This window comes from Marmota monax, unplaced genomic scaffold (assembly GCF_021218885.2).
Source record: "Marmota monax isolate L192 unplaced genomic scaffold, Marmota_monax_Labrador192_F-V1.1 WCK01_AAM20220418_F8-fsc00008, whole genome shotgun sequence".
Taxonomy (NCBI): domain Eukaryota; kingdom Metazoa; phylum Chordata; class Mammalia; order Rodentia; family Sciuridae; genus Marmota; species Marmota monax.
The window spans coordinates 20,356,960-20,423,024 of NW_026694432.1; the positions used below are offsets into that span (position 1 = coordinate 20,356,960).

Sequence of the window (66,065 nt, forward strand, 5' to 3'; positions counted from 1 at the left end):
AGCTCCACTTGGCAGCACTTGGGGACCCTGGGGACGAGCCTAGGAGAGTGGAACATGCTCAAGGTTACTCAGACAGAGGCTGAGCTGGACCAGGCTCTAAGCTTCCAACTTCCCTACTGACCTGAGCCCCTATAGCTACCTCTGGTAACTAACCCCCCTTCCCCATTTGGAAGGGAACCTTACCCAAACCTGGCCAGAGATACTCCATGTTCTCTCTGGTCCTGTCCTATGACCTCTGACCTTCACTGGCTTCCCCTCTCTGTTGTGATTTGGAGAGGCCACATATCAAAGGCTTGGTTCCCAGTTGGCACTATTGGGAAGTGGTGGAAACTTCAAGAGGCGAGGCCAGGTGGGAAGTCTTCAGGTCATTGAGGGCACACCCTTAAAGGGGTTAATGAGACCCCAGTTCCCCGACCCCTTGCTTCCTGGCCCCGAGGCAAGTGGTTTTGCTCCGTGATCTTGCACATGATGTGCCACCTGACACAGGCCCAAAGTAACAAGCCCACTGACATGGACTAGACCTCTAAGTGAGCCTAAGGTCATCTCAGGTATTTGTTAGAGCGGTGGAAACCGAATTCCCTCCATCCTTCATTCCTCTAGACTGGGGGTCCCTGAGATCAGACCTGTTCCCCGCTGTTAGGCAGACTATCCCTGAGGTCTGGATTACACAGGGACAGGAGGGCAAAACTGGGTTTCCATCCCTAAACTGGGGGGCTCCTTGAGGACAAGCTTGGTTCTGCCTACCTCAGTCCAGGTCTCCCTTTAGGTTTCTTCACAAAGCTCTGCCCACGATGAGAAAAGATGGGGCTTTCTTAGGGAAGGTGACACAAGTCAGGACAGAGAGTGAGGCAGCCTGGCAGCAGTTCTGCACACTCCCAGCCCACTCAGGAGTGAGCCCTCTGCTTCCCCACCTTCTCTAGGATTTCAGCAAGAATCTCCCAGGGAGCAGGAAGCAGTGGCACATGCCTATGATCCCAGTGACTCAGGAGGTTGAGGCAGGAGGATCGCAGGTTCAAAGTCAATCTCAGCAAGTTAGCGAGGCTAGTGAGTCTGTCTCAAAATAATTTTTTAAATTTTTTAGTTGTACATAATACGTTTATTTTATTTATTTGTTTTTATGTGGTGCTGAGGATCAAACCCAGGGCCCCGCATGTGCTAGGTAAGTGCTCTACCGCTGAGCCACAACCCCAGCCCTCAAAATAATTTTTTTAATAAATAAATTTTTAAATTTTTTTTAGTTGTAAGTGGACACAATACCTTTATTTTATCTATTTATTTTTATATGGTGCTGAGGATTGAACCCAGTGCCTCACACATCTTACTAAAGCACTCTACCACTGAGCCACAACTCCAGCCCTAAGTGAAAAAAAAAAATTTCAAAAGGGTTAAGGATGGGCTGGGGTTGTGGCTCAGCGGTAGAGCACTTACCTAGCATATGTGAGGCACTGGGTTCAATTCTCAGCACTACACATAAATAAATAAAAATCCAACAACTAAAAAAATATGTTAAAAAAAGGTGTGGGCAGGGACTAGGGATATGGCTCATGGTTAAGCACCCTTGGGTTCAATCCCTGGTACCAAAAAAGAATCTGATAGGATGGAAGAAAGTCCAGGAGGTAAGGAGTCCTCTCTGGTTTGTTACCTCTTCCCTAAGAGCCTCAGTTTGCTCCCCCGTAAAATGGGAAGAATGTTCCCTATGGGTGGCCTTCACAGCCAGGGTTAGGGGCACTGGCCTCTTCCTGCTCCAGCTCCACCATCTTGACTCCCCCATTGGGAGGTGCTCTTGGAATCCTTCCCTCGGCACCCCAAAGAGCCTGGGCAACCTTCTACTGCAGCACTAAGCTGTTGCCTCTCACTGTATTGGCATTTCTGGGTGTGGCCTGGCTTCCCAAGGTCACAGTGGAGTCTTATTCCTCTCCATTAACTACCCAGGCAAGTCACAGAGCAGGGTGCAGTGGGACTTCTCAGGTTCTCTGTCCCCACTCCCACCTCACCGTGCATAACAGGGCCTGTATTTCTGCTGCTACTGGCTTTTCCAAGCCCACTGTCTTCCTCGGGGTCCAAATCAGGAGGTCCTGGGCAGAATGTGCCCCTCCAGCAAACTCTGCCCATGTCTTTTTTCCCCCTAATATATGTATTTTTAGCTATCAATGGACCTTTATTGTATTTATTTATATGCGATGCTGAGTATGAACCCAGGACCTCACACAGGCTAGGCAAGTGCTCTACCACTTGAGCTGCAACCCCAGGCCTCTGCCTGTATTTTTTGCTCTTGCATTTCATCCATCTCCGAGATCACAGCCCCCATGGATGTGTTGAACCTTACACTAGTGGCCTCCAGTGAGACAGGCCTCTAGGTTTCTGTGCCTTTGTGTGGTCCCTTGCCATGGTGGCTCCCATCCTGGCTATTCCTTTGGCCAACAGGACATTCAGAAATCATGAAGCAAGCAGAGGCTCAATAACCATTTGCATGCTGGGGTTTGTCTTCTTTGGAGACACCTGAGGAGCTACAAAGGAGGTCACCCAGACTTCTGAATGGTGAGAGGCTGAGGAGGAAGAGCAGCCCTCTTGAACCAGCCAGGCCCAGCCAAGCTCCCAGTTGAAACAGTCTTATGAGGGATCCCATATGAAACCAGCAGCACTACCCACCAAGCCCCGGGGGAAGCACAGAATTGTTAGAAATAATATATTGTGGTTGGGGCTGGGGTTGTGCCTCGGTGGTAGAGCTCTTGCCTGGCAAGTGTGAAGCGCTGGGTTCAATCCTCAGCACCATATATAAACAAACAAAATAAAATAATGGTATTGTGTCCATCTACAACTAATAATAATAATAATAATAATAATAATAATAATAATAATATATTGTGGTTGTTTTAAGTCACTAAGTTTTGGGGTAGTTTAGTTCTCAGCAACAGGAAACTGAGACAAGAGACATCTGAGTTCTCACTTCAGACCCTGGCCTTCCATGTCCAGTCCTGTGGCATCTGCTTCCAGAATATGTGGTGGATATGACCACTTCCCACCCTGCCCTGGGCACCGTCATTTCTTGCCTTGATGACAGCAACAGTTTCCTCATTGGACTCTCTGATCCCAGCCTCACCCCCCCTCAGTCACCACACAGTATTCAGAGTGCAGCTTTTGAGGTTTTGATTAGATTAAGCCACTGCCCTACTTAAGACCCTTATCGCTAAGATCACAAGCCCAATTCCAGGACCTCTGGAGCCCCATGAGATGCGCTGCCTACTTGTCTCTCCATCGCCTTCTCCAGTCTCGCTCAAGTCTCCTGGCCTTGCTCACCATACTCCAGCAGCACTGGTTCCCTTTCTGTTTCCTAAACATGCAGAGAGCTTATCCCTACCTCAGGGCCTTTGCACTAGCTGTTTCACTCTGCCTGGAAGACTCTTCCTCTCAGTTTTTCCATCTGAGTCTTTTAGTTCTCAGCTTAATTGTCCCCTCCTCAAAAAGGCTATTTGCAGAAAAGGAAACTAAAGTTCAGAGAAGTGAGATCATTTCCCAAGTTTGCACAGTTAGGAAGATGTTGGGCCAAAAATCCATCCTAGGTCAATTCTGCCCTCACTCCAGGGCTGTTTCTGCCACATCAGTGGTTTGTGAGGTGGAGGTGGTGGCAGTGAGAGCCCATGACACCCATGACCTTCCACAAACACTCCCAGCTGTAGCCCTTGAGCCCTTCTCTGAACTGGATGATGGGGGCTCAGGGAAGGATCAGACCAGTCCGCCCCGCCCTCTGGGAGCTCCCATCTAAAGGCTGAAAGCAGCAGAAGAGATCAAGGTCATTCAGAGGCTCAGACAGACTTCTTTTTTTTTTTTTAAATATTTATTTATTTATTTTTAGTTTTCAGCAGGCACAACATCTTTGTTTATATGTGGTGCTGAGGGTCGAACCCGGGCCGCACGCATGCCAGGCGAGCGCGCTACCGCTTGAGCCACATCCCCAGCCCTCAGACAGACTTCTAAATTAGCTCAGAGGAACAGCCGTCTAGCTGGGAGCAATCCAGAAAGATATCAGGGGAAAGAACGTGAAATTGGCTGGGGTGGGCAGAAAGCAAAGAGGGTGTTCACTTTCCTATAGCTCCCGCGAGTGATCAGAACACTCAGGCTGGGGGTGCAACTCAGCAGTAGTCATGCCTCTGTGTGTGGGAGAGGGAACAGGGTAATGGGGGGAAGAGCATGAGCAAGAGAAGGGCCAAGGTCCACCTTCACTGGGTCCCATTCCTTATTCACCATGTGACTGCAACTAAGTTTGTTTCTTGGCCACACTTGTTTCTCAGTAATTGAGGCGGTGGGAGGAATGTCCTTTTAGCACAAAGACTGTGGGAAATAGTCCTACTAGGGTTTGGAACAAAATTCAGGACCAAAGAAGCAGCCCTGCTTCGACCTGGTACAAGATGTTTCTTCAACCTGCAGCTCCCTCCAGGCCCAGGGTCCTGGGTGCAGCACAAACTAAAACCAGGGAGCCTCCAGTGTCTCCCAGTTTCAGGTGGAGCCAGGTCTTCCCACCCAACAGTGCAGCCAAGAATCCCAGAGACCTCAGGATTACAGAGTTCTCACCGTCCCTCTGTCCACTGCACCCGCCCAGCTCAGCGGCCCTCACCTCCCAGGGTAACTGCCAGACTCCCCTGGTTCGCTTTAGCCTTCAGGAGGCGCCACCCTGTGGCCCGGAGAAGCAATAGGGAGAGGCAACTCTGAATGGCCATTGGCCCATTGTATGACCTGTACAGCCAACCTGGCCAATCAGAGAAGCCCAGACAGCCTCAATTCACACCTTCCCATTGGCCTTATCTTAGACCATTCTGCTCAGGTTCACCACACTGGGCTCATCTTTCAGCTGGTTCCATTCCATTTATTCCATTCAGAACTCCAGGAAATTCTATCTAGGGAAAGAGAGGAACAGCAGGCAAAATTGGAATTTGTTAGAGAATTCTAGAGGAAGAATCTTCATTCTTCTGGGCTTGGGCTAACCCCACTCCAGGACTCAATTCCTGGGGTACCCATAGACACCACTCTAGAGAGCTCAGACTCTGAATCCAAATAAACTTAGGCTTCTCCTGGCCTGTCACTTACTATCGGTGGGTCTTGGACAAGTGGCTTAAATCTCTGAACCTCTGTTCCCTTTGCTATAAAATGGGTATTTGGGATTCATTCATTGGGTTTCTGTGAGGATTAAATAGAATAAGGCTTATACCTAACAGGCAGTGATGGTCAGTAATACAGTAATTTGTTCTCTTGCTTATTCTCAGAGGCAGTGGGCTTGCCTTTGAGAGTCCTGGCCCCAGATTGGCTGAGGTTGGAAAGACAGAGGGTTTAATATAAAAAAGCTATAAAAAGTAAACATCTGTCTGGGAGCAGTGGCACATGCCTGTAATCCCAGCAGCTCAGGAGGGAGGCTGAGGCAGGAGGATCGAGAGTTCAAAGCCAGGCTCAGCAAAAGCAAGGTGCTAAGCAACTCAGTGAGACCTTGTCTCTAAATAAAATGCAAAACAGGGCTGGGGATGTGGCTCAGTGGTTGAGTGCCCCTGAACTCAATTCCAGGTACCCAAAACAAAACAAGAAAAAAAAAATCTATTTAGCAATTACCATGTGAACCTGTTACAGAGTTCTTCCCTTACCAGCAACCCCCACAAGTAAACGCCTGAAACCTTGAATAGTACTGAACCCTATGTGAATGATACATACATTCCTATGATAAAGTTTAATGTACAAATTAGACACAATAAGAGATTAGCAATAACTAATAATAAAATAGGAAATTTTAACAATATCCTATCATAAAAATGACATAATATGGTCTCTCTCAATACATCTTGTTATACTGTAAGTCTTAGCAATCTCAGCATGCCATCTTTTTTCTCTCCTGAAGGGAAGAACTTTCATCTTTTCACTTAACAGGAGGACTTTATGGCTTCTGTCTGGCATATCCGAATTGCCAGCATTGCTACTCTTGCCCTTTGAGGTCATTATCAAGTAAAGAAGGGTGACTTAGACAGAAACGCTGTGATACTGCCACCATTGAGTGATAACTGAGATGATTCCCAGGTGACTCATGGACAGCTCGTGCACAGAGAGAGCCTGGATCTGCTGTAATGCATGCAGGATGATTCGCATCCACCCAGGCCAGGGCAGAACAGCACAAAACTTGATTATGCTACTCAAAATAGCACTCAACTTAAAACTTATGACGTGCTCATTTCTGGAGCGAGCCTGCCTGCCTGCCTGACTTTCTTGCTTTCTTTTTCCTCAGCACCCAGGGGTGCTCTACCAGTGAGCAGCATCCTTAGAACTTTTCATTTTTTATTTTGAGTCAGGGTCTTGCCCAAGATTAGCCTTGAACTTGTGATTCTCCTGCCTCAGACTCCCAAGACACTGAGATTAGCCAGGCAGGGTGGCACATGCCTGTAATCCAGAGGCTCGAAAGGCTGAGGCAGGAGGATCTCGAGTTCAAAGCCAACCTCAGTAACTTAGCAAGGACCTAAGCAACTTAGTGAGACCCTGTCTCCAAATAAAATATAAAAAAGAGTTGGGGATGTGGATCAGTGGGTAAGTACTCCTGGGTTCAATACCTGATACTAAAAACAAAAACAAAAACTAGGATTACAGGAGTGAGCCACCACCCCCGGCTATTTCTGGAATTTTCTGTTTAATATTTTTGGACTGAGATTGACTGCCTGTAACTGAAATTGGAAAGTGAAGCCACAGACAAGGAAAAACTAGTGTGCTATCTCCACTTCACAGATGTCTGAGGCACACGGACATTGAATAACTTGGTTAAAGTTAGATGGCAAGTAAGTGGGGCAGAGTTTCAAGCCCTCTGGCTTTAGAGCTCACACTCTACACCATCGTACTAGCCTGCCTCAATGTTAAAACCATCTTTGATGAGAAATGCTGAAGTTCCAAGATTATGTTCGAGCTGGCATGGTGGTGCATACATAGAATACCAGCCACTCAGATGGCTGAGGCAGGAGGATCTCAAGTTTGAGGCCAGACTGGGAAACTTAAAAATAAAAGAAAAATTAAAGTGTGGGGATATGAGTCAGTGGTAAAGCGCTTGCCTGGCATGTGTGAAATTCAATCCCCAGTACCACAAAAAAATTAAAAGTAAAAAAGATTATATTCACACTGGCACTAAGGATTCTAACTCTGATCCTGTGACACTGAAGTTCTGGCCATTTCCACTGTTGTGTGCTGCCCCCTAGTGTCCCTTGAGAGAAGCACACCAGAGGCAAGTTCCAGACCCAAGAGGAAGGGAGGCCTGGGAAGCCTTGGCTGCCTGATGCTGGCTCCACACACCACCATCCAGATTCCCCAGCCCACTGCTCCTCCCCAGCCCTAAAGCTGCACTGTTGCACCTTCTAAATAACACTCTGAATGTCATCCATAAGTACAACTGTGATGTGCCTGACTATCTCACAAGTTCTCAAATCCCACTGTTTGCATTCTTGCACCCTAAATTTGTACTCCAAGGCAGAAATCCAGAATCATCCTTGATACCTCCCTCTTACCCCCAGTCTGTCACCAGCCCAAAAGCCTGAATGGTGGCAGAGGAAGGTGACCAGAAAAGTAAAAATCAAATGGGAGCAGTCCCATCAATAATGAAAGCAGAGGGTCAGGACAATGGCCCCAGGTCAAGGCCAACAAGGCAGCTCTGGTTACAAAGGGAGGCCTCTGGGTTGGGAGTGGTTCAGTGGCCCAGAGGGTGTAGCATGCAGGGGGCCTTGGGTTCACCTACAGTATCACAGAGGGGGGTAAAAAAAAGGCAACCTTCTCATCTGTTTAGAAAGAGGTCCAAGCACAGCTTGAGTGGCTTGGAGTAAGGAGCACTGGATAGAGACAGGGTTCCCATCCAGCTCCATGACCCACCCAGAGCACAGCCTTGGGTAAACAGCGTGACCTTGAAGGGCTGCAGTTTCCCCGCCTGTAAAAGTGATAGCCCTCCTCATTGTTGTAAGGATCAAATAAAAGGTGGATTATTAATCTGGAAAATTCATCCATCCTAGGAGACTTCTCTTTCCTTTGTCATGCCGAATGCTGGATCAATGAGACACCCAGTTGTAGTTTCAAAGAGTGTGGTGTTTTGTTGTTGTTGTTTGTTTGTTTGTTTTAATTGACAAGTAAAAATTGTATATATGAGTTTTTATCTGTGTGGGCACTGGGGATCAAATTCAGGGCCTTGTGCACGCCAGACAAGTACTCTGCCTGTGAGAAACGCCCCCAACATTTTTCTTTTTTGTTTTTAGACAAGGTTTTGCTAAGTTGCCCAGGCTGGCCTTGAACTTGTGACCCCCCAGTTTCAGCCTCCTGAGTAGCCAGGATTTGGCATGGGTCACTGAGGACTGGGGTTGAGAGGAGGGACTGATCACCATGCCAGCCTTGGTTTCTAAAATTATGGTATTTATATAAAACAAAGTTTGCCATTTAAGCCATTTTTAAGTATAAATTCAGCAGCATGAATTATACTCAAAATGTTGTGCAATCACCACCTCTATTTCAAAAACCTTTTCATCACCCCAAACAGAACTCTGAACCCATTAGGCAATAACTTCCCATTCCCCCCTTGCTCCAGCCTCTGATAACCTCTAATCTTTCTGCATCTGTGAATCAACTATTCACAATATTTCAGATCAGTGAAATCATACAACATTTGGCTTTGTGTCTGGCTTATTTCACTAAGCATAATGTCTTCAAGGTTCATTCATAGAATAGCATACATCAGACCTTTATTCCTTTTTATGGCTGAATAATATTCCACTGTATGTATAGGCCATATTTCTTTAATCCATCCACCTATTAATGGACACTTGGGCTTTTCCACCTTTTGGCTATTATGAATAATGCTGCAGTACTGACATACATCCTTTGGGTCCCTGCTTTTAGTTCTTTTGGATGTGTGTCTAGAATATACATTTTTTAACATGTATTTTGACAGGGGGAAGGGCCCTTGGAACAGGGCCCAATGTTTTTGAGTGTCCCACACTCAAAAGGGATAGGGAAAAAGAAGGGAGGTAGTTTCAGTGTGACCGTGATCAGGAATAATAGCTAACCAAGCTGGGTGCAGTGGCTCATGCCTGTAATCCCAGAGACTGTGGAGCTGAGACAGAAGGATGGCAAATTCAAGGCCAGCCTGGGCAACTTTGTGAGGCACTAAGAAGCTTAGCAAGACTCTGTCTCGAAAAGGATTGGGGATGTAATTCAGTGGTAAAGTACTCTGGGGTCAATTCCCCAGTACCAAAAAAAAAAAAAAAAAAAAAAAAAGCTATTTGCCTATTGCATAATACTCCACATAACCCATAGGGGAAATATTATCCCTATTTTTATGAAGAGAAGGGAATGGCTTGCCCAAGGCCACATAACTGGTATGAGGCAGGGCTGGAGCCCTAAAGCAAGGTTCCCTTACATGCCACAGGGGTAGCCAGTGGTTCAGAGACAAAATTCTCCCCTTCCCTTCCCTTTTCCACCTTCCCTCCCTTCCTTTCTTCCGTCCTGATTTTTCTTTCTAGGTAAATAAAGTAGATCTGAGCTGCTTCAGTCATAATATTTTTTTTCAGTCATAATCCTAATCTACAGCATTTTAAGGACCACTGAATTGGAATTTTGTAGTACAACTGTGCATTTTTATAAGTTCTAGAAAAACAAACTATGGATACAGAAGAAAAGATCAGTGGTTACCAAGGACTGGGTTTGAGAGGAGGGACTGATTCTAAAGGGGTATGAGGAAATTTTGGGGGGAGATGGAACTGATTTATATTTTTTGGGGGGGATACTGGGGATTGAACCCAGGGGCACTTAGCCACTGAGCCACAGATTTTTATATTTTATTTAGAGACAGGGTCTTGCTTAGGGCCTCACTAAGTTGCTGAGGATGGCTTTGAACTGGCAATCCTCCTGCCTCAGCCTCCTGAGCTGCTGGGATCACAGGCATGCGCCACCACACTTGTCTTAATATATCTTGATTGTGGTCATGCAATTGTATGCAATTTTCAAAACTCATAGAACTATACACTAAAAAGGGTGAATTCTGCTGTGCAAATTATGACTTAATTTTTTTTTTTTTTGGCATGGTGCTCATTTGACAGATGCTGTACCACCCAGCTATACCCCCTGGCCAATACCTTGATTTTTAAAGAAAAAGAAAAAAATGAATAAATAAATGAATAGGGAAAAAAAACCTAAATGAGATTCTTACAAGTTTGCATACCTTAAGAACTTTGCAAGCAACAGCACCCTTAATTATTTAGCACTAGAGCACAAATTTCTGTTTTCTTTCATTATAAAACAAAAGCCCTTAATCTACCACCCTACTCAAGACCCAGACCATTACTAACAATGAAGTCTGCCTATAGGATTCCTGTCCTTCGCCTCTATCCCTCTCTACTCCTAAGTAATAATTATTCTCAATCTTCGGTTCCTCATCCCCTCGCTTTTTTTTTTAATATTTACTTTTTAGTTGTAGTTGGACACAATGTCTTTATTTTATTTATTTATTTTTATGTGGTGCTGAAGATCGAACCCAGGGCCTGGCACGTGCTAGGTGAGTGTTCTACCGCTAAGCCACAAGCCCAGCCCACCCTGGCTCTTGTTTTAATAGTTTTTTTTTAACATATAAATTAGACTGAACTATATGAATGTCACTTTTTTATGTCAAATAACAGCAATTTCATGATTCAACCTAATAATGCCTACACACAGCAGTTCTAGGTATTTTTGAACTGCATGAAAACAATCCCATTCTGTATGCAATCTCCTGGGACTCTCCTTTTTCCACTCCATATTATATTAACCAATCCATCCAAATTGCTATTTTTCATTCATTTTATACTGCTGTATAATTATTTCTTTGCTTGATTTTCCACATTTATCTCCCATTAGCAGTATTGTGTGTTTTCCATGTGGGACTACCATGGACAATATTTCTTTTCTTTTTTGGGGGGCGGGTACAGGGGATTCAACTCAGGGGTACTCAGCCACTGAGCCACATCTTCAGCCCTATTTTGTATTTTATTTAGAGACAGGGTCTCACTTGAGTTGCTTAATGCCTCACAGTTGCTGAGGCTGACTTTGAACTGCCGAATCTCCTGTCTCTGCCTCCCAAGCCACTGGGATTACAGACCTGCACACTGCTCCCATCTATGAACAATGTTTTTATTAACATTCTTTTCCATATTTCCTCCTAGTGTCTGATTGCAAGAGATTTTTGTGGCTGTGCCTTAGAAATACACTTGCTGGGTCTTAGAGTACACAGATGTGCACTGTGAGTTGATTAGACCCATTTTCTCAGCTCCAAATGAGAATACAATGTGCCTCTTGCCCAAGGAGGGAACGTGTGTGAGATGTGTTGGAAGGGTTGCCGTTAAGGCTTTGGTGGAAACTGCACGCCTATGTCTAACTTAGCCAATGAACTTTTTCATATCTTTTATCTCACTGTTCATCCGTTTTTTATTCCTCCCAGGAGGGAGAGGTACCATTCTTTCCCCTTTTCGACAAGAGAAGGAAAGTGCCTTGTTCAAAAGTCAAATAGTTTGTGCCAACTGCCTGAGCAAATAATTTCCCCTCTCTAAGCCTCAGTTTCCACATCAGTAAAATGAGACTGATAATATCTGATTCCACAGATTAGTGGAAGGATTAATACTATGCAAGCTGGGAGTTTAGCTTAGATCCTGGAAAAGCTCCCTAAGTCATTTGTTTATTGGCACTATTGTTATTAAGGGTAGCAGGAAACCAGGGTAGGGTGAATTCTGACTTCTTGCCACCCAATGATGTTTGCCTCTTTCAGGGACCCCCTTACTACTCTTGGAAGGCAGTGATTATAACCCGTTTTGGCTTCCTCTGTTGATCCAGGAGGTACCTCTCAGAGCTGCATAGCCTGATGCTCTCTCCATCCTACTTGGGCAGCTCTGGAGCAGAGCTTCACCTGTAGATTTCCCGGAACAGATGAGAGGGTGAACTGACTACTGGGCAAAAAACTCAGGTCCCTAGTTCTGCCTAAGGAAATCGGCGTCAAGCCATTTGTTCAGTGGAGAGTATTTGCTGAAAACATAGAATGTGCCAGGTCCTGTGAGGGACATCAGGAATATAGAAGACCAGACCGGTCCTCAAAGTCAGAGGCTAAAAAGCGGGAAAAGAAGACAAGAAAACAACCTGCTGAGTACCGTGCAGGGAAGTTCAGAGAATTGTTCCACATTACAGAAAACAGGCAGGCTCAGGAGTCCGGGAAGGCTCCCCAGACATGCCCTTAGAGCTGGAGCCTTAAGGGCGCTGGGAGGCTGCAGGGACGCCCGCCCATTGACAGGAGGAGAGCCCGAGCCCAGCACTCGCCCGCCGCCCCCGCGGGGCCTCACTCTCCGGGCTAGGCCGTCCGGCTGAGCGTCGGGGCCCAGCCCAGGTGCCCGCCCAAAACCCCAGGGCGGGGCTTCAGCCCAGGTGCACGGCGGCAGCACTTCGCGGAGGCAGGAAGTGTGTCCCCAGCGGCGGCCCGTGGAGCGCTCCCGCGAGACGCTCACCTGCGCCCCAGGTGAGCGGCGAAGGGGGCGGGGGAAGCGCTGAGCCGGAGGCCGCTCACCTGGCGGGACAGGTAAGCCCCGCGCGGGCCCGAGGGGGCGCGAACTGGGGCGGCGCCAGGGGGGGAGCCCCTCGAGGCTGCGCCAGAACGGGGGAGGGTCCCAGGTTCCGTCCCCCGGGGCTGCCCTCCCACTTCCGGGGTGCGCGGGCCGGGCCCGGGAGCGGCCTGAGCGGGCGTTGGGGCTGGGCAGGCAGAGTGGGGCGAGGGGGCCGTGCGCGCCCGAGGGCTGGGGACTGGGTGCGGGAGCCGCGCTCGCCCGAGGGTGGGAACGGCGTCGGGGCGAGGGCCGAGCTCACTCCGAGGACCGGTGTCAGGACCCGGGAGCGGCTGCGTCTGCCCGCGGGAGGAGGCCATGTAGCTGCAGGGATGGCGCTCGCCCCGAGGGCAGTGCTGGCAAGAGGCTGCGCCTGTCCCGGGCAGCGCAGGGTCTGGCTCCCCTTGACCCAGGACCAGGCGCCCACGGACAGGGAGTCTTGGGCTGCTCCTTTGCGGCGGGACACTGAAGGTGCATGGATGCCCCCCCCCCCCCGCCCGAGCCGACGGCTGTTTGGTGAGCGGGGCTGCTCCTCCCGTCGGGGGGTGGGACAGACGTTGCTGCGGCTGGACTGCCCCGGGGTCCCTGGGAGGAGGGGCCAGGACTGAAGTGCATCCGTTCGTGGGGACGATGGCGGAAAGGCGAAGCATTCGTGGGAAGTGGGCTGAGCTCGGGATCATCTCTGTGGTACCTTGGAATGCTCAGTGTCTGAGCTCCTCTCAGATGCCAGGCACTCTGCTAAACCCCTGTACACTGTGTTTCATTGACTCTTCATAGGAAGGCCACGAAAGTACTCTCTCTCCTTATTTAAAAGATGAGGAACCTGAGGCCAAAGAGTCTTGCCCCCAACCAAAATAGAGGCCTCCCTCACTAAACCAAGAGAGTGTTCCTAAGATTGGGACGGGGGTGTGGGGGGGTAGCAGCAAGGAGAGGAAGATATACCCTGCAAGAAATAGACTGACTTCAGGAGGAGAAACAGAAGCCAGGCACTGACCCCAGGTCTTGGTCCCCACATCATCCCACCCCACTGGAGGTGCATGGCACAGAGCAAAATGCATGGGTTCCAGAGCCTGGCAGAACATAGCATAAATCCTGCTTCATCCCTTTCCAGCTTGGTGTCTTGTGACAAGGCACTTCACCTCTCTCAGCTTCAGGTTTCGGATCTGTAAAGTGGAGGTATAGTACAGGGCAGTTGTGAAAATCCTCTTGGGCTAGAGCCTGTTCCTGAACATTCACTGCTATATCCTCAGCATTTAATATAGTGCTGGGCCCAACAATAAATATGTTGGATTAATTTAATCAACAGTAGCAAGTCCTAAAGGATTGGAGGTGGGGAAAGAGACAGTGATCCAGCCCATCACCAGTAACTCCTGATGCTCTTACAAATCCAGACATTCAGAGCTCAGTATGGTTGAACAGTGTAGATCATCCCACACTCCAGATGAAGGCCTGAGCCTAGAATACTCAGGGGTCCCCATGTGGGCCTCCTGGGACACAGGCTGTCCACAGAGCTGGTAGCTTTGAGTGCCTCTTTCCTTACAAGTAACAAGAGCCCTCTTTTGAGAACTGGGATGGAAGTGGATGAGAGTCTGGGGCCAGGCCAATTGGGTACAAATAAAAGTGTGGCTATGGACAACTTATTTAACCTTTCTGTGCTTCTGTATATAATACCATAAAGAGAGTGGTCAGAATTAATTGGTTTATTACAGACAAAGCAGTTAGAACAATGTAAGCCATCAATAATCACTTTCTCTAAACTCTCAAGGCAGGGAGTTTTGTCTGTTTCATCACTGTATTCACAGAATTTAGAACGATGTCTGGCATGTAGTAGGCCTTCAGTAAATATTTGTAAATTTGGTGAATGGGTTAAGCATGGTGTTGCACGCCTGTAATCCCAGCAGCTCTGGAAGCTGAGGCAGGTGGATTGTGAGGTCAAACCCAACCTTGGCAATGGCGAAGCACTGAGCAACTCAGTGAGACCCTGTCTCTAAATAAAATACAAAATAGGGCTGGGGATGTTGCTCAGTGGTTAAGCACCTGGGGTCAATCCCTGGTTAAGAGAGAGAGAGAGAGAGAGAAGGAGAATAAATAAGTCTGTGCCCAACCCTACATTGCTCAAACCATGGCAAAGATTTTTAATCAGGTGCCCCTGAATTTAAAGTCACTTATTACAATTTCAGAGATGAGATTTCACATACCCTCTCCTCTGGATTGTTGGTGCCCACTCTGGTCAGTCTGTGGCCTTTTTCTTCTACCCAGTGGTCCTAATTCTACCCTGATGTCACATAAAATGTGTCTGTTCCCTGAAATACCTTCTGAACCTGACCTTGCTCCACACGCTGAAACAGAAAGGGAGCCAACACAGTTCTTGCCCTTCTGGGTCCTGGTTCTTGGGGAGAGAGGCTTATCTTAAAACAGATGGCACAAGGCTGACCCAGCCCACAGAGCCCAGGTGAAGGAGGTGGGGAGGGGTTTCCATCTGACTAGGGGTTCTCCAGGTCCATGCAGGAGGAGTGCTGTGTGACCTATGGAGTGGAAGAGTTGCAGGAATAAAAAAAAACTCCTGTATCCTCCTCACCCCTCCACAGTCCAACATTCCTCCCTCCAGCTCTAGGTTTTTGTTGGTTGGTTTGAACCATTTGAGATTAGGTTGCAGAGGTGCATCTAAACCCCTAAGTGCTTTAGTGTATATTGCCTAAGAATAAGAACAGTATCTTAAATAATTATAGCAATCAAATTCAGAAAATTTAATATTGGCATATTACTATTAAATAATTATCCACATTAGCTAGTCTGTTTTCTAATTTCAATAATTATCCACATTAGCTAGTTTTCCAAATTTTCCTCCTTTTCCCCAGTTCTATCCAGGATCACACAGCATGTGTTATCATGTCTCTCAAACTGGGCTTGTCTTACGTGTCCTCGTGATCACATTCAGGATAATCATTTCGTCAGGTGTGCTTTGTAGTGGTGGGTCCTTCTTAGTGCATAGGATCAGGATGCACTTGATGTCATTTCATCACATTATTAGTTATATTAACTTTGATCATTTGATTAAAGTGGTGTCTGCCAGATTTCTCTAATTTGTGGTTTGTTTGTTTTTTTTCAAAGTTTTCATTGGCTGCAAGTAGTAGGGAAGGAGGTAGCCTTAAAGGTCCTTAATGGTTAGAGAAAATGGTGGGCCTGTTCAGGGAGATGGCATTGTTTTGCTGATGGCACACATAAGGGCCAGAATGGAACTAGAAAAAAGATATCTTGGTGCTCAGTCCTTTCTTCCTCACACTTTACCAGGTTTTAGGACCCCAGTGTCATTAAATCAGGGACAAAAAGATAAAGAATGGTATCTCAGAAAATATAGGCTAAGGACAGTTAGTGCCCAGCAAATCCTTATATGTGATCAAAAACCCTCCCAAAGCCAGGCACAGAGGCATAAGCCTGTAATCCCAGAGGCTCATGAGGCCAAAGCAGGAGGATCACAAGTTCAAGGCCATCCTCAGCAACTTAGTGAGACCTTGTCCCAAAATAAAAAATGAGGGCTGGGGATGTGGCTCAAGCAGTAGTGCACTCACCTGGCATGCGTGTGGCCCGGGTTCGATCCTCAGCACCACATACAAACAAAGATGTTGTGTCCCCCGAAAACTAAAAAATAAATATTAAAAAAATTCTCTCATATTCTCTCTCTCTCTCTCTCTCTCTCTCTCTCTCTCTCTCTCTAAAAAAAAAAAAAATGAAAAGGCTGGGCATATAGCTCAGTGATAGAGAGTCCCTAGATTTGATCCCCAGCCCCTACAAAAAAAGACTTCCCAAATACACCACTGCCTATTCTTCCTCAGGCAGCTATTTATTCCCATAATGCCTCATTATATCTTATATCTTCTACCTTACAGGCTTTTAAGAATCTGTTTTTCTACAAAAAGCATGTGTGAATCACCAAGTACAGGGTCTATAGTTCATTAATCTTCTACAGTGCCTGACAGAGCCAGGCTCAGTATTTATAAGTGAATAAAGTCTTAGCTCTGAGCCTCCTAGCAACCAAGTCAGAAAGAGAATGAAGATGTATTTTGTGTCTCAGTTTTTTCTAATCAGAGGGAGCAAAACTTCTTGGTGTTAAATATTGTTTAGGAGAGCAGCTGAGTCAGACAGGGGACCTATTACATTCCCATGTCTGATATGAAGGACAAAAAGAAGGAAGGGAAAGTGCTAGTGATCAGGTTTCATAGCACGTGGATAGAAAGGCATTTCTTGAGTCCTTCAGCAGCTCTGTGCCACGCTTTCCAACAGTAGGAAGGAACCAAGGAGTCCATTTCTCATAAAGTGAGAGCCTGAGAAATCTTTCTGTTTTGTGGTAAAATATACATTAAAATTATCATTTTAATATTTTTTAACCACTTTTTTTTTTTTTGTACCAGGGATTGAACCCGGGGACACTTAACCCCTGAGCCACATCCCCAGCCCTTTTTATATTTTATTTATAGAGACAGAGTCTCACTGAGTTACCTAGCACCTCACTACGTTGCTGAGCTGGCTTTGAACTCACGATCTTTCTGCCTCAGCCTCTTGAGTCACTGGGATTACAGGTGTGCGCCATTGTGCCCAGCTTTTAAAAATACTTTTAAGCTTACAGTTCTATGATATTAAGTACAATCACATTCTTACACAACTATCACCACCATCCATCTCCAAAATTTCATCATCCCCGGATGAAAGTCTACCTATTCAACCCTAATTCCCCATTCCCTCTGCCCCAGCTCCTAGCAACCACCATTATACTTTCTGTCTCTATGAATTTAGTTGTTCTGGATATTAATTAATTTATTTATTTTTGCAGTACTAGGAATTTAATTTAGGGATGCTCTACCACCAAACTGTAATTCCAACCATTTTTATTCTTTATTGTGAGACAGGATCTTGCTAAGTTACTGAGGCTGGCATGGAGTTTGTGATCCTCTTGCCTCAGCCTCTTGAGTAGCTGGGATATAGGTATGCACCACTGTCCCCAACTATTTGATATATTTAAGTAGTGCAATACAATATTTATTCTTTGCTTTCTGGCTTATATCACTTAGTATAATGTCTACAAGGGTTAAGCATTTTGTAGTATTATCAGAATTTCATTCCTTTTAAAAAAATTTTTAGCTGTAGATAGACACAATATCTTTATTTTATTTATTTATTTTATGTGGTGTTGAGGATCAAACCCTGTGCCTCACATATGTTAGGCAAGTTCTCTACCACAATCCCAGCCCAAATTTCATTCCTTTTAAAGCCATATAATATTCCATTGTCTGCATAGACCACATTTTCTTTAGCCATTCATTCACTGATGGAACATTTTGGATTGTTTTCACTTCATGGCTACTGTGAATAATGCTGTTGGGAGCATTATATACAAATAGATATTCAAGACCATTTTCAAGTTTTGCGGGTATGCCCAAAACTGGAATTGCTGGTATATATGGTAATTGTGTTTTATAAAATAATATTTTTTTTCAGTGCCAGGGATGGAACCCATGAATGCTGGATTGAATGCTCTATCACTGACCTATGTCCTTAGCACTTATGTTTAATTTTTTAAGGAACTCCATACTGTTTCCTACAGTACTTGGCCATTTTTGCTGTCACTAGCAACACACAGGACTCTGCTCTACATCCTGCTAACACTTGTTTTCTGGGTTTTTGTTGTTTGTTTAGTTTATTTTTTTAATATTTATTTTATTTCTTAGTTTTAGGTGGACACAATATCTTTATTTTACATTTATGTGGTTCTGAGGATTGAACCCAGTGCCTCATGCATGCTACTCTACCACTGAGCCCCAACCTCAGCCCCCCCCCCCCCCCCCCCGTTGTTTGTTTAGTTTAAGTAGTCATTCGGTGGGTGTGAAGTCCCAGGAGATTTTTGAAATTTGGGTCAGACCAAAAAAGTTTCTCTTTGGGGAGAGAAGAGCACAAACAGATGGTTAATGGGCACACTTGGCCTCTCAGAAGTCTATTCTCTTTAGGACGGCCGGAGCTTGTCCCTGACCTCCCGTCCTGACTTCTTCCTGGCTTCTCCCGGCAGGTACCTGGCTGCAGGAGACCATGCAGTGAGCCATGCCCCGGCCAGGACAGCCCCGCCCATCATCTGGGCCACCTCGCTTGGGACCCTGGGAGCAGCCAACAGAGCTATGCTTGGAGGCGTATAATGAAACACCCCAGCACCCACCAGGCCGCCGCACCCGGAGGCCAGACCCCAAGGACCCTGGCCACCATGGGCCAGAGAGCATTACCTTCATCTCCGGCTCTGCAGAGCCGGCCACCGAGCCCCCAGCCTGCTGCCTGCTCTGGCGCCCCTGGGGGTGGGACTGGTGTCGGGCTGCTTTCTGCTTCCGCCGCTGCCGGGATTGCCTCCAGCGCTGCGGGGCCTGTGTGCGGGGCTGTAGCCCCTGCTTGTCTGCTGGGGACTCCACTGAGGAGGCTGCTGAAGCCAGCTGGGCCAAGGAGCACAATGGAGTACCCCCCAGCCCCGACCGCCCACCCCCTAGCCGCCGGGATGGCCAGCGGCTCAAGTCTGCGGTGGGCAGCAGCTTCAGCTACCCTGATGTCAAGCTCAAAGGCGTCCCTGTGTACCCCTACCGCAGCACCACCTCCCCAGCTCCGGACTCGGACTCCTGCTGCAAGGAGCCACTGGCCCAGCCCCCTCCCACGCGGCACAGCCTGCCGAGCACCCTTGCCAGCAGTCCCCGAGGCTCAGAGGAGTACTACTCTTTCCACGAGTCGGACCTGGACCTGCCGGAGATGGGCAGTGGCTCCATGTCGAGCCGGGAAATCGACGTGCTCATATTCAAGAAGTTGACCGAGCTGTTCAGCGTACACCAGATCGACGAGCTGGCCAAATGCACGTCGGACACGGTGTTCCTGGAGAAGACCAGTAAGATCTCGGACCTGATCAGCAGCATCACTCAGGACTACCATCTGGACGAGCAGGACGCCGAGGGCCGCCTGGTGCGCGGCATTATTCGCATTAGTACCCGAAAGAGCCGCGCCCGCCCACAGACCTCAGAGGGGCGCTCCACCCGGGCTGCAGCCCCAACTGCTGCCCCTGACAGTGGCCATGAGACTATGGTGGGCTCAGGTCTCAGCCAGGATGGTAGGTGGGACCAGAGAGTCAGAGTAAGGAAGGCTCTGGCCAAAGGAGGGGCTGGACTGGGGTCTTGGGCTATTGTGGGTCCTCCTTTCTCCCGTGCATTCCATTCCCCAGCTCCCACTCTGGCCCTTCCCAGTGAGATCTGAGAAAGGCTGAGAGGAGCATGCTCTTGGGTCATTGCTCTGTCCCAGAAGTGCAATGACCCACCCAGACAACAATTTGACCTAATAGGCTCCTCCACTACTACTTGCCTGAGTAGCTTCCAGACCTAGCCTGGGGCCCATATGAACTTGAACCTCTAACATAGCCTGGCCTAACCAAAAGACCCACCTGCCCATCTACCACAGCAACTGACAGGCACACATGCAGTTTATCTGTGTCCTTGTTTTTAAGCATTATTCCTCTAGCCCTACCCAGGGATGAGTGACCCCTCATTAGGCAGCAAACTGAATTAGGGGGTGAGGATAAAAGAATGTGAAATGATCACTGCTCCCTTATATTCCCTTCCTAGAACTGACAGTGCAGATCTCCCAGGAGACAACAGCAGATGCCATCGCCCGCAAGCTGAGGCCATATGGAACCCCAGGTGTGGTCCTGATCCCACAAGGAATGCAGAGGGTGGGGGAACTATCCTAGGGGCCCCTCACATGCCCCTTTCCCAGCTACTTTTTGGGATGGGGAGGATAAGGTCAGAAAGGGACAAAGGGGCTGAGCAGCCATAAACTCATCCCAGTCTTATAAACTGGCTTCAAATAAGAGGTGCTCAGAAAACATGGGCTAGAAGGGACCCAATCCCAATTCCAGTCTTCAGCCTTCTGTTACAAAGGCACCCTGTGTGGTTCTACTGTCTTCTGGGCCTTCACAACAACCCCCTGGGAGAAGGAGGCTAGGATTCAGATGTTTAAAATTAAAAAAAAAAAAGTCACTCAAGCTGAGTGACTTGACCAGGCTCAAGCCCTGCTCTGTTCCCTCTCATCAGGCTTCTCCCTGGCAGTGGGCCCTGGATGAACTCTTTCCCCTCTCTCAGCCTGTTTCCTCCTCCCACCAGGGTACCCAGCCAGCCATGACTCGGCCTTCCAGGGCACTGACACAGACTCCTCAGGGGCACCCCTGCTCCAGGTGTACTGCTAATCCCTGCTGGGTACAGCAGGCACAACCCTTCTTGGGAGCAACGTAGCCTACAAAATAAAGAGGCATCAGGACCTTCTTTGAGGGAGGCTGGACTGTGAGGCCAGAAGCAGTGCCCACTCTAGCTCTTCCTGCCTTCACTGACTGCTTCCTGGACCATGTGCATTTCACAGGGCCAAAGTGCCCACATCCCCAGCTGGCCTGACCCCTGCCTGGACCTATTCCTTTCTGTGGATCGATCATGGAAAACAAAGACTTAAAGTTATCTTCCAGGACTGAATCCCAACTCTGTCCTTGTAATGTCACCCCAAGTAGTCATCATTGCAAACTTGAAGCTTAAGTAGATTGAGTTGTGGGTGGGCAGTGCCCACTTCACTTTATGCTGTTGAGCAGTTTGTTCTAGCTAACAACCACAGTTGAAAGTACAAAGGTAATGGACTCCTATCTTATAATCTGGGCTACAACATAGTCCTTTCTGCCTGCTTTGCCTTGCCTAATGGCTGCCCAGGAGACAGGACATGGGTATGAGGCTGGGCTGTGTGGCAGAGTTGAGGTCATGATGTGGAGCAATACTGCCTGTGTTCCAAGAACAGTGTGGTACCTGAATAGCTTTTGGACTTCTCAGTTCTAGGGATGCTTGTTGACACCATCGCTGCTCCCCCTGTCCACTGCCTGCAGGCTGGCCTGTCAGCCATCCCAGTCCCCCCCCCCCCAAAATCCCTGATCATTTGTCAGCAGCCCCCACCCAGCTTAACCCTGCTGGTCCCCTCCACCTCTTCCCTGTGCTAACAGCACAGTGGTTTTCAGTTACCTTGGCCTTTCTAGCAACCCTAGAGTATAAGGGAACCTGGGGTTGAAAAGTCAAGGAATTAGTGGGTCACAGAGGTGGTAACTGCGGCTCTGGACCTGGAAGCTAACCTTGGGACAGCTGGAGGTTCCCCTTGCTTGGGCACCAGCATCCAGCCTATCCTTCACTGCTCCTCAAACAGGCTTGTCTAATAGGACCCTTTCAGCAGAGACTGGGGCAGGTCCACCAACCCATCTTCAACTAATAAACAAGCTGGAAGATGTTCATGGTCTTCCATTCCTACCCCTTTATCTGCAGCCCTTTTTATGTCCCCATGGGCACCCTTTGGAAAGTGACTAGACAAACTACTTGTTTGTCCAGTTTCCTATTAGATACACAGGATACTCCCCTAGGGCTATGACCATGGGGCCCAGTTGTAGCTACTGCAATCTAACTGGGCCCTTTCCTTAGGCTCTGTTGTCCCATCTAGGTCAAGGCCTGAGAATAAAACCAGGCTGGGGTGTGTGTAGCTCAGTGGCAGCATTTGTCTAGTAGTCAGGTCCTCCCTGGGTTTGATTTCCATCCAACCAACTACAGAGCACCACAGTAGGAGAGTGACACCAGTCCCTCCACTCCAGCCTCAGCCGTAAAGCACCTTTTTCTGGTAAACAGCCTTGTGAACTATCATCTGCATTCCCCTAAAACAGGATTTATCAAATTTGGGAAAGAGACAAAGGTAAGTGCTGCAGTAACCTCTATGGTGCCTGCAATGACCTCTACCCTCTGGCAGAAGCAGGGCAGGGCCAGTTAAAGGTCCTGGGGCTGGACAGAGGTAACATGTCCTCAGCTCTGTTACTGCCTGGGGGCTGGCTCTGAGGCCTTAAACATTGCACATGTCCAGATGAGAGACAAAAACAGTGGGGCCTTACCAGACTTTACCCTGTACTTTAGGGCAGGTCCCTGTACTACACAGAACAAATCTAAGGCATGGGTGATCCCATCTCCCTCACCTGAGATAGGCAGTGTCACCAAGGCCTTGTTGCTCTTTTGCCCTGGGAAACAGTTCAGAATTGGAAAAATACTTGATTCAGGGCTGGGGGTGGTGGAGGGACCCTCAGAGATGAAAATAAAATCAATTAAGTCCAGCTGGCCTTAATCTTTGCTGGTTCATGGGCTCCTTTGAGAATCTGACATACGTCCTGCTCTGTAGCCAGAAAAACTCTCCTTTGCTTGGAGCCATACAGACTAAAAACCTTGTCCTAATCCTCCAAGAAAGGAGGAGAAATTGAGGCCCCATGAAGGGCAAGGACTTGCCCTAGGTCACATGGCAGAATCTGGGCTAAAAGCCAAAACCCTATCTCCCAGCAGCAGCCAAGAGGCCTGCTCCAGGGAAAGGCCAGAAGGAGGAAAGGACACAGGTGGAGCTGGGTGAAGAGGTTTAATGTGTAACAGTAGGCCAACTGGGGAGGGCAAGACCCCCAAGGCCCCAGCCCTTCTCCCATGACGCCCCGGGACCTGTGTGCCTGGGCCAGTCCTATGCCTGCCCCAGCCCTGAGGCTCCCTGGTCCCAGGGAAGGATGGGAAAGAAGCTGGATGGCTGAGGGCTCAACCCCAAGAGTTCAGGGAGGCAAACACAGGAGCTAGTTGAATTTGGCCTTGGAGAAATCCATCTCTGGATGCTGATCCATGAACCTGGAGAAGTGGAAGAAGAAGGTCAAACAGGCAGTCCTCCTAAGCCAGTTCGGTCTCCCAGTTTAGATGTCAGGTCTAACCTCTTTAGAACCCTAGGAAACCTGGAGTCAGGCTGGGAAGGGGTGGGGTCCCAGGTGTCTGAGGCCCACTGGAGGCCCTGTGGCTGGAAACAGTTGCCAACACTGGACACACTTTTCCTGTAGGTGGCAATGACTGCCTGTAACCCCTTGCTTCCTACCCTGAGTCAGCTTTGCCCTAAGAGTGACCTCAGCAACTGATTAGGGTAGGTAAGTCAAGGTCATAAAACCATAAACTTGGCTGGCTCATGCTGGAAGGGGGCAGGGCAACTCTTAAGTCCTGCTGGGTGACCCCACTCACTACTGTCACCCAGGTCTGAGCTTCAGGTACCCACCCTACCCAAGTCCCCATCTGAGTTGCTCACTTCTTTAGAATCTCCTGTTTCTTTTGCTCATCCGATGTGGGCAGCCCCATGGATTTCTGCCTCTGGTCGTACATCATTTTTTCCACCATGCTGCGTGTCTCACTGTCCAGGTCTGATAGCTGCAGGCAGGCAAGGACAGTGAAGGTCAATGTCTAAGACTAAGGTCCCTCACCTCCTTGCCGAAGCTCTTCCAACCAGCCAGGGCTCACCTTGGAGTTCTCAGGGTTAATCTTCTTGGTATTGATCTCAGGATCACTGGACACCAAACGGCTCCACCATTCCATCTTATTAATCTGTAAAGAAAAGGACACCCAGTGGTAGCAAGCTGGGGACCTTCACTCTGTGCCCCAGCAATCACCCTTCAACCATTTCAGAACCAAATTTCCTCCCATCCACATCCTGTACCTGAGACTCCCACAAGCCTGTGCTGGGACCAGAAATATAGATAAGCCAGACCTCTGCTGTCCTAGCAGCTGGGGGAGACAGACGCAGAGGCCAACAGTGACAAACAGCATCATAAAGGAAAGAAAAAGCTGGATGCTATGGCAAATACCTGTAATCCCATTGGCTCAGGAGGCTGAGGCAGGAGGGTCACAAGTTTAAAGCCAGCCTCTGAGGCCCTAAGCTACTTAACAAGTTACTTCCTGTCTCAAAATTAAAAATAAAAAGGGCTGCGGATGTAGCTCAGTAGTTAAGCACCCCTGGGTTCATTCCCCGGACCAAAAAATAAAAGAAAGTATGGAGGGAGACAGTCATGCATGGTGGAGGGAAAGAAGCTAAAGAGTGAAACCAGGCTTCTTGGTGACATGGGTTTAATCCCAGCTAACTGGGAGGTTGAGGCAGAAGGATGGCACTTCAAGGCCAGCCTAGGCAACTCAGTGAAATGCTGTCTCAAGTTAAAAAAGGGCTGGAAGTATAGCTTAGTGATACTTGATTGTCTGGCATGTGCAAAGCCCTGGGTTCAATCTCCAGTACTGCAAAAACTATGTCCCTTGATAGAGACCCCTTTTATTTACTGCTGTGTCTCAGCTCTGGAAAGGCAGTGAGGTAGAGAAGGTCGGCTTCCTGAGGGTAGACTTTTCTACATTTTGCTCACTCTTCTCTCTCCAATCCTTAGAACAGCAAGCACATGCACAGAGTAGAGGTTCAAGTATGTGTGGAACTGAAAGCATGTGCAAACTTGATGGAAAGGCAGAGACTTGGCACCAAACAGGGTTCAACTTGGACTCTCAATCACAGCTCTTTCCTGATTCCAAAGTCCCCTAGTATGGCCCAAGTGGATCAACAGGTCCCTACCCGTCTTGTCAGCACCCATGCTAGGAAACCAGATCTCACGCACCTTCTCCAAATGCACTGTCACCACCTTGCCATCCTCAATGAGCCAGGAGCTCTCCTCCACCTTCACTTCGTTGTAGAGTTCCCCATCAATGACTGCTGGTTGCCCCTTGAGTCCCACCCTGAGGTGCCGCCGCTGGATATCCACCACCACGTCCTTCCCCTTCAGCCGGAAATTGACACGAAAGGGCACTGCCAACTGCATGGACACAGACAGTCAGGAGAGGTCTCTTGGGGCCACCAAGACACCAGGTTGGTTCCCTGACCTCCACCCCTGGCTCCAGTCACTCACATCCAGCTCCGACAGGGTCTGGGTCCAGCGGTAGTTGGGCAGGTCAGCCCCATTGCCCAGGTTGGGCTTCAGTTTCCCTTTGTCCTTCTCGTCCTCTTCCTCCTCCTCCTCCTCAGCTTCCTGCTCACAATCGGAGGTGCTCAGACAAAGACCAAACTCCACTGGGCCAGGCCCACGGCTGGCACTGGGCATATAGCCACAAAACAGACCTGGCCCCTGTCCACTTCATGCAGGGGTAGATAGACCCAATACCCTAATCCACCAGGAACCAGAGGTAAAACTAGTTCTGATCTCTAAGAGGAACTCAAAACTATTATACCCATGTGACAAAGGACATGGCTGTACCCACAGACCCCCAGCCTACTTTGGATGGTGCCCTATATAGGCACTGCCCTCTCAGGGTATTAGGCTTTCTACGTAAGGCCTAAGGCTAGTGGGAGCTGTTTTGTTTTTTAACCCATATCCATGTGTTCTATGTCTGTGAATCAGATCTTGAAATATGGGGAGGATCCCTAAAGCTAGGGGTCAGAGGATGGTAAATGAGGGCATTCCAGAGGACTAGAGAAAGGCTAGTTCTCAAGTCCCTAACTAGTCCCAAGTGTCAACAATCCATCTCACCTGCTTCCCTGGTGAGCCAAGGCTGCCATTCTTGAGCTGGGCCTCATGATTCTCTGCATCCTTTTTCTGTGGCAAAGAGTACAGCGGTTGGCAACACAGTCCCCACTTTCTAGTGCCAATGGAAATCTAGGGGGGGATAAAAAGGGAAGCCCACCCTAACCTGGTCAATCTCCAGCTGCAGCCTCTCTGCCTCCTCGTCAGTCAGCTCCTTGATCTGTGGCCCGGGGGTCTCTGCTTTGGCTTCCTTGGCCAACCTGGCCGCCCTTTCTGCCTTCTCCCGCCGCTCAGTCTCCTGCCGTGCTCGCTTCTCCCGCCGGGCTTTCTGTGCCAGCTGGTTGTGGTGGTTAAAGGTCTGTGTGATAAGCTGGAAAATGCAGAGAAGACAGTAAGGACAGTGTCCCAAGACCTGAAGTCCAAGTTTATCTCTACCTGCTGGGCACTGGGCAAAGCACTGTACTCAGAACTTGTTTCCTTGCCTATAAAGCGGAGATAGTACACTTATCGCAGAGTAATAATGAGAATACCTTCAGCCTGGCACAGTGGTGTATGCCCATAATCCAAGGAACTTGGGAGACTGAGACCAGAATCACAAATTCAAGGCCAGCCTCAACAACCCAGCATGGCCCTAAGCAATTCTGTGAGTCCCTGTATCAAAATAAAATAGGGCTATGGGTGCAACTCAGTGGTTAAGTGCACGTGGGTTAAATCCCTGGTACCAAAAAAAAAAAAAAAAAAAAAAAACCAGGCTGGAGCCAGGGGCATAGCTTAGCAGTACAGCACTTGCCTAGCATGCTTGAAGGTCCTGGGTTTGATCTCCAGCACCACATGAAAGAAAAGAAAAAGAAAAAAAAAAAAAGTAAAGCTGTTACAAGCAGAATCAAGCATCAGCCAGCCCCTTTAAGGGGCAAGTTGATCCTCTACTTCTTTTACCTGTGTGTGTCCTGTCCCCAGAAGCAAAGCCCCACTCAGGCAGCACCACACCAGAATGGCCATATTAGCAGAAGCCAGAAGTTTCCTAGGCAAGAGGCTGGTCTCCCTCTCCCTAGCCAGCAAGCAATCAATTTTAATCCCTTCCTCTCCCATTAAGCGTTCCCAGGATGCTTCCATTCCACAACCTGCTAGCTGACCTCCCTGCCACACTGAAGTGCTACCCGTCTTGTCACCTGTCACTATCTGGCTGTGAGGCTTCACAAGTGAATAACTTTGACTCTTTCTAAGCCTCTCAGGTTCCTTATCTACCAGAAAGACTGAATATGAAAGCACTCATCAAGAGCTGGATACAATCAGTCCCTTGCTTGGGTACAACAAGTCATACATAATGTGCTGGCTTCCCACAACCTTGACCAGCTGGGCTTGTGTGTACATAAACTAGGGGGAATTGGGAGAAGCACCTTCAACACAATAGAAAAACAGTGGCAGGCCAGCAGCTCCCAGCGGGGCTCCCCTGACTGACAGTCCCAGGATCACCTGGAACCCGTTAGTAATGCTAAATCTCAGGCCCCACTCCAGACCTACTAAATCAGAAACTCTGGAGTGTCACCCTGAGGTTATCTCTCGGTGCCTCTCTAAAAGCAGCCTTGGCGTGTGCTATTTTTTGCCTAGAACATCTTCATCCCCACTCCCAGGTTATCCAACAAGCTCCTACTCACTCTCCAAGACCACTTCAAATGTCTCTTTGACTTTTACCTCCAGTCCTTCAGCAGGTGCCACATTACCCAACATTACCCAACCCTGTGACCACCAATACATGGCACACATGCGAACACCTGAACCTGGAGACCTCACAGAATACCCACCAAGTGATCAGTGGTATAAAAACCATCTTCTAAACACCTCTGAATCCGAGCAGGTGGAGAAAAGGATCTGCAAAGGCTCAGGATCACAGAAGTCACTCACAGGCTGCCAGACCTGGGGTTCTGTCAAATACCAATGGATTCTGATCCATCTGCTTCCATTCCTCAGGCTACACCCAAATGCAGCCCACATGCCACACCATAGGAGTGCCATACTCTGAAATGATGAAGGCCACCAAAAGCCCCCACAAAGCACATGAGTTAATAAAACTATGGGGGAGGGGTGAGAAATGAGCCACCTGAGGGCCATTCTGTTGTCAAGAGGAACAACAGGTCATGAGACGGTGACACAGCAGACTGTTCAACCACAGAGCCTTGCCCAAGTCCCTAATCAGGGGACCTTGAACTCAAGCCATTCACCAACCTGCAGCCAAGGGGAGGCGTGAACAGGACCCTCCCCTCTCCCAGTTCTATGAATCATGTCACATCCCATTTGTCTTATACCTTCCTAGCTCCTGGAGGTTAAGTGAGGGCAGAGATGAAGAGTCAAGGCCAATCACAGTGGCCTCTGACCCCTCCTCCTACCAGAAGGACATCCTTGGCAGTATGGCAGCCTCCACAGAGGTGCCAACCAAGAGGCTATCATGGAGTCACGCTTCATGCACTAGACATACCTCTAGAAAAAACAGTCCAGCAGGGTGGGGAAGGGTCTGAGGGGGCTGGGCCTGCTGGGTGGGCACATGTGAGCACAGGCTTTCCCTGGCTGGGCTGAGTGATGGGGAGTAGAGTGGTTCTCATCAGTCTGGCCAGGGCAGACTGCAAAGTCATTTAAACTGAACCCAAAGGCATGAGGTCCTGAACTCCACCACCCTAGAAAGAGGGTACCCCGACACAGTTGAGGGAGAGGACACATTCAAAGAGTAGACAATAGCGCTGACTCTGGTGGGGAATCTCAACAACGACCCTACTGAATTCCTCCCTACCTGAGCAATTCTCCTGTCCCCTAGCCCTGCCCCACCCCACCCTTCCCCTACACCACAGCGAAAGAGCTGGAACAGTACACTCACCTCTGCCTTTCACCCAATTGCCCAAAACGGGCTCCTGGAGAAGGACCGAAAGGTGACAGCTGGGGGATGCCTGGGGAGGCAGTGAGAGGAGGCAGATCCTCACCTAAGGCACAGATCCAAAGGTCCCCAGCACTGCAACTACCAGAACATCACTGGGGGCCACTGCTGTGATGCCCAGAGCCAACCTGGAGTCTCTGCACCTTCACCCACAAGTCAGTGTCCTTGGCAACTTTCTCCTCCCCTAAAGCTCCCACCTTGAAGAGCAGAATTACCACCCATCCAGGTGCCTGAGGCACAGTCTCAGTCTGTGAGTATCCACCTGGTACCAATCTTACCAGACTCAACATTCTGCCATCCTGGCCACCTCAGGCTGGGCCTTATCACTCTCCCTGTCTGGACTTCCAGCAAAAGCAGAAATAGCTCTGGTGCAGAACCACCCCAGCTCCCCCACAACCCACAGTGCAGCCCTAGTTCCTCAGCCTCTCTCTGCTCAGGTCCTTTGGTCTGCTCTTTGTTGACCTTGACCTCCTGGGAGTTCCTCTTCCTCCTCAGATCAGACCCAGTTTGTGCGGGTCATAGGTATGCCCTCTCTTGGTGGATTAAGAATTTCCCTCTAGAATTTTTTCCCTACCACAAGTTTCCTACTGTGCATCTTGTCACGGTGCCTCCTGCACCTGGGACATTGTCCTGCTCCTCAGCCATCCCAATCCCACTTCAGCTTTCAGGCCACTCCAGTGCTGCATCCTCCCCCAAACCTTTCCTGATTCTCACCAACTAAGTGCCCTCTCTCTTCCTGAGGGCACCACAGAACTCCACCTCAACTCCTCCATCAGCACTTTTCCTCCTTGAATTTAACCATCTAGGTCTCTGACATATGGCCCTTAGAAACACCACCCTAGCCTGATTTAGCTTTGTAGTACCCAAAATACCTCAAACACTTTTCTGAGGGAAGAATTTTATGAAACAGTTCTTGCTAAAATGCTAATCCATTGGGAACTATCCCTGTAAAAACACAGAAAATTTAAAGAACAATGACACAAAGAACCCCCGCATATCCTCTACTGAGAGCCAAGGACAGAAAGACAGACAGAAAGGAGATTCACATTAAAATAGGACAAAGGATTTGGGAAGTATGGTATGGCATAACAAAGAAACAGACTACTATATGGGCATGCACAAGCAATGGAGAGAGGGCTTAGCACCGGAGCTGACAAGAGTCTCAACATTATTATCAGGAGCCAAACTAGCCCGTGTCCTTTGACATAGATTTCCCTCTTGGCTTAAGTCAGTAAAAACAATTCCAAGTGCCCGAAACACAGTTTACTCAAGTTCATTAATTTATAACAAAAATGAGGGGGAACCCCCTCACTGGTCACTTTTGGATTGGGAACCAAGTAATTATCCCAAAAGCTGTGAGGAAAGAGCTTTTCGTGTGTGTGCTCTGTCTATGAGTTCAAGACAGGTCTCAGGTAACCAAATGGTTGGTGAGGAAAGTTTCACCAAGAAAGAAAGAATGTAAGTATCAGCATTTTGCAAACCTTGAGGAATGAAATAGATTTAGGAATGATTAGTGATTGTTAACATCACAAAAAGAAACAACCAAAGGAGATCAGGCTGGGATCAGTGGTAAGTGCTGGCCTAAGAGGGCCAGACACTGGGTTCAATCCCAGTGCCACAGAGAAACAGAGAGGGAGAAAGAAACAACCAAACATCGTGTGCTCCTCATGGAGTACACATGACCGTCTATAAACACAGGAGAGGAAAAACAAAAATAAAAACAAAAACACTCACCTTGAGCAAATCAAACCTTGAAATACATCTACCAACATACAGGAACTCCAAAGGACAAAGAAGCATAAACAAACACCACAGGGATACAAGAGACAATCAGAAGCACAGGCAGTATTTGGTCCATACCCCAGGTTTCTGACACAGAGCTCCTAAATCCTTTGAACTTCCTAAGTAAAAGGAGCCTCTTTTGTTCTAATGAGGCCATTCTTGTTAGGACTCTACACATATAGCTTCAGGATAAAGACTAGTTGCCAGTAAGACCACCCAAGATCAGAAGATTGGATCTCACAGATCCCTTCCCAACACAGAGAGGGGACGTGGAGATTGAACTGACTGCTTAATGGCCAATGATCTAATCAATCATGCCTATGTAATGAAATTTCCATGAAAGCCCCTAACACCAGGCATGGTGGCACATGCCAGTAATCCCAGTGGCTCAAGAGGCTAAGGCAGGAAGATCACAAGGTTAAAACCAGCCTCAGCAACTTGGCGAGACCTTGTCTTTAAATAAAATATTAAAAAGCAGGGCCCTGTGGGGGTGAGGCTTAGTGGTTAAGCACCCCTGGGTTCAAACCCTGGTACTAGACTTCATTTCTGGATTCTCTATTTTGCTTCACTGGTCCATTTCTCCTTTCAGAAAATACTACACTGATTTGATCACCGTGGCTTTACTGAAGTCTGCAATTCTTTATTCATAATTCCTAGCCCCAAAAGTTATTAAAAACTAAAAGCATTTTATATTTTTTGTTTGTGATATGTAGATATTTATAATATTGATTACTCACATTTGGTATGAAGATTGATATGACTTCTCTGCAGAAATATTAAGGCGTTTGCTTACAGGATGCTATTTCTGACCCCTGGATCAGGGTACACTATATGCAATATGCACAGTATATGCAAAAATCTTGCCTTTCTAAAACCCAAAGAATTCCAAATCCCAAACAGATCTGGCCCCAAGGAGTTCACAAAAATTATAGGCTGTATTCTCATATGCCTGTCACTTCATCTATTATTACCTTTTTTTTAATCCTTCAAACAGTCCTCTGATTTAAAGATTAGCCTCTCTCATAAGCAGGAAAAATTAGGCTCAGAAACTTAGTGGTCACAAGGTCACACAGTTATAAAGTGGAAGGGATTGGGGGAGCAAGATCCACAGACACATCTGTCCAACTCCAGAGCCCATGCTCTTAACCTCTGCACTTGGAAATGATGCATCCAGTGGCTCTTTGCATAGTATATAGTCAACAGAAGAGCTACTGTGCTATAAATGATGACCAAGTGGCAATGCTAGATAGGTTTCTACCTAAGAGTCTCACCAATCTCCTGGGAAAGAGTGATCCCAAGGGAAGACAGCCTAGATAAGGCTGTGAAAACCTCTAAGGGACTAGTAGACATTTATTATCCCGTAGCTACCAGCATCCCATGGCAGTTCTGAAACACCATTCCTCAATGTTATTGAGTTCACCCCTTGAAAAAAAAAATTCACCCCTCTTCTTCCAGCTCCCTCTAACTCAACCTTCACATGTCCAATATCACTTCCTCAGGAAACCTTTCCCAAGCCCCAACCAAGGTTAGTCCCTAGGTTAGCCCTTGTTTTGTGTCTCCAGAGCAACTGTCCTCCACCCACCACTTTTTCACAGCAATTTTTTTTTTGGCTACACCTAAGAGATCCATAAAAACCAAGACCATGACTATATGCACATTGTAATCCTGAAGGGTTTACCTTAGAACTGAACATGAACAAAGTATTAAGAATTCAATAGGGCTGGGGATGTGGCTCAAGCGGTAGCGCGCTCGCCTGGCATGCGTGCGGACCACATACAAACAAAGATGTTGTGTCCGTCGATAACTAAAAAATAAATATTAAAATTCTCTATCTCTCTCTCTCTTAAAAAAAAAAAAAAAAAAAGAATTCAATAAATAGTCAGTCAACAGCAGGCAGCGGTGGCACAAGCCAATAATCCCAGTGATTTAGGAAGCTGAAGCCAGAGTATCTCAAGTTCAAAGCCAGCCTCAGCAATAGCAAGGCCCTAAGCAATTCAGTGAGACCCCGTTTCTAAATAAAATACAAATCAGGGCTAGGGAGGTGACTCAGTGACCAAGTTCCCCTGAGTTAATCCCCAGTACCAAAAAAAAAAAAAAAAAAAAAGAAGAAGCAGCCAGCCTCAGCAATGTAGGGAGACCCTATCTCTCAAAATAGAAAAACAAAGGGCAGGGGCTGGGGGTTGGGGTCGTGTGCATGTGGGGTACCAGGTTCGGTCCTCAGCACCACATAAAAGTAAATAAAATAAAGGTATTGTGTCCATCTACAGCTTTTAAAAAAAAGGAGGGGGGGGGGCAGCCCTGGGGATGCAACTCAGTGGTTAGTGATTAAACCCCTCTGGGTTTAATCTCTAGTTTAAAAAAAAATCACAGAGAAGGATAGGAATGTAACTTAATAGTAAAGCACTTCCTAGTATGAGCAAGACCCTGGGTTCAATTCCCACCACTGAATTAAAAAAAAAAAAATTATGGGACATAAGTGAATAAAGCACCAGTAAGGGGCTTTACTGTCAACCTTCTTCCCTTCTGTCAATCACTGGCATGGTTCTACTAAAAGTTCCTATCATGCCAAAAGGAGATCAGATCAGCTTTTCTTCTGATGAGAAAGACTTGCCCAAGGGATAGAAGTCCCCAGCACTCACCTTCTCTGCCATCCCCTCTTCTCCTCCAATGAAAAAGTCTGTTTTGCGTCGAAGGAAGCTGAAGAAGGTGTTCACAAGCTGAAAGACAGAGGAATAAGACTTAGAGCTATGGGGGATCAGAGTCCTCAACTACACAAAGCCACTTCCTTACTCTAGGAGCGAACTTGGTTGACTATTTCACCCGAATCTCCAGACTGAGACATCTTCCCAACAAGCCCCTTAGCCATTTGCACCAGGAAGCCTACCCTAACCTTATATAAATCACTTGAAAGACGGAGTTCTCATTTATTTATATCTGTATGCCCACCTCACTTTCCTTGTAGTGCTAGAAGTAGCCTGAGCCTATGGAACACTGTTCTTCTACATCCAGGCCTGAAATGCCTAGGCCCAGCTTTTGTCTCCAGAAAGTATTAAAAAAAAATCCATCAAGAGTCCACTAAGGGGCTGGGGATGTGGCTCAAGCGGTAGCACGCTCGCCTGGCATGCGTGCGGCCCGGGTTCGATCCTCAGCACCACATACAAACAAAGATGTTGTGTCCACTGAAAACTAAAAAAATAAAATAAAAAAAAAAAAAAAAAAGAGTCCACTAAGTAACTAGGACAGAGTCAGAAGGAGGGGAGCAAATGAAGCCACTTCAAAGGTTAAGATAAACTATCTCTGGTTGGAGTATCAAATAACCAAGTGATTAAGAGATGGATTTACGCATCACACTGTAATCCCAGGGAGGCTGAGAGGAGGAGGATTACAAGTTAGTCTCAACAATGTAGGGAGACCCTGTCTCAAGTAAAAATTTAAAAATGACTGGATATGCAGCCCAGCGGTAGAGTGCTTGCCTAGCATGCAGGAAACTCCCCCTTCTTTTTTTCTTTGGTACAGGGGATTGAACCCACGGGCACTTAACTGCTGAGCCACATCCCAAATCCTTTTTATTTTTTGAGATTAGATCTTACTAAATTGCTTAGGCCTCACTAAATTGCTGAATCTGACTTTGAATTTGAGATCCTTTTGCCTCAACCTCCAGATTACAGGTGTGCCACACCACATCCAGCAAAACTTCCTTTTATTTCTCAAGTGGCTCTAAATCTGATGCTAATCTAACAGTTCCAATTCCTGCTTTTAAACACTTTTTAATTTCATTCACTCCCAAATCCATTTTGAAAAGAAATAATGATTTTTAAAAAATTAATTTTGTGTCAAAAACTTAGGAAAATGGAAACAAGTAGACTTTTTTTTTTTGGTACTGGGAATTGAACCCAAGGACACTTAACCACTGAGCCATGTCCAACCCTTTTTTGTATTTTATTTAGAAACAGTCTCATTGAGTTACTTAGGGCCTCACTAAATTGCTGAGGCTGGCTTTGAACTCCCAATCCTGCTTCAGCCTCCTGAGACTTTTCACACTTGCAAATTAGACCTTCCCCTCCCCACCCTGAGAATGGCGGCACATGCCTATAATCCCAGGGGCTCGGGAGGTTGAGGCAGGAGGATTCCAAGTTCCAGGATAGCCTGAGCAACTCAGTGAGACCCTATCCCCAAAATAAAAAGGGATGATCTCAAGTTCGAGGCCAGTTTTAGCAACTTTGGTGAGACCTTCAGCAATTTAGCGGGACCCTATTTCAAAATTAAAAAACAATAACAAAAAAGAACTGGGGGGGCTGGGGATGTGGCTCAAGCGGTAGCACGCCCGCCTGGCATGCGTGCGGCCCAGGTTCGATCCTCAGCACCACATACAAAGATGTTGTGTGTGTGGGGGGAGGGGCGCGACTAAAATAAATAAATAAATATTAAAAAAAAAAAAAAGAACTGGGGATGTAGTTCAGTGACAAAGCACCTCTGGGTTGTTCAATCCCCAGCACCAAATAAAATTTTTTAACTTTTAAGAACGGATGGAAATGCAGCACAGGGGTACAGCATGTATGTGCCAAGTACATGTGAAGCCCTGGTTTAAATCCCTAGCACCACAAAACAAAAACAAAACCTTCCTCCTTAAATACATGGTTACCACAGGAACCTAAGGGGAATGGAAAGCTCAGAGAAAACCTGTCTTCAGTGAGTCACAAAAACAGCAACGGAGTGTGGAAAGTACACTGGCCTAAGGAGCCTGGTCTTGCCTAAGTCAAGAGACTGGCAGATGATCGTAAGACAAATCCCTGTCGCTCTCTGGCCCTCAGCTGCATTTCAGAACCGAGAGTTCTTCCCTGATATCAACAGGCTTTCCTACCTATTTCTGTTCAAAATAACTCCCAAGTACAGGATTCAATGTGTAGTCCAGGGGTTGTGTGGTTGCCCTAACATACACAAGTCCCTATGTTTAATCCCCAGCACTAAAAAAAAAAAAAGAATCTGTGCTAGTTGATGCTTATCATTCATACACTATGTGTTACTGGTCTGGTCACTCAATAGGAATTATGTGTTTAAAATGCTCTTTGCCAGTTCTGTGATGGCAAGGAAAGGTTTCCACTCCTGTATCTCCAGGATCCAGTCACGGAAATGTCCAGCACACATTAAGCACTTATGACAAACGATTGTTGAATTAAGAAAAGAAGCCCTGTTACTGAGAACTCTATCCTTCACTTCAAAACACGACTTTCTTCCAGTTTAAGAAAACAGGGATTCGCGGTTCCAGCCCACAGATAAGGAAACTGAGGACTGGCAAATGCAAAGGTCTCCAGTTGATAGGTGGTGGAAACCAACTGCGAATACACGTTTCCTATCCCCCCCCCCCCCGAAAGCCTATAAAGGCCACGTGCTAACATCACTCTGTTCTCCCGCCCACTACGGTAAGCTGGCTCCAAGTCTGGGTACATGCAAAATTACAACGTCTGAGATAGTTCAAAGGATGCTCTTCGGCTTCAGGCATCAAGGAAGAAACGGGGCAAGAAGCGTGAATAGTACCCAGGGACGGATCCTACGGCTTTAGAGGAAATACAGGGGCGAGTTCGAGGAGGCCAGAATTTTTAAAATATAACTATTGAGGAGCGCCAGAGGCCCAGAGGCCAGGATTGATACCAGAGGGGTGAGCCCCCAGCGAGATGGCCGGACCGGAAGCTGGTGCACGGCGAGAATGTGCGGGAGATCCCAAGGGCCCACGAGACCCAGGGGTCGATCTCGGCTCGCACTGGCAGAGAAGGGCAGGGGGAGCGTGGCTAGGGCCGCTGGGCCAGGCGGGCCCACGCCGCGCGGGCCGTTACCTCCTGCACGCCGCCCTCGTGCTGTTGCGCCATGGCCAGCAACATGCCGTCGAACCGCTCCTCCTCCTGCTCCCCGCCCATTGCGCCGGCCCTGACCCACACTCCAAGCTCCGCACTAGCAGTCCCGCACTCTCCCGGCTCCTTCGAGTCCTGTCGGGCCCAACGGCTCCACTAGTCCCCCTTCCGCAGAGGAGCCGGAAACACGCACGCGTCCCGCCGTCCAGGCCCGCCTTCTCCCTCTCTTCCCGCCTTCCTCCCGGTCTGCGGCCATTGCCCGCCCGGCAGACAGCCCGCTTGGCCGACCATTGGTCGACGTGCTGAGCCAATCAAAGAGTGCGTCCCTGGAGCGGTGGGCGGAGCCGAGGGCCCGGGAGTTTGGTTTGAGTTGCTATGGTCACCGGATGCTTTGGAGCCTTCTAGAAAACCCTGGGCTCAAATGTAGTGAATGGTGATGGAAGTTAAAAAGGGACAAGGTTTGTTTCTCCGCCTTACTAGTGATCTCCCAGAACTTGTACAACAATGGAGTTGAAGATGTCTTTTGTCATGTTTTCCAATTCTACGTGAGGCAATTGAGACCCAGAAAGAAAGCAGTTCTGTAAGAAACAACCTGCTTTCATCATTATCATCACCCTTCATGGGCATTGTACAGGATCCCAGGCTTAGAAGGTTTTTGGTTTTGTTTTTTTCGTTTTTTTTTTTTTTTTGGGGGGGGGTTGTGTGTGTGTGTGTGTGTGTGTGTTGCTGAGGATTGAACCCAGGGCCTTGTGCATGCGAGGCAAGCACTGCACCAACTGCGCTATATCCCCAACCCACTTAGAAGGTTTAATGTTCTTCTATTGCAACCTTGAAATTCTTAATAATTTTTTAATTAAAATTTAAGTTTTTTAATTTTTTTTAAGTTATAGAGGGTCACAATATCTTTATTTTGTTTATTTATTTTTATGTGGTGCTGAGGATTGAACCCAGTGCCTCACATGTGCAAGGCAAGCACTTTGCCACTGAGCCAAACCCCAGTCCCATAATGCTCTAATTAAAAAAAAAAAAAAAAAGGAATGGCATTGGTCTCCACAAATAATGTCACGTGCAGGTCCCAACTCTCTTATGCAATGAATCTCATCATCTTGGTCTTCAGGAATTCTTTTTTTTTTTTCTTGAGAGAGAGAGAATTTTAATATTTATTTTTCAGTTTTCGGCAGACACAACATCTTTGTTTGTATGTGGTGCTGAGGATCGAACCCGGGCCATGCCAGGCGAGCGCGCTACCATTTGAGCCACATCCCCAGCCCCTTTTAACACATTTATAAATTACTCCAACTTTGCTTTAATGTTACTTGTTTTTTTTTTTTCCTAATTCTGTGACCTCAGTTTTTCCTGTTATCTTCCCAACTTTCAGCACATGTTCACAGTAAGACTTGAAGATTGCTGTTCTTGTTGTTCCACTTCCTTACCTTCCGTCTCTCCTCAATTTGTTGAGAGCCACAGCCGAAGGGGCCCCAGCAAACTTCCAGATGCCGGCTGATGATTGGCTCACAGCCAATTCAAATACGAGTAGATCAACTCAAATCACTTAATGACTTTCAAAAGTTATTAGGAGACATAAATTGGATAAGGCCTTATTTAGGTATACCAACAGGAGAGTTGGGACCTTTATTTGATATCCTAAAAGGTCCATCAGATCCAAATTCACCCCGAATGTTAACGCCTGAAGCAAGAAAGGCATTAAAAATCATTGAAACATATATGGAAAATATGCATTTGGATAGAATTGATATAAGTTTGCCTTTATTATTTATTGTACTACCAACAAAAAATATTCCTACAGGAGTATTTTGGCAAGAAGGTCCATTATTATGGATACATTTATCTTATTCTCCTAACACTATTCTTACTAGGTATCCTGAGGCTGTAGGACAATTAATACTCAAAGGAATAAAAGCAGCAAAGGGAGTGTTTGGAATTTCTCCCAATAAAATTATTACTCCATATACTATGAATCAAATTGATGAGTTAGCTAATGAGTTAAATACTTGGGCAATAATCATGTGCAAATCTAATGTTTCATTTGATAACCACTTACCATCTAATCCTTTATTGTCTTTTTGGTCATTGCATCCTGTAATTTTTCCAAAAATGACAAGAAAAACACCTATCATGAATGCTCCAAATATATTCACTGATGGGTCAAATAATGGTACAGCAGCAGTAGTTACCCCTGATCAAACTTTTACATTTTTAGTACCCAAACAATCAGCTCAAAAGGTAGAGCTTAATGCAGTTTTACAAGCTTTTGTGATGTTTAAAGATTCTGTATTTAATTTATTTTCTGATAGTCAGTATGTAGTTAATGCTATAGTATCTCTTGAAGATGCTGGTAGGATTTCCCCTTCTTCTACTGTTTTCTCTTTGCTTTCCACTACACAAAGTCTAATCTGGGACAGAAAAGAGCCATTCTTTATAGGACATATCAGGGCACATACAGGATTGCCTGGAGCCCTTAGTTTGGGCAATGATTTAGCAGATAAAACTACACATGACATACATATTTTCTCTACACTAGAAGAAGCTATAAATTTTCATAAAAAGTTCCATGTCAATGCTAATACTTTACAAAAGCGTTTTAAAATAACTAAGGAACAAGCTAGACAAATAATAAAACAATGTCAAAATTGTGTGACCTTTTTACCACAAGTTAATCTTGGAGTCAATCCTAGAGGATTGATACCTAACCATATTTGGCAGATGGACGTCACACACTTGCCAGAATTTGGAAAATTAAAATATTTGCATGTTACAGTTGATACTTCTTCTGGATTTTTGATGGGCTCCCTTCATGCCGGAGAAAAAACTAAAGATGTTATAGCTCATTGCTTACAAAATTTTGCCATTGTGGGTGTTCCAAAATAGTTAAAAACAGATAATGCCCCTGGTTATACTTCTACCTCTTTTAAACAATTTTGCTCAACATTTGGCATTACTCATATAACAGGAATCCCATACAATCCACAGGGACAAGGCATAGTTGAAAGAGCTCATCAAACTATTAAAATGTACTTATTAAAGCAAAAAGAAGGAATTGGGAAGGGGTATATATTCCCCAAAGATAAACTTAAAATAACCCTTTTTACTCTAAACTTTTTAAATTTGGATTCATCAGGACTTAGTGCTGCGGAAAGGCATATGTGTCCAAAAAATGTACATAAGCCCAAGGTACTTTGGAAGGATATTCTAACAGGACAATGGAAAGGTCCTGACCCAGTAATTGTCTGGAGTCGAGGGTCTGTTTGTGTGTTTCCACAGGGAGAACAGCAGCCGATTTGGATTCCAGAGAGATTAACCAAGGTCCTGACCCAGTGATTGTCTGGAGTCGGGGGTCTGTTTATGTGTTTCCACAGGGAGAACAGCAGCCGATTTGGATTCCAGAAAGATTAACTAAAGCGATTTCTACAGACCAAAAAGAAGATGATTTGGCTCAAATCCATAACAACTGATATCCAAAACTCCAGTTTGGCTATTCTTACATCTGCAACAGAACCAGGATGCTTTTTTCAATATCTATTTTATTATTGCCCTTTGCCATATCATGAAGTTCTATTTTGTTTTTTGAGCTCATACAGACCTAGGTTAATGTTTTGCTGATCAGTTCTATTTTTTGACTATAGAGTTTTTAAACATTGCAATGGAGATTTCACCTGTAAAAAGTTATAAGGCCTTTACTATAATGTTATGTGTTGTATGTATTATATTATGTGTGCACACTTGTGTTTTGTGTTATATGTTTGAATGTACGTATGTCCATATATCACATATGATGAGCGCTCATGATAAAATGGATCCAAATTTTTTTTTCACATGATTTATATGGTTTAATTTAAATTGGGTAAACAACTGTTGAGGATTGTTTTAATATGTAAACAAAAAAGAAGGTTAACAGATCTGTTTGTTTACTTTCACCTTTCCTTTTCATTATATTTAATAATTCTCTTGAAGACAATGTAAATTGTTAAGAAAATTGTTTTCTTTTAGTGCCTTCTGCAATGTTACATAATTTTTTCTTTAGCCATTATTGCCAGAATTCCTGTCTTCATCCCAGTACTGGTGAAGTCAAAGATAAAACCAATCTACAGCTTCTGCAATAGCCATCACTGAACTGCTTGCAGAACTTGCCTGGACACATTGTGAACTCACCTGTATGCATTGTGAACTATTTGTTGGTGCAGCGACTTGTGGTAGTGTTGGGGTATTTTTGCTGATGATGTCATTGGTGGTACAATTTTTCCAAAAGGAGCCGTCAATTGGCTTGGTGTATCTTCCTCCCTTCTGCTTGTCATGATTGTCCAGCTAAAATTTGGGGGCCAACAGAGGTGAGGCAAAGAACCTCACCCCCCCGCTGGTACAAAGACCTCTCCACAGGTGTGGCTGTATACTGGATCGGTAGTCAGTGACGGGTAAGATCCAATTGCAATGGTACCAACCTAAGGGCCATATGTACTATTGGACAACCTAAGGCAGGCACGGTCCCTAAGCCACATGCTTGTTGTTTAAACAGAGAGGGGGAGATGTTGAGAGCCACAGCCGAAGGGGCCCCAGCAAACTTCCAGCTGCCAGCTGATGATTGGCTCACAGCGGCCCCAGCAACATCTAGCTGATTGGCTCCTTTGCGGTGATGCTCATTGGGCTGTTTCCCTGCCCTTTCAGACCACGGAGCTGCTCATTGGGGGACTTTTTTGGCTCCGCCCACGTGACCCAGCCAATCGGCCTCAAGAGCAGGAGGATTGTGGGAGGTGAAGAGAAGCTTGAGTGGGAGAGGGAGGCTTGTGGAAAGCTGGTGGTGGCAGTTGAGGCTCTGAGGGTTTTTCCTGAGAGGCTGTTTTGTTTGGCGTGTGTGGTTCTAAAAATAAAGTTAGTTTCTTTTGACAAGTGGCTCCTGATTGTGCCCAGCCAGACTGCGGCATCAATTTACTCAAACTTGGGTTTTTGTTTATTTGTTTTTGTTTTTTTAAATTTTTTTAGTTGTAGTTGGAGACAATACCTTTATTTTATTTATTTTTATGTGGTGCTGAGGATTGAACCCAGCATCTCACGCATACTAGGGGAGCGCTCTACCACTGAGCCACAACCCCAGCCCCTGTTTGTTTGTCTTTGTTTTTGTTTTTGGATAGGGGTACTGAACTTAGGAGCACTTTACCACTGAGCTACATCCCCAATCCTTCCTGTTTTTCTATATTAATACAGGGTCTCACAAAGTTGCTTAGGTCTGGGGTTGGGGGTTGTGGCTCAGAGGTAGAGCGCTTGCCTAGCATGTGTGAGGCTGGGTTCGATCCACATAAGAATAAAGCTATTGTGTGCACCTACAACTAAAAAATAAATGTTTAAAAAAAGTTGCTTAGGTCCTCACAAATTTTCTGAGGCTGACCTCAACCTTGTGATCCTCCTGCCTCAGCCTCCCAAATTGCTTGGATTGTAAGCTTACACCACTATGCCTGGCTCAAATTGTCTTTTCCTAAAAAGGCTCAGGTAAGGTTACAATGCTGCCAAAGCCAATGAATCACAGTTATCTTACTAGACCTCTCAGCTGAGAACATGACCAACACTGATACTTCTCCCCACTACATACAACAAATGAATTCCTCCCAGAGTCTTCCCCATTGAGCTAAATGGTCTCTTTAAGCACCCCCTGGCCAAAGTCAAACCTTCTACTCATCCACTCTTTTTCACAAGCCCAAATGTAACTCATCTAATTTTTTAGTAGGTTCCTGTCCCCTTCTCACCTTACTGTGAAGAAAAGTGCCATTAGTAACTCCAGTCTGAGCCAGGGTTACCTTTTGCTTGGCAACTATACCTACAGTTTCCTTGCTGATCTCCTTTTCTTTTTTCTTTGTCCATCTGTCATCCATGCTACCCAGCAGCCACAGCAGTCCTTCTGAAGTATAAGCTAGACCTTATTACTCCCTTGCTTTAAATTAGCCCTTCAATGAACTGCCATTGCATTCAGGATAAATGCCAAACTTCCAGGAGTGGCTTCCTGAGGAACCACACCATCAGGGCCCTGGCCACCTCTTCATCTTGTCCTGCTCTGTTTTACTTTCCAGGCTCCCTCTCTAGCTTCCTTCAGCTCCTGAAATGTCTTGCCCTAATTCATAGCCCTGTGTCTGCCAACTCCTTCTCATCCATCAGGTCTTAACCCAAATGCTACTGGTGTGAAGGCTTGACTGGACCTGATTATCAGATGAAGTCTCCATCACCGTGACTTTTGTTTTCAAGTGCCCTCTGCTGAACAGGGCACCATGACGTACATCGTAATAACAACTCTGGAGGATAAGGCAGGAGAATCGCCAGCCTCAGCAATTTATCAAGGCCCTTAGCAACTTAGAAAGATCCTGTCTCAAAATAAAAAGAAAGGAGCCAGCCCAGGGGCACACACCTGTAATCCCGGCCCAGAGGCTCTGGAGGCTGAGGCAGGAGGATCTCAAGTTCAAAGCCAGCCTCAGCAAAAGCAAGGTGTTAAGCAACTCAGTGAGACCCTGTCTCTAAATAAATACAAAATAGGGCTGGGGATGTGGCTCAGTGGTCAGATGCCCCTGAGTTCAATCCCGGTATCCCCGACCAAAAAAAGGGCTGAGGATGTTGCTCAGTGGTTGAGTGTCCCTGGTTTCAATCTCTGATAGCACCCCCCTCAAAAAAGAAAAGACTGAATATGTGACTCAGTGGGTAAGCACTGATTAACCACTGATTCAATCCCTAGTACCCCCCCCCCAAAAAAAAAACAACTTCTAAGTGCCCTCTGTTCATCCTTTTTTATTACTTACTACAATTGAAATATACAATTAAGAAATTTTGGTTCCACATTCATTTCCCCTCACTGGAATATAAATTTCATAGAAACTAGCAACTATGTGATTCATTTGAGCATTTAAATCAGAGCCCAAAACATTGTAGAACCTCCAAATATATTTGGTGGGCCAGGTCAGTGGCACATGCCTGTCATCCCAATGGCTCAAGAGGCTGAGGCAGAAAAGTAGCAAGTTCAAAGCCAGCCTTAGCAATTTAGTGAGTCCCTAAGCAACTTTTAATAAGACCCTAAGAAAAAAAACAAAAGATAGGGCTGGGGATGTGGCTCAGTAGTTAAGCGCCCCTGTGTTCAATCCCTGGTATACTCCCCCCCCAAAAAAAAATTGGGGAATGAATAAATGGTCTTTGCCTGATGTCATTAACCAATTGTATACAATGTCAGTAAAGTTTACTGACTTGTTCTTAAGTGTTCAGTACTGCACTAAGTACTTATTTGGCTGAAAACACCCTTCCTATGTTCCTATGATATGAATGCTGTTTTGAATCTCATTTGAGAATGAAAGGAAGAAAAATGAAGTTACATACCCAAGGTCACACAGCTGAAAGGGAAGAGACAGGATTTAACCCAGTCAGCCTGACTCCAGAATCCACTCCTTCCCCACTTCTCCTTAGGGTTCTACCCCGTGAACTGACATTCTGATTTTAGAAAGCAGTCCCAGGTACTTCTATAATGTGACTCCTCGCTAAGAGACTAAAGCCTGATCTTGAGCCTTGAATTCACCAAGACATTAGATGTTGCCTAAGAAGTCCTCTCGGTGGAAAGCTGGTGACTTTTGATTGCATGTGCATTTGAACACTACCCACAGCAAACAAGTGGGTGATCGTGACACTATGTCATCTGAAAGTATGTGGGTGGTGGAAGAGAAAAAGTATATGTGTGAAGCAAGATGCGAATCTGTGCAAAATTCTTTCAAGCATCACATGTGTAAATTGCCCTTTCATATTGATACCAACTCAAATAGAAACTTCTTTCTTATAAAGAATATGCAGGGCTGGGGTTGTGATAGAGTGTTTGCCTAGCATGCATGAGATCCTGGGTTTGATTCCCCTAGCACCACAAAAACAAAGACAAAACTAAAAAGTATATGGCATATGTAATCATAGATATTCCTTGCACAATTTTATTTTTTTAAATATTTTTAGCTGTTGATAGACCTTTATTTCATTCATTTATTTATATGTGGTGCTGAGAATCAACCCAGTGCCTCACATATGCTAGGCAAGTGCTCTACCACTGAGCCACCACCCCAGCCCCAGTTTTCTTTTTTGATAGGAATTATACCAAATATCCAGGCAGTGGTGCACATTTGTAATCCCATAGATTGGGGAGGATGAGGCAGGAGGATCACAAATTGGAGGTCAGCCTCAGCAATTTAGCCAGATCATGTCAAAACAAAAATGGGTGGGGGATGTAACATAGTGGTAGAGAACCCCTGGGTTCAATACCCAATGCGGAGAAAAACAAAACAAAACAAAACAACAAAGCCCTGTACTCTCCTTGCAACTTTCCTGTTTGCAGTTGCTTCAAAATAAAAATAAACAGATCACTACCTGAAATAGAATGAGAGGAGCAAAGAAAATGCAGTTAAACCATGTAGGCACATTTTGTCAGTCAATTGTTAAGACCACTATTGTAAATATAGTAAAAGTATTTTGTTATTTTGGATTTGTGATGCTTATGGGGTTTTTGTGTTGTGGGGGGTTTTTTGTGTGTGGATGTGTGCACGTGTGTGCATGTGTGTGTGTGTGTTTTCTTGTACTGGAAATTGAACCCAGGAGTACTTTACCACTGAGCCAAATCCCCAGCCTTTTTTATTTTTAATTTTGAGACAGGGTCTCTCTAAATTGCTTAGGGCCTCACTAAATTGCTGAGGCTGGCTTTGAATTTGCAATACTCCTGCCTCAGCCTCCTGAGTTGCTTGGATTACAGGTGTGTGCCACTATGCCTGGCTTCTTGTCACCCTTTTAAATATGAGGAAACCAGCTGGGCATGGTGGCACACGTTAATAATCACAACAACTTGGCAGCCTCAGGAAACCAAGCCACAGAAAGAAAAGAGGCTTATTCAAGGACAACCGCTAAGTGAAGAAGCAGTATTTGGACCCAGGCAATCTGACTCCAGAGTCTTCTTTGAGGGGAAGTTATGAAGCTTCAGTGAAATAAAGGGGACATGACAGCAACTTTAAAAATATAAGGATCAAGCTGGGCATGGTGGAACATGTCTATAATCCCAGCTACTGTGGAGACAGGAGGATCACAAGTTTGAGGCCAGCCCTCAGCAATTTAGTACGATCCTGTTTCAAAAGTATAAAGAGTTGGGGATGTTGCTCTGTGGTAAAGTGCCCCTGGGTTCAATCCCCAGTACCCGCCCCCCACACACACACACAAATCATTCACAAATGAAAACGCATGTCTGCCTGTCTTGGGGTACTTGGCCCCTTAGCTAGAGAACAGTAGGAAGCTAAATCCCCACACTGCATTTCAGAACTCCTTTGACATCCAGGACCTTGCTCTGTCCTCACACAGCCCTGCAGGAAGGACTTAGGATCACAGATGGACAGACAGATGGACAGATGACCAAGGATCAGCCCAAAGTTACACAACTGGCTGAGAAGTGATGGAGCCAAGAGCAAATGCCAGCTCTGATGATGCCAGAGCCTCTCTCTCCATCCAGGGCACCAGATTGCCCAGCATGTAGCAGGCTGGACCTCCAAGTCCCCCTTTCTCCCACTCCTACTGTCTGAGACAGATGCCAGGACAGAGGAGCCATGGGGCAGCAGAGCAACATTTCTGTCCAGGTCCCAGGTGGGCATCTGCAGAGCAGGCCGCAGCGGGGCAGTGTGGGTGAGCAGCTAGCCACCAGATCTGGGAAGCTCAGGCCTTGGCTGCACAATCGGGCCAGTGGATCTGGGGGAACAAAAAAGGACTTTGGGACAGACAAATCTGGGCTCTGTCCCTTTGTGTTTGAGTGACCATGGGCAAGGCACCTCACCTCTTTGAGTCTCACAATGTAAGTATCTAGCCTCACAAGGAAGCTCTCAATACTTGTATAAAGTGACTGGCACATAGTAGGTGCTCCGTAAATGGCAACCATATTTCATGATCATTCTCTGAGGGTTTCTCAGCAGACATAACCTCTCAGGAGTTGGAGGAATCCAGGCTTGGGACAGAGAGTTCTGAAGGACTTTATTCCCGCAGGAGCCCAGAACTGGAGTCAGAGAAGGGGACCTCTTAAACTTCACAGTGGACAAAGTCCTCCCAGTCCCCCAGAGTCCTGGCTGCTTTCCCTGCAACCTGTTCCTTGCCACAACAGGAGCAGGGCCCCCAAGGTTACGCAAACAAGTTAATGATAAGGCACTTCCAGGGTGTCCTTTGCATTCAAGGCTTGTCCAGCTCTGTGGCTGGTTTCCTGGCTCTGCAAGAACCCTGGTCTTGGGGAGGGCTTGTGGCTTAGCGGTAGAATGCTTGACTAGCACGTTTGAGGTGCTGGGTTCAATCCTCAGCGCCGCATAAAAATAAATAAAATAAAGATATTGTGTCCAACTACAATTTATATATATATAAAGAAAGAAAGAACCGTGGTCTTGTATACACAGAAGAGTGGGCACCAATAGAAACACCAGTCACAGCCACCTGCTGATTGTGCACCTGAGGCCTTGGTGCCCTGGTACAGCCTGGGTTAATGACCCTGTTTATCCACTTGAGTCATCCGATAAGGGGCAGCCAGGCCAGCAGGCCGCAGCCCTGTGCCCTGCACCAGCCACTTTCATTGACTGAAGCGATAGCAATGCCACGTGGAGCTCCCGATTCCCCCTCCCCCGCCACTTCCCCACCAGTCCAGCCAGGGTCAGTGTGTGTGCGAGCACCTTGTTTTTTTCAATGAACATGACTTCTGGAGTCAAGGTTGTCGGGCCATCCTCCCTCCCGCCCTTTGGCGGTATAAATAACACCAACAGCTCAGCACAGAGGGCCAGAGAGCTGGAAGACATAGGAGCAGGTCCCTAACCATGAGCGCCAGCCAACCAGGGGCCTGCCCGTGCCAGGGTGCTACAGGCCACCCGACCATTCTGTACACACTTCTGAGCCCCAGCCTCCGGCCCAGGCCCTCAGTGCCCCCATCCCCAAGCCGCTGCCTGTGCCTACAGCACCGGCCTGTCCGCCTGTGTGCCCCCCACCGCACCTGCCGGGAGGCCTTGGATGTCCTGGCCAAAACAGTGGCCTTCCTCAGGAACCTGCCCTCCTTCTGCCAGCTCCCTCCGCAGGATCAGCGGCGGCTGCTACAGGGCTGCTGGGGCTCTCTCTTCCTGCTTGGGTTGGCCCAAGACACAGTGACCTTTGAGGTGGCTGAAGCCCCAGTGCCCAGCATACTCAAGAAGATCCTGCTGGAGGAGCCCAGCAGCAGTGCTGGCTGGGGACAGCCACCCGACAGGCCCCAGCCCTCACTGGCTGCTGTGCAGTGGCTTCAGTGCTGCCTAGAATCCTTCTGGAGTCTCAAGCTGGGCCCCAAAGAGTATGCCTACCTGAAAGGAACCATCCTCTTCAATCCAGGTAAGCTCCCAGACACTCAAAGAAGGGGGCCGTGCCAAGGAAGGACCTCCTAAGGGCCTGACATCCACTATCACATTGGGTCCTTGGTATCATGGAATTATCATCTCACATTATAGGCACAGAGAAGCTAAGTGACTAGCTGAAGGTCCCACAGCCAGGTAGGGGCAAGCAGAGATGGGAACTCAGGTCTGTTCACTCCAGAGACTGGCCCTTGCCACTGTTCCTGAGAAATCTGCTATGACCCTTAGGGAATGTGGGGTGAGGAGCACAGCACAGCTGTGTCTCTGTCATATCTTCAAGGGCAGACTGCATGATGAAGTTCTGAAAGTGAAACTCCTCTATGGGTTCAGAAAGATCACACAGAGGAGAGGAATGAAGGGGAGCGGAGGACAGGAGGATGCCTTTGTAAAATAGGCCAGGAGAGTAACAGAGAGTATTCTTGGTAGTGAGAGAGCATGGGGTGGGAGTTCCTCACCCTAAGGCCTTTGTGGCATCCATAATGCATATTACTATTGTAATAATAGTAGTGAACCCTTATATTACACATACCATATGTTAGGTCCTCATCTCAGGGTTTACATATACTGGCTTATTTAAACCTCATAAAAAGCCCAGCAGAGTGGAATTATTATTTTTTTAAGTGCTGGGGATTGAGCCCAGGGATGCTTAACCACTGAGATACACCCCTAGGCCTTTGGATTTTTTATTTTGAGATAGGGTCTTGCAAAGTTGCTTAAGGGCCTTGCTAAGATGCTAAGTTGCTGAGGCTGGCTTCAAACTTGGGATCTTTCTGCCTCAGTCTCCAGAGGAGCTGGGATTATAGATGTGTACCATTGCTCCTGGCTGAGACAAGTACTATTATTCCTCCTTTACAGATGAAGAACTGCAGGCTGGGCATGTTAATGCACACCTGAAATCCCAGCTATTTGGGAAACTGAGGCATCAGGATTGCAAGCTCAAGGCCAGCCTGGGCAAATTAGTGAGATTCTGTCTCAAAATAAAAAATAAAAATAGCTGGGGATGTGGCTCAGTGGTTAGAGTGTTTGCTTAGCATGCCTGAGGGCCTGGGTTCAATCCTCAGTATTAAAAAAAAAAAAATGGGAGAGAAAGAAACTAAGACACAGTTGACTAAGATTACTCAGCTATTTAGTGATGCCAGAGGCAGTCTAGTTCTTCATACTGCCTCTCCATAAATGGATGGGTGAGTAAAATGAAAAACTAAATTATGGAGGTGGAAGAGTGGGGCCTGGAAGACTGAGCAAAGGAAGCGAGGGACGGGAGGGTCGTTCAGTGGCAGAGCGCTTGCCTGATAGGCACAGAGCCCTGGGTTCAATCCCTAGCACCTTCCTTGCCACCAAAGAAAAGAAAAACTACTTGAGCAAGTTTCTTGGGAAGCTGAGTCAGGAGGATCACGAGTTTGAGGCCAACCTAGGCAACTTAGCAAGACCTTGTCTCAAAAAACAGGAAAGAAAGAAAGAGCTGGGGAAGTGGCTCGGTGGTTGAGTGCCCCTGGGTTCAATCCCCAGTACTGAGGTCGGGGAGAGAAAAGCGGGAGAGAGAGGTGCAGAAGGGTGTTTGCTGGTGGCCTCAGATTCTGGGCCAGCGTCATCCTTTGGTGGCTGGGAGTGGGGTGCTCACCAATCCTCTCACTCTGTCCTCCTGCAGATGTGCCAGGCCTTCATGCCTCCTCCCACATTGGGCACCTGCAGCAGGAGGCTCACTGGGCCCTGTGTGAAGTCCTGGAGCCCTGGTACCCAGCAGGCCAAGGCCGCTTGGCACGGGTCCTCCTCACGGCCTCCTCTCTTAAGAGCATTCCATCCAGCCTTCTTGGGGACCTCTTCTTTCGCCCTATCATTGGAGATGTAGACATCACTGGACTCCTCGAGGACATGCTTTTGCTGAGGTGACCTGCAGAAGCTTGCAGTGCTGATTTGGCCTGGCTGTCCCCAACAGAGAGTCAACGCTCCTGGAGAGGAAAGCCTGCTAGATAGCATTCAGCCCCCCAGGAGGCTCACTCAGCCACACCCCAACTTGGACTTCCACAGTTTGGACACAGTACTCCAGCTATCTGGTAGGCCCTTGGTGGTCCCCAGAGCCTCTGGGCCAAGAATGCTGTCCCCTCTGGGGATGGTTTGGAAGTTTGACTGTTTGGAAGTTAGATTGCTCACTGGGGCAGAATTCTTCCTGACTTTGTACAGAGCTAAATTAAGTTATTGTTTTTTGTAATAAAAGGTGTGATGCCCTTGGAGCCTGACACTGTAGTTTGTACATTTGAAAGGAACCAGCTCCCTCTGGATCCCCTTCCTTCCCCTACCAGAGAGACCCTAAGGGAAGGAAACACAGGGGCCCAGGAGACAAGCCTCAGACAGCTGGGGTATTAATTTTTCATTGGGATGGTGACTCCACTTCTTGGGATGAGATTTGTTTGGCATCTGGATCTGAATCCAGGAGATAGTATCAGTTCTTAATACCTTTACTTCCTTGCTTTTACTTTTGGGAGGAGAGGGTTTCTTTCCTATCCCCAGGTCCTCCACTAAACCACCAGGGCTCCTGTTCCCTGCCAGGCTCCCTCTCATCCGAGGGAAAGTCGGATCACAGCCAGTTGTGAAGCCGTCCCTGTGGACTGGGGTGTAGCTCAGTGGTAAAGCATGTTTGGCATATGGAAGGCCCTGGGTTCAATCCCAGCAGCAAAGACAGAAAGAGAGGTGGGGCAGAAAAAGAAGAAACGAAGTAATGAAGGAAGCAGCCCATTTCAAATTGAAACAGACAAGGTCACTGTGATTTCTGCAGTTTGGGAGTTTGGGATCATTCACATCCCCCATTTCTGTAGCCAACAGAAGAGGGTGGTCCGTTATCCTCCCAATGCAAGGGCACGAGGCACCTAGGCTGGCCTGGAAGCTGCTTAGAGGCTGGGGCAGGCCGAGGTTTAGCTGGCCACAGTGGTATGATCAGGCATTGTTGTTAAAGTTTGAAATACTTTCATGACAGTTGGTTCACAGCTACTGCCCTGGCCCACCCACCAGTCCCCTTCTACTGCCCCTCTGTCCTGTCCTGTCCAATGTCCCTTGGACATTCCCATCGTCTAGCCACTCCAGTGGCTGAGCCATGGCCTCTAGCACCGCTTCATTCAGAGCACAGCTTGGGGCTGTCCTAATTGGTCAATATCTGTTTCTCAATGTTTGTTAAATATTTTGACCTGGTCACCCTGGTCAGGGTGAATGACCTGAAGGGTGGACAGGAGGTAATGATAACAACACAAATGCCTATAGGACTTTCAGGTCTCCTCCTTTCTCCAGCAATAAGGTCTGTCCTGACCAGGCCCCACCTCCATTACCACCACAGTTTGGATTCTTCTCACGGGTACAAGTTAATTATTGCTCACTGAGAGAGGTCATTCTCTCAGGGACAACAGTCTAGGAGTCATCATTCAGGCCTCTTTCTTTGTCTTCTTCTTTTTTTTTTTTTTTTTTTTTTGGTACTGGGGATTGAGCTCAGGGGCACTCACTCTACCCCCCCAGCCCTCTTTATTTTTTATTTTGAGACAGGGTCTTGTTGCTGAGGCTGGTCTTGAACTTGTGATCCTCCTGCCTCAGTATCTCAAGTCACTGGGATTGTGGGCATGTACCACAGTGCCTGGCTCATTCAAGCCTTTTTCTAAGACCCCAGGTTAGGACCATAATGAACTGGCCATGTCCTCATTATGGGTACCTAGTGCCAGTAGCAAGGGCACCCCATCTCTTGCTCAGCAGCCTGCACATAAGTCAGACACCAGAAAGAGACAGAAACACATGGTTCAGACCCCAAATGTTGTATCATAACAAAGATACACGCAACTCAAGTGTATAACTCAGACACATCTTCACAGACATTCAACTCCCTCTGTCTCTCTCTCTCTCTCTCTCTCTCTCTCTCACACACACACACACACACACACACACACACCCCTCCATCCACACCACACAGCACAGAAAAGCATGGCTCAGATATACTTGGTCAACAACACGCTGCAGACCCAAACACATTCACACAACAAAACACATTCCTTTTCAAATTTCCTCCTATCCCTCCATGGGGATGGGTAGCTAAACTCCCATTTCTCATCTTTATTCCTTGAGTCGTTCCCTGTGCCCTAGCTCTAAGTCTTGTGCTAGGAACATAAATTGTCTCAATAGAGACAATTATGGAACAATATAAGGATAATATTGCTTTCTCCATGAGATCACAGGCTTTTCAAAGGTGGGGGGCTGTGTCTCCATTATAACTATCCAGGGGTAAGACCTGTGTCTTAGTTTCAGGGAGGGAAGAGAAGGAAACAGGCCCAGACAGGGTATGTAACTTACTCATGGTCTGGGCTGTTCACTGTCTGGGCTGAGATTTGAGCTGAGACTCATGTGACTCCAGAGGCCAGGTTCTTGCCAACAGCATTGGCTGGCATGAGTCATGGCCAGGATCAGGCTGTCTGGAGCCAGCTGAGCCACTGCTTACTGACCGTTTACCTCTCAGCCATGATCCCTGTCCTCAGGCCCAGCCAGGGCTGATTCACTGGAAAGCAGGAGGGTGGCTGTGGCTCTGGGTCAGCCTAAGTTACCATTTTATTGCCTCGTTATCTCTATCCTCATTAGCCAAATCATTGAGTGCTTATTAAGCAGTCAGGCAGCTCACATGTGCTGTGCCCTCACTGACTCACTTTGCCCTTGGGCATCTGCATATCCTATTATCCATCCATCCATTTGTTCACCCCATCATTCATTGTCTCTTGATCTCCACTTGTACCAGACCTTGTATTAGATGCCAGGAACCAGAGCACACAATAAATAAGATACAGTTCTTGCCCTCATGCAACATCCTACCCCTGGCAGAGGAAGACACAGAATTAAATATAACATGAAGAGATCTGAACTGTGTGAGAGGAACACACCACAGGCAGCTGGAATAATTCAATCTGAATGGAGGTAGGAAAAATGCTTCATTCAATTGGTGACTGTTTTGAGAATGAATACAGGTTTGCAAGGATGGGCATTCTGAACCGAGGGAATGACTTATGCAAAAGCAGAGAGGTGTCAGAGAACAAAGGGAATGGAATGATCAGCACACTGATGCACACACAGACTGCATCAGAGTAACATAGCAGAGAACAGAAATTCCAGTGAAACTGGTGGAGCCCAGACTAAGATCTCAAGGGAATCCAGGTTAACAAATGGGACCTCCTATTCCTGACAGACATGGCCAGAGGAAAGCCCAGGCTGTGGCATCTTTAAAGAGTTGGATTAGGCTGGGCATGGTGGCACATACCTGTGATCCTAGCAGCTCAGGAGGCTGAGGAAGGAGGATCCTGAATTCCAAGCCAGCCTTAGCAACTTTGAGCGAGGCCCTAAGAAATTCAGCAAGACCCTGTCTCTAATAAAATACAAAAAGGGGCTGGGGATGTGGATCAGTAGTTAAGTGCCCCTGGGTTTAATACCCACTACAAAAAAAAAAAAAAAAAAAAAAAGCATTGGGCAGGGGGCTAGGGGTTGGGGTTGTATCTCAGTTGTATAGCAGTTGTCTATCATGTTGGAGGCCCTGGGTTTGATCCCTAGCACCACAAAATAACAATAATTAGCAAAACAAAACAGCGACAACAAAAAAGAAAACCCCCAGAGTCAGGAATGATCAACTAAAGAATAAACAGCAACTGGGCTGGGGACATAGCTCAGTTGGTGGAGTGCTTACCTTGCATGCACAAGGCCCTGGGTTCAATCCCCAGCACCACAAAAAAAAAAAATAAATAAATAAATAAATAAAATAAGATAAATAAACAGCAGCTAAACTCCTTCTCTTCCTCACCCGACTATGAGGTGAAATGATGAGATATATGGCCTGTGTATTCTCCAAAGAAAGTGGCCCCACTTTACCTAGAGGGAGTTCATGGCCATACTCAGGGGCGTAGCCCCATGTTAGTGCCAGCAATATTCATTCCATCATTCATTACCTCCAAACCTCCCCCTCAACATTCATTCCATGACTTACTAAGTCTACTATGTACTGAGCATCCTGCTAGGTCCTAGAAATTTAGTTCCACAAATCGCAATTATGAGTAATTGTAAGTGTACAACTTCTTGGTCATCTCAAAGCTTTTCCATAGCATGTCATCATTATTTTGGCTTTCATCATTTGCTATTAAACAAATGATGTTTTTTGTAATAAAAGGTGTGATGCCCTTGGAGCCTGACACTGTAGTTTGTACATTTGAAAGGAACCAGCTCCCTCTGGATCCTCTTCCTTCCACTACCAGAGAGACCCCAAGGGAAGGAAACTCAGGGGCCCAGGAGTCAAACCTCAGACTTGCAGACCCAGGGGCGGCACCACTCTACCACTGACCTATACCCTAGCCCTTTTTAAAAAAAAAATTTTTATTTTGATGCAGGGTCTCACCAAGTTGCCAAAGCTGTCCTTGAATTTGCCATCCTCTTGCCTCAGGCTCCTCAGTAGGTGGGATTACAGGTTTGCACCACCACACCTGGCCAATTTCCAGATTTTTAAAGGTAGTAGTTACTTTTGTGGTGATCATATAGATACATATATATGTAATGAATAAAAAGATAAAAACATTCTAATGTTGTGTGCAGAGACATGGGAGGCTGAAGCAGGAGGATTGAAAGTTCAAGGCCAGTCTCAGCAATATAGCAAGGCCCTGAGCAACTTATCAAGATCCTATCTCAAAATAAAAATAAAATAGTAACAGGGCTGGGGATGTGGCTCAAGCGGTAGCGTGCTCGCCTGGCATGCATGCGGCCCGGGTTCGATCCTCAGCACCACATACAAACAAAAAATGTTGTGTCTGCCGAAAACTAAAAAAAAAATAAATATTAAAATTCTCTCTCTTAAAAAAAAAATTTCACTCACAGACAGCTAAAATTTTGACAATGTGATTTTCATTTTCATCATTTCCATATATTTGCTCCATGACTGTGAGTGGTCTGTGCTTCCTCAGGGATGCTAAGTTCTCTCATCTCTAAAAATTAAATAAATAAATAAATTAATTAATAAATTAAATAGTAATAAAAAGGGGCTGGAGACATAGCTCAGTGGTAGAGTGCTTGCTTAGTATGTCTAAAGCCCTGGGTTCAATCTCCAGCACCTCCAAACCTCCCCCTCAAAAGAAAACAAAACAAAAACAAACAAAGAAAGAGCAAATCTAGATTCAATGAGACTTGGATTACTACAAAGGAAGAAAGGCCTTATTGCAATTAGGGGGACGGGGATTTTTGCAGTAGGGACTCTGACCTTGACCATGAGATTGGCAAGGGTTAGGTAAACAGGGGTTTTCTTTCATAGGAAGATTTGAAAGAATGGGTGTGAGGAAGTGGGATGACCAGAAGAAGCATCAACGGTCAGTAGATTAGAGAATGTTTTACCCTTAAGGCAACCTATTTTCAGGAGGGGCTGTTGAGGAGGAGTTGCGCTGGCTCAAGCTGAGATTGGGCCAGAGTTCAGGGACCTGGGGAAACAAGAGAAGTTAAACCAAAGTTGGTTAACAAGTATTTTGTTCTGATTGATCAATGGGGACAGTAAGTTCATCTAAACTTTTATGAGGCAAAGAATTGGAATTTGGAATCTGTGTCTGGCTTTGTTACAGGTCAACATGGGAACATCCATGAATCTAATCTAAGTCCTATGGAGAAGTGTGATTTGATTCTTCACAGAAAACTGTTCCAGAACACAAACGAATAGGGGAGGGGATGAGTAGGAGTCCTTAATTTCCACCGTTTTCCAGGATCACAGGACTGTGTGCACAGTGTCATTACATCTCCTGATAAACATAATTTCAATAATTTCTTCATAGTATATGCCTGAAAGTAGAATTGCTGGGTCAAGACAGGGGCTGGAGGTGCAGCTCATACAGCTTCACTTTACTAGATAATGCCGAATTGTTTTCCAAAGTGGTTCTATCAATTTACACTTCCACCAACAGTGTATAATAGCTCCAGTTGCACATCGTTGCTTATATTTTTGAGTCTTAAATTTTGCCAATGTGGTGAAAGTGAAACGAATCTCAACATAGTTGCATTTTTATTGAGATCGCCTTTCATTATAATCAAACGTGTGTTCCCTCTTTTGTGAATTATCTTCAGTCCATTTTTCTGAGTTAGTTTCTTCTTACTGATTTGTGGGAGTTCATTAATATTTTGGAAGAATAAATGATGGACGGCTAAACAGATTCTGAACTGAGGAAGACTGGTAAAAGTTTGGGTGACACACAACAGCTAAATGTCTTTAAAATGCTCTCTCCTGCACGTTTTCTACTTGATCCACACTGGACCCTTTTTAAAGAGCTCTACTGTTCCATTTTTCAGGTGAGTTTTTCCAAAATCGCAGGTTCCTTGTGGGAAAGGGACGTGGACCATTTCTTCCGGGCCTTCCCAACAACAGGTCTCACATTCACCAATCTGATTACCGGTTTCAAAACCTCGCGACACGGGCGTCCAGCAAGTCTCACGATGTTCTCGTGAGAATTGGTTCTAGCCGATCATGTGACAATCCAAGATGGCGCTGCCCGGCGAGGCGGAGGAAGTGGCGACAGTTTACCTGGTAGTGAGCGGTATCCCCTCTGGGTTGCGCTCGGCCCAGCTACGGAGCTATTTTAGCCAGTTCCGGGAACAGCCGGGCGGTGGCTTCCTCTGTTTCCATTACCGGCATCGGCCGGAGCGGGCCCATCCCCAGGCCACTCCCGACTCTGTCCCCACTTCTGCCAATCCTGTTGCTGAGGGTCAGGTTCTCTCCCAGACTGCGGCCACCGATGCCCGAAGTTTCTCCACTCGGAACACTGCTCCCGCTCAGACCCGCACCTGCTGCTGCGTCATCTCTGTTCGGGGGTTGGCTAAAGCCCAGAGGTTTCTTCGCATGTACTCAGGACGCCGGTGGCTGGATTCTCTAGGAACTTGGCTCCCGGGTCGCTGTGTCATCCACCGACTTAGGCTACCCACTGAGGCATCAGGTATAAGTATAAAAGATAATGGACTAGCCGGGCGCGGTGACGCATGCCTGTAATCCCAGCGGCTCGGGAGGAGAATCCCCAGTTCAAAGCCAGCCTCAGCAAAAGCGAGGCGCCAAGCAACTCAGTGAGACCCTGTCTCTAAATGAAATGCAGAATAGGACTGGGGATGTGGCTCAGCGGTCCAGTGCCCTTGAGTTCAATCCCCTGTATGCCCCCACCGCCCGCCCCCCCCAAAAAAAAGATAATGGACTGGGCCTACATGCTCAAAAATAAAGGCACCTTTCCCGAGGGGTGGCTAAGATAAGTTACACCTCTCTGTTTACTACTCAGAGGTTAGGTCATTTCTGGACAGAGCTTCAGGCCCAACTTGAACCTTAGTTTAACTTAGGAATTAACAAAGGAGAGAAGCCTATTCAGATGCTCCATCATCCATTTTTCAGTTTATTTGATCCTCTCTGAGATCTTTTCTCAGAGAAGTTGATTTTGCACTGACAAAAAAGGAAATCAAGTTTTTGTCAACCTAATATAAGCAGTAGAGAGACTGGTTCTTCAAAAAAAAAGTTTATTTGGGAGCAAAGAGGAATTGCAGTCGGGGATCCATGTGCCATGGTGAACCTTGGAGGGCCTTAAGTGTATCAGGGAGGCAAAGGTAGACAAGGGTCTCAAAGGCGAAATGTGGAAGGTTACCTAAATTGTTTTGAAACAATGATCCTTGCTTACAAGGATCAATAATAAGGGTGGAGTCAGTTCAAGATTGAACAGGCAGTTGTTGGGTAGATGTCCTTATAGAAGTATTTTTGTTTAAGGTTCATAGTAGCTTTTGTGCAAGGTTGTGGTTTGGCAGTCTTGCAATAGTGCCTTTTATCAGGGAAATGTGGGTGAAGACCTCCTGCCTCCTCCATTTTGTTAATGTTTGGCATAAGTGTTTCCATTTTGATCTGACAATTTTCATATAGCCCTTTTGCACTCTCTTTGACACCCTTCCAATTTCTTTGCTTTGGATAGTTCCCACTTGCTTTGGTAATCATTTGGGGAAATAGGAAATACAGTGCATAGTCCTCCCATTTATTCATTTAACAGATGGCTATATTTCTAGACCTAATGTGATGCTAACTGGTATGCAGAGAACAGTTGGACACTCTGTGCTCAGAATCCACAGAGAAAAACAGATTTAGAAAGAGGTAATTGTTAGAGTTGTTATTCTAATTATTAATAGTTACTGGGTTAACTCTGTGTACTGTACTAGGCCTTTCATTTTCTTACTTTGGGTATATTGTACTAGAGATTGAATGTAGGTCTGCTGTGCTACTGAGCTACATTCCCACCCCATTTTATTTTATTTTAATTTTGAGACCAGGTCTTGGTAAATTGCCCAGGCTGGCCACAAACTTGTGATTCTCCTGCCTCAGCCTCGGTGGCTGGGATTACTGGCATGCACCACTGGGCCTGGCTTTATTTATTTATTTTTAAGAGACAGAGTCATTAGTGGGATGTAGTGGCACACATCTGTGATCCCAGTGACTAGGGAAGCTGAAGCAGGAGGATCTCAAGTTTGAGGCCAACCTCAACAATTTAGCAGGGCCCTAAGCAACTTAGTAAGACCCTGCCTTAAAAGAAAAACAAAAGGGAGAGGGATGTGACCGAGTGGTAAAGTGCCTCTAGGTTCAATCTCTAGTACCAAAAAGAGAGAAAGAGTGTCTGTCTCACTTTGTTGCCCACACTGAGACAATCTCCTGCCTCAGCCACTTCATTGGCCCAAATGGCTACATTTATTTTTTTAATGTGTGCTGATGATCAAACCCCATCACTGAGTTACACTTCCAGCCCATCATTTTCTTTCTTTTATTTTCCTTATTTCTTTCACAGTACTAGGAATTGAATCCAGGGGAACTCTACTAGTGAGCTAAATCCTTAGTCTTTTTTTCTTTTTTTTTTCAAATAAGGTTTCCCTAAGTTGCTGAGGCTGACCTACAACTTGTAATCCTCCTGCCTCAGCCTCCTGAATGACTGAGATTACAGGTGTGCCTCACCATGCCTGGCCAGCCTTTTATTGTCTTATTGATCCCATACAACAATTCTATGAGATAGAAACTATTGTTATTCCCATTTTATAGGTGAGAAAACTGAGGAATGCAGAAGTTTGTGACTTGCCCAAGATTACAGAGCTAATAAGTGTCAGAGCCAGAATACAAACCTGTGTCTGCTGTAGAGCCTATGTTTTTTTTTTTTTTTTTTTTTTTTTTTTTGGTACTAGGGATTGAACGCAGGGGCACTCAACCACTGAGCCACATCCCTAGCCCTATTTTGTAAGACAGGGTCTCACTGAATTCCTAGTGCCTCGACATTGCTGAGGCTGGCTTTGAACTCGTGATCCTCCTGCCTCAGCCTCCTGAGTTGCTGGGATTACAGGCGTGTGCCACAGTGCCCAGTTTTTTTTTTTTGTTTGTTTGTTTGTTTGTTTTTAACAAGGGCTTACTATATATCCTAGACTGACCTTGAACTCCTGGGCTCAAGTGATTCTCCTGCCTCAGCCTCCCGAGTAGCTGGGGCTGTAGGTGCACACCACCACCACACCCTGCTAGAGCCTATGCTTCTTATTAAGTACTGTGAGTGACAGGAGGGAGGAACTGAATTCCTAGAGACCTTAGGAAATGTAGCTTTTAATCCAGATATTGAAAGTAGTAAGAATTATAGGAAAGTATGGTGTTCATAGTAAATGGCATTTGGAGACACAGAGATGAAAAATTCTGTGGAACTTTCTGGGTATGTTAAATTGTTTGGTGTGGCTAGAACACTGGCTATGAGAGAGTGCAGGAGAAGAGAGTTGGTGATAGTTGAGATGCTAAAGGTCAGTATGAAGCTGGGGGTGTGGCTCAGTGGTATACTACATGCTTAGAATGTACAAGGCCCTACAATCTCTAGCACCGAGAGGGAGGGAGAGAGAGAGAGAAGTCTGGTGCAGGTACACACCTATAATCCTAGTGATTTGGGAGACTGAAGTAGGAGGTTTACAAATTCAAGGGCAGCCTCAGCAATTTAGCAAGGCCCTAAGCAACTCAGACCCTGTCTCAAAAAATAAAAAGGACTGTAGATGTAGCTCAATGGTAAAGCTCCCCTGGGTTCAAACCCCAGTGCCAAAAACAAAAAACGGAGGAGGAGGAAAAAAGGTCAGCAGGAGCCAAATCTGTGAGAAACTTATGTGCTCAGCCAAGGTGATGAGAAGTGGCATGAAACTGCTGTAGGGAGGGACTCAGAGAAGTTTGAAAGGGAACTTCAGTAGAGTAATGGATTTAAACCTTGACTGATTTCTGGCTCAAGTATTGCTGGAGGCTTCTGGTTTTCAAAGTCCATTCTTCTTTCTTCTCAAGGTTTGGGCTCTTTTCCATTTAAGACCCGGAAGGAACTACAGAATCGGAAGGCCAAGAATGAAGTCTTCACCCTGGCTGACCTGAGGCAGCTGCCAGAACTGAACCCACCAGTGCTGATGCCTAATGGGAATGTGGGGACTCCCCTACGGGTCTTTTTGGAGTTGATTCGGGCCTGTCGCCTACCACCCCGAATCATCACCCAGCTGCAGCTCCAGTTCCCTAAGACGGGGTCCTCTCGCCGCTACGGCAATGTGCCCTTTGAGTATGAGGACTCAGAGACTGTGGAACAAGAAGAGCATGTGTACACAGCCGAGGGCGAGGAAATACCCCAGGGAACCTGCCTGGCAGATACACCAGCTGGTCCTTATGAAGATCTAGAGGATGAAAGGGAAAAGGAGGAAGAAGAGTCTCACTCAGATGATGTGAGTACACTATACACCCTGTCCTTGTTGGCAGCTTAAAGAGGCCAGAGCATTAATAATACTATGTTTCAATTATATATTACAAGGATTTAAAAAATTTTTTTTTTTTAGTTGTAGTTGGATATTTATTTATTTTTATGTGGTGCTGAGGATCGAACCCAGTGCCTCACATGTGCTAAGCAAGCGCTCTGCTGCTGAGCTCCATATATTACAAGGATTCTTAACCTGGGGTCCTCACGGGGCTTCCAAGGAGTATGAGAACTCCCTGACATTGACTATAAAACTGGATTTGCATGTATATATGTATGTGTGTCTATATACACTCACTATACATATATGTACATGCCAATATATAGGTATATATACATATGTATATATACACATGCACACGTATATGTATATGTGTATGTATGTGTGTATATATATGTGTATATATGTATTCATATATACATATGTATATTTGAGGGAGAGGGTCCATGGTTTATATAAGATTTTTGTTGTTTTTGGTACCAGGTATTGAACCCAGTGCACTTAACCACTGAGCCATATCCCCAGCCCTTTTTTGTATTCTATTTAGTGACAAGGTCTTGCTAAGTTGCTGAGGCTAGCTTTAAACTGGTGATCCTCCTCTCTCAGCCTCCTGAGCTGCTAGGATTATAGGCATGCACCATTGCACTCAGTTTATATAAAAAGATTTTTTTAAATGGTACTTCTTTTCATTCCCTTGGAAGGAAGGAAAGTTCCTTTTGTTTTTGGTACCAGGGATTAAACTCAGGGATACTCAATCACTGAGCCACATCTCGAGCCCATTTTTAATTTTTATTTATTTATTTTAAAAATATTTTTATTAGTTATTGACGGACCTTTATTTATTTATATGTGGTGCTGAGACTCAAACCCAGTGCCTTACACATGCTAGGCAAGCACTCTGTCACTGAGCCACAACCCCAGCCCTATTTTTTATTTTTATTTATTTATTTATTTATTTATTTATTTATATATTTTAGTTGTCAATGAGGCCCTTTATTTATTCATTCATTCATTCATTCATTCATTCATATGCGGTGCTCAGAATCGAACCCAGTGCCTCACACATGCTAGGCAAGTGCTCTACCACTGAGCTACAATCCCAGCCCCATATTTTTTTGAGACAGGGTCTCACTAAGTTGCTGAGGCTGGCCTTGAACATGCAATCTTCCTGCCTCAGCCGCCTGAGCCAATGGGACTACAGGTGTGTGCTCTCTCTCTCTTTTTTTTTAATAACAACAACAACAACAAAAAACACCTTAATACTGAATCACAAATCTCAAAATTAATTTAAAAGCTATTTTAACCTTAGGAAGGCTCCTTTTCATAGAAATGTACTGATGAAGAGATGTTCAGTTTGCCTAAGATCATCTAAGGAAGCAGAGACAGAGCTGGGATGGGAACCCAGTCCTCCTTGCTACTTCTCTATCCTCTGTGTGCCTTCTCTGTGTGGCTGAGCAGTTACCACTGGCTTCTGACCTTGAGTCAGTGGACTGAACACCAGCTTCTATACTAACTCTGTCAGCAAAATAGATAGTTCTTCAACTCCTTTGTCCAAATTTGGCTCATATATAAAATCAAGTGAGATGGGTTTTGTTAGGACAACTTGTTAGTTCTTTTTTTTTTGGTGGTGCTGGGGATTGAACACAGGGCCTTATGGATACTAGGCAAGCACTCTACCAACTGAGCTATGTTCCCAGTCCAGTCCCCAGTCCCAGTTAGTTCTTGCCTTTTCTTTCTTTGTAACATAAGGCGTAAAGGCCTAAACAGTGTGTGTTGATTAGCACTGAGAGTTCAGAGACTGGTGAGAAACCTGTAGGCCTTTAATAGGCTATAGGACTTGAGGGATTGAACTTTAACCAAGTGAAGAACTAACTGGTGTGGGAGGAGAGGGCACATATTTCAGCCAAGAGGATCTTCATGGCCAGGAGCACAGAACTGAAAGTGAGTTTTGCTCGTGGGAGGAGCAAATTATTTTGAGCAATGTTGGGATGGTAAGATGTGGTGGTGAAGGCTTCAAGGGCCAAATATGTGCTGCTTCTGAGACATCTGAAGGAATGGACCCTTCTAGGGAGGGAACTTTTTTTTTTTTTTTTGGTATTGAGGATTGAACCCAGGGCATTTAACCACTGAGCCACATCCCCAGCCCTTTTTTTTTTTTGTGTGTGTATTTTATTTAGAGAAAGGGTCTCACTGAGTTGCTTAGGGCCTCGCTAAGTTGCTGAGGCTGGCTTTGAACTCCTGATCTCCTAGCCTCAGCCTCTCCAGCCGCTGGAAGTATAGGCAAGTGCCACCATGCCTGGCTTTAGGGAGGGAAGTGAGGTCGGCAGCTGAACAGTAAGGTCACCTCTTTCCACCTTTTTCCAGGATGATGACCGGGGTGAGGAATGGGAGCGACATGAAGCACTGCATGAAGATGTGACCAGGCAGGAGCGGACCACTGAACGGCTCTTTGAGGAGGAGATTGAGCTTAAGTGGGAGAAGGGTGGCTCTGGCCTAGTATTCTACACTGATGCCCAGTTCTGGCAGGAGGAAGAAGGAGGTAAGGTGGTGTTAGTCAGCTTTCTGTCACTGTAACAAGTACCTGAGATATCAGCTTCTAGAGAGAAAAGGTTTATTTTGGTTCACTGGTTTTATTCCAAGGTCAGTTGACCCTGGGGCTTTTTTGGGGGGAAGGGACTGTGTGAGGCAGCACACTGACAGGGAAGCACATAGTGCACCAAGCCCATTCATCTCATGGCTGGGATGCAAAGAAGGAAGAAACCAGGGTGTAATAGGCCCCTTTGAGGTCACACCCAAAAATAACCCAAAAAACTCTCACTAGGCCCCACCACTTTGAGACAGGGTTTCCTTATGTTGCTAGGCTGGTCTCAAACTCCTGGGCTTGCCAGGTGTGGTAGTGCACGCCTATAATCCCAGTGGCTTGGGGCTGAGGCAGGAGGATCACGAGTTCAAAGCCAGCCTCAGCAAAAGCGAGGTACTAAGCAACTCAGTGAGACCTTGTTTCTAAATAAAATATAAGAGCTGGGGTTATAGCTTAGTTGGTAGAGTGCTTGCCTCACATGTACAAGGCCCTGGGTTCAATCCACAGCACAACACACACACACACACAAAATTAATATATTCTATTAAATAAAATACAAAATAGGGTGGGGGTGTACCTTAGTGGTCTAGTGCCCCTGAGTTCAATCCCAGGTAACCCCCCAAAAAAAAAACCTCCTGGACTCAGGTGATCTTCCTGCCTCAGCCTCCTGTTTAGCTGGGACTACAGGCACATGCCACTGTGCTATAGGCCCTCCACCCTTAAAAGTTTTCATCATCTTTCAAACTGGGATCGAGCTAATTTTAACATGGGTTTTGGGAGGATGTTTAAGATCCAAATTTTTGGAGGATGGCACTCAGGCAAGAGCAGTTGAACTCTCTATGCTCTTTCGGGGTTCTTTGTTCCCCACGGTGGATTCCCTGACAGTGAACCCAAACAAAAAGCTAGGAAACAGGCTTACTTTTATTGTATATGAGAGAGCAGTCATCCCTTTTTGGAGTGAAGGATCAGTGGGATGGACAGAAAAACACCTCAGTTCCAATTCTGAATTACCCTCCTGAAAATACAAACAAAAGCCTCAGATTCTGGACCATGTTTAGCTGTCAACAGAATTGGCAGTTCTTAACCCACTCTGCTGAATGCTTTTCTCTCTCTGCAGACTTTGATGAACAGACAGCTGATGACTGGGATGTGGACATGAGTGTGTACTACGACAAAGGTACAGGGCAAGGGGTGGCAAAAGGGGTAGAACTGTTGTCCTGGCCTTGGGGTGACACTTTGCCAGGCGTGCTTAGCTGACTGAAACAGATATGAGACCAGCTCCTTTGCTGTCTTCAGGGGACTGGTTCCATGATCCTCACAGATACCAAAATCTGCAGATACTCATGTCCCTTATGTAATAAAATGGCACAGTATTTGCTTACAGCATACACACATCCTTTCATATGCTTTACGTTATCTCTTCAAAAAAAAAAAAACATCTTCAGATGACTTAATACAATGCAAATGCTATAACCATATTATATTGTATAATTTGGGGGAAAAAAGTTCCAGAGTATTTTCAATCCACGGTTGGTTGTTTCCACAGATGCAGAACCAGTAGATATAGAGGGCTGACTACTTGACATCTTGAGTACTTTAAGTGTTGGCTGTTTTTTTTTGTTTTTTTTTTTTTGCTGTGTGAGGAGAAAGGACACATGAGGACAGTCCTCAGGGAGGTCTGAGTCTGATGAGTAGGCCCTGGTGAAGTGGGGTGATCAGGAACTCAGGCTCTGATCAGAGCATAGCTCTGAAGTAAAAAATTACCTGGGGTTGGGGGGAGACCTGGGTTCTGATTTCATCTGTCATTTGTTGGCTCTGTGAGTTTTCTGTACCAAAATTTCTTTATCTGTATGATGAGGAGAGCCATGGTTCCTACTCTTGGCACACTCCCCTCTAATGAGTGAAAGAAGGTAATATAATTGGATACCAAGAAAATATATCAGTAAATCTTGTGAGGGAATCCTAGAAACCTGGTCCCTCCCCTGCCCCTTCATTGAGAAGAACCCTTCTGCAAACTGGGTTCTGGTTCCTCAGATGGTGGAGACAAGGATGCCCGAGACTCTGTCCAAATGCGGCTAGAACAGAGACTCCGTGATGGCCAGGAACATGGCTCTGTGATTGAACACCAGGTGGGCACCTTTGAGCGCCACACAAAGGTGAGTGAGCACTGTGCCCATTCCACTGACCCCTTTCTTTTCCTTCTTTGTCTTCATTCCTTGTCCCATCCCCAATCCTCATGCTCTAGGAAGGAGCCCCATTTCTTGAATCTTGTCCCTTCTCTCTACAGGGCATTGGCCGGAGAGTGATGGAGCGGCAGGGCTGGGCTGAGGGCCAGGGTCTGGGCAGCAGTTGCTCAGGAGTACCTGAGGCCTTGGATGGTGATGGCCAGCATCCCAGATGTAAGCGTGGATTGGGGTAAGTGTGGCTTAGGGACTTCCCAGGGACTCAAGCCAGCCTTCCTGCTAGTTTTGGGATAGGTGCCGAGTGTCCTAGGGGATGAACTTCAAAGCAAAGTTAGAAGGAAAAAGTGGATCTGAGCCGGACGTGGTGGTTCACACCTGTAATCCCAGCAGCTCGGGAGGCTGAGGCACAAGGATGGCGAGTTCAAAGCCAGCCTTAGCAATGGTGAGGCACTAAGCAACTCAGTGAGACCCTATCTCTAAATAAAAAATACAAAATAGGGCTGGGGATATGGCTCAGTGGTTGAGTGACCCCAAGTTCAATCCCTGGTACCAAAA

The 66,065-nt window shown here is 46.5% G+C and overlaps 4 protein-coding genes across 5 annotated transcripts in view; 3 read left to right on the plus strand and 1 right to left on the minus strand.

Annotated features, from left to right (window-relative positions):
* Nucleotides 1-12,449: 12,449 nt before the first annotated feature.
* Kdf1 (keratinocyte differentiation factor 1) lies at nt 12,450-22,788 on the plus strand. 2 transcript variants are annotated; one of them, XM_046469199.2, is made up of 4 exons: nt 12,450-12,583; nt 18,664-19,731; nt 20,240-20,314; nt 20,777-22,788. In XM_046469199.2, exons 2-4 carry the CDS (start codon nt 18,696-18,698, stop codon nt 20,857-20,859), a joined length of 1,194 nt encoding a protein of 397 aa, XP_046325155.1. In that variant the 5' UTR covers nt 12,450-12,583; nt 18,664-18,695; the 3' UTR covers nt 20,860-22,788. The 2 variants fall into 2 exon arrangements, with proteins under 2 accessions (XP_046325155.1, XP_058427015.1); XM_058571032.1 differs by lacking the exon at nt 12,450-12,583 and adding an exon at nt 12,807-13,121.
* A 276-nt stretch (nt 22,789-23,064) lies between these two features.
* On the minus strand, nt 23,065-36,756 carry Nudc (nuclear distribution C, dynein complex regulator). Its single transcript, XM_046469200.1, has 9 exons — nt 36,553-36,756; nt 33,361-33,438; nt 26,183-26,386; nt 26,023-26,088; nt 25,405-25,524; nt 25,117-25,311; nt 23,987-24,070; nt 23,778-23,896; nt 23,065-23,335 (listed from the first exon to the last, which is right to left on the minus strand). The coding sequence occupies exons 1-9, from the start codon at nt 36,631-36,633 to the stop codon at nt 23,284-23,286; spliced, it is 999 nt and encodes a 332-aa protein (XP_046325156.1). The 5' UTR covers nt 36,634-36,756; the 3' UTR covers nt 23,065-23,283.
* Nucleotides 36,757-47,341: 10,585 nt separating this feature from the next.
* Nr0b2 (nuclear receptor subfamily 0 group B member 2) lies at nt 47,342-50,203 on the plus strand. The gene is made up of 2 exons (XM_046469242.2): nt 47,342-47,949; nt 49,615-50,203. The coding sequence occupies exons 1-2, from the start codon at nt 47,409-47,411 to the stop codon at nt 49,854-49,856; spliced, it is 783 nt and encodes a 260-aa protein (XP_046325198.1). The 5' UTR covers nt 47,342-47,408; the 3' UTR covers nt 49,857-50,203.
* Nucleotides 50,204-56,438: 6,235 nt separating this feature from the next.
* The window catches only part of Gpatch3 (G-patch domain containing 3), a 10,741-nt gene continuing 1,114 nt past the window's right edge, over nt 56,439-66,065 (plus strand). Inside the window, exons 1-6 of the mRNA XM_046469176.2 lie at nt 56,439-56,926; nt 60,295-60,716; nt 63,111-63,285; nt 64,445-64,504; nt 65,362-65,483; nt 65,615-65,742. Coding sequence (XP_046325132.1) covers nt 56,476-56,926; nt 60,295-60,716; nt 63,111-63,285; nt 64,445-64,504; nt 65,362-65,483; nt 65,615-65,742 — 1,358 coding nt within the window. The 5' untranslated portion in view covers nt 56,439-56,475. The remainder of the gene's footprint in view (nt 56,927-60,294; nt 60,717-63,110; nt 63,286-64,444; nt 64,505-65,361; nt 65,484-65,614; nt 65,743-66,065) is intronic.

Bases quoted from the DNA above. Each gene is read 5' to 3' on its own strand.
- Kdf1 (XM_046469199.2), top strand. From the start codon at position 18,696: ATGCCCCGGCCAGGACAGCCCCGCCCATCATCTGGGCCACCTCGCTTG. The intron at 19,732-20,239 runs GTAGGTGGGACC...TTCCCTTCCTAG, and splicing joins CTCAGGTCTCAGCCAGGATG to AACTGACAGTGCAGATCTCC. The intron at 20,315-20,776 runs GTGTGGTCCTGA...TCCTCCCACCAG, and splicing joins GAGGCCATATGGAACCCCAG to GGTACCCAGCCAGCCATGAC.
- Nudc (XM_046469200.1), bottom strand. From the start codon at position 36,633: ATGGGCGGGGAGCAGGAGGAGGAGCGGTTCGACGGCATGTTGCTGGCC. The intron at 25,312-25,404 runs GTGAGTGACTGG...GTGTCCATGCAG, and splicing joins AGACCCTGTCGGAGCTGGAT to TTGGCAGTGCCCTTTCGTGT. The intron at 24,071-25,116 runs GTGCGTGAGATC...TTTTCTTTACAG, and splicing joins TGACAGTGCATTTGGAGAAG to ATTAATAAGATGGAATGGTG.
- Nr0b2 (XM_046469242.2), top strand. From the start codon at position 47,409: ATGAGCGCCAGCCAACCAGGGGCCTGCCCGTGCCAGGGTGCTACAGGC. The intron at 47,950-49,614 runs GTAAGCTCCCAG...GTCCTCCTGCAG, and splicing joins AACCATCCTCTTCAATCCAG to ATGTGCCAGGCCTTCATGCC.